The sequence below is a fragment of the Dryobates pubescens genome, chromosome 8, assembly GCF_014839835.1.
Source record: "Dryobates pubescens isolate bDryPub1 chromosome 8, bDryPub1.pri, whole genome shotgun sequence".
Lineage (NCBI taxonomy): Eukaryota > Metazoa > Chordata > Aves > Piciformes > Picidae > Dryobates > Dryobates pubescens.
In genome coordinates, this window is record NC_071619.1 from 18,030,733 (window position 1) to 18,100,509 (window position 69,777).

Sequence of the window (69,777 nt, forward strand, 5' to 3'; positions counted from 1 at the left end):
ATCTTGGAGCTGTTTCTTCATCTTGTCTGTCTGATTCAACCTCCAGTTTCCTCCTCATCACAGTTTATTGGGGCTGACTGTTCTGGCAGGAAAGATGATCCCAGTCAGTGCAGATGACACTGGGGAGCACTGGAGCTGGAGCCAAATCTTGAGCCCTGAGTTTTATTAGGAAATTATTCAGTTTACAGCTCAGTGGGGGCCACAACACCCATGGGCTGATCTGATGGCTCACTGCTGAAGTGCAGCCACTCCCAAGATGAAGAGTAACAATACACTGAAGACCAAGAGAGATTGTTGTCCAAGACAGAGCAAAAAAGATACCATGTTTTAATGCAGGAACATTAAACCTGTGAGACCACTCAGGCAAACAGCCAGTACCCACACCCACAAAATTTAGGGCACCACAGAGGGGTCCTACATGTCTTCTCATCCACCCTAACACCTGTGACTTATGGGAAGGTTTTTGTTGTTCAGTGTTCATTGGAAAGCTTGATTGCCTGCAGCCCAAGGCTCTGTCTTTCTTGCAAGAGAACAGCATGTTCCCAGCCCTGCTGTGATTCCACAGGAAACAAGCCCCAAGAGAACCTTAAAGGCTTGGACACAAATAGTTTCCCCTGTGTATTATTTTCAGTCCAGATTCATGATTTTTCAGGCCTGACTCATTCTGGGTAAATGCTGAGGGTTAGTCATGTTAGTCATCCATGGGCAAAGAGGAAGGATCTGATGCCAGTACAGTCTTTGACGCTGCTTTAGGGCAAAGAGCCGAGCCAGATTAGCAAGTCTTGAGGTTTGTCCCAGGATCTGTTAGGGGGTACACTACCGAATAAGTGTGGATCCAGATGTTCTACTGCTGATGGCTTTACATCCATCTCTCTGCTAAGGGTTAATGAGCACTCGATCATTCCTGAGCTAAATCCAACCACCAGTGGAAGACTCGTTGGCTGCCATGGTAGCTGGCACAGGGGGAGGTGTGCCACAGCACACAAGCGGCAGCTGCACCATGGCATACTGTGGCAGAGAGCTCATATCAGGGTGCTGCTGCCCTCCACCTGTAGGCACGACTGCCAGTGTCTCCACACCACAGCTGTGAACGTTGAACCATTCACAGTCATCTTTGGTCTTAATGCATGATGAGGTCTCAAGGTCTGGAGAAGAGGGGAGGAGGAGAGGAGATTTATTTTTTAGTCCTGGATCCCTCGCAGATCCTGTCGTCTGCACTGGACACAGCACAGCCCAGCACAGGATCGAAGGATGTTCTGCAGCAGCCGCTGAGGCCCAGCCTGGCTGCAGGCTGAGCCGGGAGCACCATCTGCCGGCTGCCACACAGCGAGCGGACCCACAGAGCACAGGACACGGCACAACTCGGCTGTAGCTGCTGCTGCTGCACGGTCATTAGACAGCAGAGCAAATTAGAGATGAAAAAGATCGCAGGATTGCCTGAATCCCTCAGCTAAACGCCCTCCTGTTTGCTTTGTAAGAAGACTCCAAACCAGTCTCTCTGCACTAGGGCTGAGCAAATTCACTCGGGTGAAGGATGCCCAGCTCCAAGTCAGCTGGAGCTGTTTACAACTCCCGCGGAGCTTGTAAAGTTGAAGATCAAAGCGTGTGACTGGGCAGTTTTCTTCATGAAAGAGCTTGATTTTGTTTGATTTGAAATACGGTTTTGTTTCCAAATATTCCTGATAATAATATTGAGGGGAGAACAGGGGACCTGGAAGTTGCTCTCTACAACTACCTGAAGGGAAGTTGTAGACAGGTGGATGTTGGTCTCTTCTCCCAGGCAGCCAGTACCAGAACAAGAGGACACAGTCTCAGGCTTCACCAGGGGAGGTTTAGGCTGGATGTTAGGAAGAAGTTCCATACAGAGAGAGTGATTGCGCATTGGAATGGGCTGCCCGGGGAGGTGGTGGAGTCATCATCATTGGAGGTGTTCAGGAGGAGACTTGATAGGGTGCTTGGTGCCATGGGTTAGTTGTTTAGGTGGGTTGGATTGGTTGAGGGGTTGGATGCAATGATCTTGAAGGTCTCTTCCAACCTGGTTTATTATTATTATTATTAAAGGGAAACAAAATACATCTCTGGTGCAACAGTGACCTGTTTAACTAGCTCCCACATAGATTTTTCAAGCAGTAACCATGTAGATTTTTCTTGGATTCCTCAGGTTTGCCCAAGATCCAGACCAGCAATTATTTATACCACACTGCTGAACTATCTTCCTGCTTTACCTGCTTTGTCCTCTGGTCCACTGAGCTCCACACACCTCTCAAATCCATAAACCCTTTTCCTTCCAGCTACTAAACCCTCTGGCCAGTAAAGGATATCTCTGTCTTTTCCCTTTTCCCCTTTCCCTTTCCCTTTCCCTTTCCCTTTCCCTTCCCCTTTCCCTTTCCCTTCCCCTTTCCCTTCCCCTGACTCAAATCTGTATGTGCAGGGGCCAAGCATGTTTCCCCCTTCAGCAGGCAGAGCACTCATGGGTGCTATAGAGAGCTACTTGTATTGACACTTGTGACATTTACTCCCCATGACCCTGAGCTTCTCTGTGGTGGCCCAAGCAGGGCTTTCTGAAGGACAATGATCTTGTCCAGGATGAAGAACAGCAATATCCTGGTCCCCAAAGAACTGTACTTCCTTCAAAGTATACAGGGACAGAATCAATGTGTGTGTGGCTGGGGTACGTTGCAAGACCCGAGAGATAGTATGGTCCCTCTCACCTCCAGGGTTATCTCACCTCTTGACAGCCCATCAGGAATGTGCTTCAGCTTGCTCAGTACTGCTCATCCTAATCCTGCTTGTCCTTTAATACCATATCACCTCCACATCTTCCTTTGTTTTTCATCCCCAGATACCCTGCCTCTCAGCACTTCTGTCCCTTTGCCCAGCTGCCTGGTCTCTGAGTGCTGGAAAAAGATGCCCTGAACTTGTGCTTGCTTTCTGGACTCTCAAATGTAATACTTTTTGGCCAACAGAGTTTAAGCCTGTGCATGTCACTGCCTTGGCAAGTCAAGACCATTCAGAGGGAATATCCTCTCATACTAAAACTGAGAATATGTGATAAGGGAATCATTGTAGCCCCATCTAAAGATGAACTGGTGCTCTAAGCTTACTTGCTTCAGGGCATGGCTGTCCTCTATATACCACAGCTAGAGAGGATACTTCCTCAAAAAACTTTGCCTTTCCCTTGAGACTGACTGCCTTGCATCTCAGACTGGTTGATTGGAGTCTAAGGCCAGCTTAGAGCACAGGATAATGGATGTATTCCCAAAGCACTGCCCAGCTCCAGGCACCAGTTTTGCATTCTGTGAAATGGGAAAAGTGAAGAAGCTGTTTCACTGAGGCACTTTGAGAGCTTCAGGTGGAAATCACTTTGTAAGTGTCCATGCCTTGAATCAACCACCTATAGCCATTGCGACATTTCTGACCCTTCCCATATGGAATAATTTTCTTGTGCACACCTTAAGCCTTTTTTCCAGCAACTGACAAACAGCCTAAATATCTGACCTTCCTGCCTTTCCCCACAGTTTGGCAGAAGTCACTTTCTGTGAGATGTTTGATGGATGTGTGCAGTCACATGGTTCACTGCAGAAGGCAGTGTTCCCTTGAGCTGTCCCCGCTTAAACTGTAAGGAGAACTTGCACATGTGAGACTATATCCAATACTGGTAAAGCACAAGCAGACCTTGTGGGAGAACACTCAGCATGTGTCACCCATGCAGAAAGCAGCAGAGGTCACACAGCCATTTGCATGTCCTGGTGTGTCAATACCACTTTTAATGACACAACCTCAGATTAATATATCTAAAAAATAAACAAACAGGCTTCTGGGCACACCAGCACCTTTCCTGTCTTTTCAGAGGCAAAGTGCTCAAAACACCAGTTTGCTGCTTCTATTACATACCAGTCAGTCTAATAAAAGCTGTTAACATTTCCTCAGCCTTTGTCTAGTTTTTGCTTCTAGAATCACTTGATGGTAGAAGCAGAATAGCATAGGACAGGCTCACTACAGGGTTACAATTACACTTTCTTGGGGTGCTGGGGGATGTTTTGACTAATTTCTTTATATTTTGATCTCATACCTTTTGCATATCTTTTAAAACAAGAGACTTCAGATTCCTTCTTGACCTTCCTGATGGCCATTTTGTTTAAAAAAATATATGGGCACTTTGCATTGACACCAAGAAAATGTTGAGATATCTTTGAGCCAGACCTGACATTTTTACCTCCACTTCTTATCCTTATTTTTCACATCCATCAGTTGCATTGGTGCCAGGTTGGAAGGCGGCAAGAGCATTAGAGGCTTTATTTTACACTCTTCTTGTGATTACTTGTACAAGCTCTGCGGGGACAGTTCACGTCATCTCTGTACTCTGGAAATGAAACCTAGACAACCTTATATTAATGTTTTGGGTTGAGGTTTCTTTAACAAATTGCAACAAATTGCCACAGTTCTCTATCTCCTGTTGTCCTCAAACCTTGCCTGCTATTCTGGGAGATGAACAAATAGTCAAACGCATTACAGCACTCAGTGCAAAGGTTAGTGGAGATCAGTATTGGCTAACAGGTCAGATGGGATAACATACCAGTCCTGGCCATGAAATACACTGTAATGTTCTCTCTGCCCACTTTAGAAAATTTACAGGCCTTTTGTTGGTAACAATAACAAAATTTGAGGAATGTTATAAAACAATTTTGCATTCCATTTTGCTTAGAGAGTACCTTATACAGTCTATTAAACAGCCTTTGGGAGCTATAATTAAGTGCTTTGAAGCATGTTTGGGACAGTTTTGTTTCAGGCTTTGCCTCCAAGCTCTTTGGCTTGAAAAAACATGCTTGTTTGCAAGAAAATGACTATTGCATTTCACTGAAATTAGAGGTTGACTGGGAAGGCTGCTTGGCCCAGAAGCACCCTGGTACTGCTGGTGCTTCTGTGGGCTTGGAGGAAGCCTTAGCTGCCTCTTGTAACAACTAATAAAAAAAATTAATTCCTTCTTTTTATTTTGGATCCACCTCAAATTATTTTGTTCCTCATTTTGCAGTCCCTTTACTTAATTTGTTGTGGAGTAAACAAAAATAACTCACCCCAGGGAACCCAATGGTGTTCTTCCTTTCCTGTTGGTCAAGACATGTCTGAAGTGTTGCATGATTACAAAATGATGTTGCTGCTGGACCTGAAGAATGAGAAGAGTCCAGTTCAAGAGTCCTGAAATAGACATTTGGAGACTTAACAAGAATCAACTGGAAATTGTTCTTCTTCCCATCACTGGAAATAAATGGCAAGTGCAGGGTGGCAGCATCTGCTGCTGCCCACCAGCACTGTCCCGGTGAGGATGAGCCCTGACAGGGCCAGCAGCCTCTTGGCAGCCCCTCAGCTCCCCTGGGAGAGCATCAGCCTCTGTAGCTGTTCCCTACACACCAGACCTGGGACAGCTTCTTCTGCACTTGAATTAAGCCACCAAACCCATTAAATAGTACTATTTTTCACAGCATTTAAATTCTATTTCAATATAATAAAGAGTAAAAAAGAATAATTTGGAAAATGGATAAAGGGCTTGCTTCCCTTATCTTTCTGTATCTGGGGTTTTATCTTCTACTAGCCAAAAATGCAAGTTTTTTTCTCAGTGTACAAACACCCTGTTTTTTAAACTGCTCAGGGCTCTAGGAGCTGGGGCTTTAATTAAATACCATCACCCTCACTGTAACAGGGTGCAGCTGGGAGCCACAGCTGACCCTGGAATCAGTTGCTGGTGGCTGCATTTTGTCCTCACCTAGGGACTTGCAAATGGCCCAGGCACTACCCAGGGCAGGTGGCCCTGCTGGCTGGGTGGGCAGCGCTCCAGCAGTGGAAACATTTTGCCAGTGGTGCTCAGTGTGTTGTGCCTCACTCATACGGATCCAGAGCTTGCTGGTTTGGGCAAAGCCTGTCTTCTCATGGGATGGCCTGAGTCTGCCTCTGCTGGACAGGTTTCCATCCCCAAGACTGTATGACTCTGGAGGGACTTTTGTCTGCCTGGGGCAGCACTAAGCAAAGCTCAGCCTCCAGCTGGCACTGCTTGATGGCTCAGCCATGGGGTCTTGCAGCCCATCAAATCCTGCTCTTGTCCATTCCTTCTGCCCGGTGGCTGCACCCTGGGATGAAAGGAGTTTGACTGATCTCAGGCCCTGTTCTAGGTGGTTACATCCATAGCACAAAAATCAGCTCTGCACCATAGAGAAGATGTTCCTACAGCTCTGGAACAGAGTGGCACAGCTAGTCTTGTAGACCTAGGGCCAGTCAGTGTGGCTGTGGTGGTAGTGTGGAATGTCACATATGTCCAGAAGGCACAGGCTAGATGTATTTCCAAGTAGCTCCAAAAGGTCTAGGCCTGGGATAATCCCTCACTCAGGGACTACTGACCTTTTCAAACTGAAGATATTCTCCCATGGACTTCATGGGAAATCCCCAAAGCAAAAACTTAAGGGGGAATGGGAAGGGTCAGTCAGAGGCCTTTCTCTTGGGCTGAGAGTGGTATGTTACAGACAGGAGATGGGAAGAAAGAACAGGTCACCACTGGTCTTAATCTCTCTTGAACTCCTGGGGGAAACTGAGGCATATGTTCACATATCCGTTTTCCAGCCTTCTCCCTGAAGCAGACTGCATGGCCTCCAAGCAGCAAGCACAGGCAGCCCAAACCCTCCACCCCAAAGCACTCAGTGCATTCCGGCCCCAGCGATGTCTCCAAGGCAGGAGGAGTTGAAGGCACATCAAAAGCAGCCCTTCCAGTTGCCTTTGCAGGGCAGTGCTGGTGGAGATTGAATCTAGTGATTACTTTAAGGGATTTGCTGTGTCTCTGTGTCTTTCTTTATCCCTCTCTCTCTTCTCTCTCTCTCTCTCTTTTTTTTTTTTTTCCTTTCTTTCTCCTTTCCCTCCCTCTTATCCCTTTCGTGGTGCATTTGTCTTCAAGGAACCTGGGGTGTTCTTTTCATCAGTTCAATCTCTCTGGCACTTGAATCCTGATTGGCTGAAGGACTTAGGGAAAAAAAAATCTTTCATTAAGTAGATAATCTCTTCTTAGGAAGTTCTGTGGCTCCATTTCACCAACCCCCTTTAGCTCTTACTTGAGGATTGGTTACCCTTTGCAGAAGTTGGGATTCAGGGGGCATGCACCTCTTCATCACACCAGGACCGGCGGGTGGAAAATAACGCCATCCCTTCCCTAATTTTGTTGTGTTTATTTGTTTATTTTTTTCTTTTTTCCCCCCCTTTTTCTTTCCTCTGCTCGTGGTGGTACCCAAGCTGCTTTTTGCTTTTTTTTTTTTTAAGGATCTCCTTTCTCTCTCTTAATTTGGATTTTATATTTCACATGGACCCTTATCTGGGCATCTTCTTCCTCACTCCCTTCTTCCAATCCTGCTGTGCCTGGTGAGTATCAAGAGCATCTCAGTCTGTGCCACAGGCAGGTGCTCTTCCCGGACACCCTAAAGAAATTCCTCTCCACTTTCCTAAATGCCCCCTCTTTCCCACTTAGCTCAGTTATGGTCTTTAATGGGACCAGGTATTTAACTAAGTACCAACACACTCATTGGCAGAGAGATTTGATCTAAGAGAGCTGTCTTTTTCCCCTGCACCTCCTAACAATAACTAGCTACACAGCCAAATCTTGAGCTGGAGTAAGGTAGAATAGAGGACAGTGGATGCATTGGATTCAGTCTCTCACTTCTAAGTGGGAAGATAATGCAACAGGAGAGTCAAGGATTTCTGTTTTTCAAGGCTCACAGTCAGCTTGTCTTAATCAAATCAAGTGGGGCTTCTCTTGCACTCCCTGAAGAAGACAGTCCCTGATTAAGAGCTCAGAGACAGCAGGGGTGAGTTAGATCCACAGGAGCATCACTCTAGATGAGCAGCCTGAGACTCAGGCTCCTTGGCAGGCACAGGGTGAAAATACATGTCTGAAATGCATGTATTAAGATTTCCTGGGGAGAAGCTGAACAGAGATTGTTACAGCTTGGTTCCCAACCACTTGGGTCCTGTCAGTCCTGTAGTCATCTCTTATAGGCCTCCTGTTTTGTCTTAAGCCTAGTTTTACATTTATTTCCAGACACGTTTGATAGCGGTGAACAGCAGAGTACACTTGCATCAAATCTCTTAACTTGCGGAGTGTATCTATCTCATTCCCAAAGTGGGATGGACTCAAATGACCTGGCTCTATAGGGACTTTTTTCCTATGTGATTTTTACTGACTACTCAAATATTATTCTCCAGTTCTGTGATACCATGAGGAATCTGGTCAGTGGATTACAGACTTATCTCTCGCAGCAAGGAAAGTCTTTTCCCATTCAATTACTAAAATCCCCTTCCTCCCCCAGAGAAGATCCCTAGGGTTATTACCATGGATGAAGGAATCAAAATTACAGAAAGAAAAACTCATTGCTGTTAGGTTGGGAGTGAAATTTATGGTATTTCAGAGATTTTTCCACTCCATTAAAAGAATGGGCAACCATTTGTATATGTCTAAGTGTTACACAGTAGCAAACTCAAGCTAAGTGTCCCTTCTGGAACAAGAGCAGTGTGTGTTATGCGGAGAGGCTGGGCAAGTACTCACGCTGCTTTTATTTTTAGCTTCCTGCTCTACCTGTATATGTCTCATACCTTCCTCAGTATAAACAAGCTTAGGATACATTAAAGGATTAAAAAAAAAAAAGAAAAAGGCATTTTACATAAACAGTTTGAAGGGGAGAAATTTCTGAGCACAAAGTAGAGTTAAATAGAGAAATCCCAGGTATTTGCAGCGGAAGTTGGATGTCTAAATTCTCTCTCTGCCTGTCAGGAGAAAAGTTTACAGCTCAAGATAGCCCCACTTCTCTCTGAACGTTGCTAGTAGATCATGATTTCCAGAGAGAAAGGAAAATTGTAAACTTACTCAAAATTACTATAGTGTAGACACTGTCCCATAACTCTTGATGAGGAGAAAGCAAGGTTTGTGGGAACTGTACAATCATCCTGCCTGCAGTTTTTGCTGGTCCTTCGTATCGGATCCATTAGCTTAAAATGCAACAAGATTCTTCTTTTCTTGTGATTCAATCATAAGAACTGGGAGGTAGGGGACAACACAATATAGATGAACAATAGTTATTTTTATGTCTATATGGTCACTTCCCTCCTCTGAGTGTGGATTAGATTCTGCCGTGTCAACTAGGTTGTGTGTTTCTAGATGAGCAAAATATGAGGGTTGTATTTAGGAACTAAACCCCAGGCAAATATAACAAAACAGAGAGAAATGGGAGGCAGGTAAAAAAGCTCCAAAAATTCTTGAGTTTCTTCCCAATCTCTTATCTTGTGAGAATAATATAACAATCTCTAATGCAGCAGCTTATTTCTAATGGTTGGTTGGGTTTTTTTAACACTTTGGCTGTGCGATTGCCTTTAGTTTCCAGCGTCTGGCTTTCTAATAACTTGAGAAGGCTTGTACTTGAGCACAGCATTCAGATCCAAAGTGAAAAGTATCAATTTTCTGTATTCAAATAGCAAAAGTAAAGACCTAAATACAGCTTTACAATTTTTTAAAGAGCTGAACCAGCAGCACAGTAGCATAAATAGGTGATATCAAACAAATACTTTAATGGCAGATTTGATAAGGCATATTAAACTGAGAGGTGGATGCTGTTACTGATTAAATTGTAACTGAGCAGAAATCAGCAGAGGCTTCTTAGTGTTTGGTATGTGTGAGCTATAATGGTGCATCTGTTTGGCCAGGTTATTTGCTTTTGGGTTTGATAAAACAGTGACAGAATTCCTGCACAGGTATTCACTGCCTTCGAGACAATTTCCTAATATTGGATGCAATGAAAATCACTACATTTGGGTAGCGTCATCGTGAGGGAAGCAGCATGCACTGCCAACAGCCCTATGTGGGCTGGGGAGAGGGCTGAAAAACTCACTGGGAGTCCTCTCTCTACCTGCTGAGGTCCCTCTGTGCTCTGCTTCAGTCTGTGCAGTGTCGTTCTGTAGTTTGAAGGTGGAGGGAAAAAGGGTTAGATAGCTAGAAGCCCTGTAAGCTTTCTCAGAGAAGAGAAATAATTTCCTTTCATGTGTGTGGTTTCAAAACATTTTAAATCAGTGTGGTGACACTGAAGTTATGGGAATTGGTCTGGTTTACACCCGTTGTGGATGCAGCTAGCTAGTTAGTTTAGGACTACATTTTGCTTTCCTTTAACGTGGTGTGGAAAATAGTGGAAACGAATCCATTACAGTCACACTACAGAGACAAAAAAGAAGACAGATTCATTTTCATAGTGATTCCTATTTGCAGCACAGAGATGACTCTAGTGGTATTGTCAATATTGCACTACATGTGTGGAACAAGTGCGGTAATTGCTCTCTGCTGGAGACTATATTCAGAATAGAGATGCATTTTTCTTAGCTAGATCATACAAGCAAAGACAGAGTGCACAGATTTTGTCTCCATTATTGTGTTTCCTTCCCTTGCAGCACAAATAAGAAACATTTCAGCTAGCCTCCAGCCACATGACAGTTCTGTCTCCCCTTCTTCTGAATCTACTTGCAGCTGCGAGAGTTAAATGTGGGGGGTCAAGTATACCGGTGTAAATGAATCCTTCACTTGTCTAAGTCCCACAAACCCGCCCAGCAGCGTGCCTGCCTGTTCATCAGAGAGCTCAGGGAAATGCCTTTTCTCTCTCTGACTTAATAAAAATGTTTAGAATACCCTGCTGGGAAATTGCTACTGTACCATTTGCTCAGCAGCAGACGGTGAATTGGCATATCCTGAACATGACCTTTCTGTGAACCTCGAGGTTTATCCCAGGAAGACCAGATCCTCTGCTTCAATGCAGTTATGTCAACTGACACCTGCTAACGGGCTGGTTTGCCTTAAATCCTGAATTTGTGCATTACTGTCCTCCTAAAGTCACCCTTGCAGCTGCTCCTGATTCAAGATGTTCCTAATTCAAGACGTGGCTGGCAAAGGTTTGAAGCAAATCCTTCTTATACACTGCAAATTTGTTTTTTCCTGCCCGGGTTGGAAGCAATGAAGATGGGATGTATCTCTTGCTTTGGCCACAAAAGCAATAGGAGAGGGCTTGCAGTTCTCTAGATTTTGCCTACACCAGGGCACTTTACCAAAGTTTTCTCACAGCTGCACCTAGGGGCTCAGATTCATACTGACACCATCCTGAGTGTGGTCCCCATAGCAAAGCACTTGAGGTCAAGGCAAAGGACAGGAGGGAAACCAGATGGAAAAACGAGTTGTTCATGCTGCTATCCAGTTGCATTAGGATGGGGACCCATGGAGCTTACACAGCCTGAATAGCCCCAGGTTCATGGCCCTGTGTGATTCAGGTCACCCAGTGCTCTAATCACTTGGCTACAGATGCCGTCTCTCCAAGTCCCAGGAAATATTTAATTAGCCGTACAATGCAGAAGCAGTTCCCAAAGGAAAATTCCTCTGCAGAACAGCCATCAATTTCATGCTAAAGTACTCATGGGGGCTGGAGCACAGTCGGGTCTGAATCCCAGGCCTGGAACAAAGGGAAAGGATCTCCTGCTCTTGTAATGCCCTGACACAGCCCCCTCTCTCCTATTTTGACCCAGAGGAATCTTTCCCAAAGCAAGCTTCATCAATACGGGCAGATTCCCACCCAAAACAAAACAGAAATAATCCCAGCAGCAGACCTGCCAGAGTGAAACTTAGCAAACTAGTTCTCTCAACTCTTTCTAAACTGTCAGTAACAGCAAAATCAAATTTCTTGTGGCATATCTCAAAGAAGATCTCTGTGAGGGCAGTTCTAGCAGAGGTGAAACAGGCTTGCTGATCACAGAGCAGTTTTCCATGGCAGAGAAACGTCCTCTCTAAATCTCTTACGTGTCTGATGTATGGGCACCAGTTCTGCTGCCCTGTCTGTCCCCATGTCCACAGCAGGGCTGCTTCACGACTACACTTTGTCCCTCAGTTTAGGGCAGCAGTGCCTGCTTCTGCCTGTGCTTGCACCCACCCTGAGATACCATCATACCCTCTCTGCTGGATTTATAGCACAACAGGACAGTGCCTTTCTCTCCCATACCAGAGGTACCTGTGGCTCCAGATAGCATTGCCTGAAAACACAAAGGAGGCAAAACCCATACCCTAACCTGTGCCTTTCTTCCCTGCATCCAGCCACAGTCTGCCCAGCTACTGGGATTTTCAGGGAATGGAGAGGAGCTAGAAAAGCAGCAAGCATCAGTGCATGCCAGGTAGCCCATCTGCAGAGTGGACCATGCTGCTCTGCTGAAAGGACAGTGTGGGTTAAGGCTCTGACAGGGCTAGCTGGAAAGTAAAGGCACCCTCCACTGAGAGACATCCAGTATTTGAAGCAGAACATCATCTCAAGAAGAAGCTGAAGTGCACACTTTCGATACATGCTGTAGCATTTTCCTGATCACTCACTGCAAAGTCTCAACCTACTCATTGCACTTCTCTGGCCTCAGTGTCTTCCCCTGGGGATAACAGCACTCACTCACCTCTCTGAAGTGCTGGGTGTTGGTGGGTTAGTTGTTCAGGAGACTCACCAGAAGTGATGAGAGCTGTTTTGCAAACCTGAAGATACTGGAATGAGGTATTTGCAGGAGAAACCTCTCTTTTCTTGTTTCATTCCTGGCTAGGGATATTTGGGTTTGGTTCTTGGGCCTTTTTAAAGCCTCAGTCCTTTCTGCCATAACACAGATAAGCTAGATTCACCCAGCCATCCTCCACATTTCTAACGGTGGTCACTGCACCACACAGAGTCTCAACACTGAGCATTCTCACTGAAACAGTCTTTCTTGCTGGAGAAAGAAACTTGGACCAGCCAGCATCAGTTCTGCTCTGCAAACCCCTGCTTGGGGAGAAGGATGGGGACTGGCAGTGCTGCCTTGTGGCCCTTTACAGCTTCAATGACAACACCAGAATGTTTAATTCTGGTTCAGAGCACCTTCATGCCCCCATACCCACCCTGTGCAGTGCCCAACAGGAGGACAAGCATGTTTGTGCTCATCACCATAACGTGACCAAGAAGAGAGGGTGTGTGACCAGACATGGCACTGCAGGAAAACAAGGCAGCAGAGTATGGGGAGATGCTGTTGTGATACACACTGTGAAAGAGCAGTGGTGTGACCTCCTACTTCCCTTGGCTTGGTCCTGCAGGGAGAGTAATGCTGGCATACAGTCGTGCTTGTGGGGCTAGACGCAGCACTACTTTGAGTTAAGCCAAACAGTGGTTTGGTAAGGTAAAAAGCACGACTGGGGGAACAGGAAAATACTTTAAAAATAGGAGGATTGTTATGAAGGGAAGCTGTGAAGAGGAAAGAAAAATGAGGGAGCAGTGAGAGGGTTGCATTTCAGTACAGCCTGGGTGAGGAAGCAGGATGGGGGGCAAGGAGAAGGCACCATCCTGACTCACAGGGAACAACAAGGGGAAGAGACCAAAGGTGGCTGCAGCCAGGAGACAGGCAGGCTGCAGGGGGTGAGAAGGGAGCCCTGGGATGCCAGGCATTCCCCAGGCCTCTCCACCATCAACCCCTCCCCACTGACACTGTCTCTGTCTTCCAGGTCAGTGAATAATTTCCTGATGACGGGCCCCAAGGTAAGAGAAATCCTTTTGATCTCTGTCCTGATTCCACTAAACCTAGGGAGGGAGGGGCTACTCCTTCCCACTCCTCTCTGTCCAGCCTTGGCCAGAGGCCCCCTCATCGCCAGGATTCCAGCAGTAAGGCAGAGGAGGACCAGGATTGGCCAGCTATGAGCTGCAACTCCTTGAGCTGTGTCAACCCTGAGCAAAGCTGGCCTAGGGTTCTTGAAAACTGTTTGGGGCCAGATTTTGGAGTTTTGTCCACTGCACCAGCTGAGGCTCTCACCTGTCAACTATTGTCTCCTGATGATCAGCTTAGCATCAGGACCTATATTCATCTAGTTGGAAAGGTACTTTCTTTAGGCCCTGAAAACCATACTTCCCTGAGGAGCACAACTGGAATTGCCAGGACCTAATTCAGTACCTTTGATTCCTTGTCTCTTTTCACCCCCTTCAAAGGCTTTTTTTCCTAGCCAGGACCATCTATTTTTGTTCTGGCTATTCCCAATAACATCTCCAAATCTGTTTAGCTCTTCCTACATCTCTCAGTGCTATGGTGAAGCAACCTTGCCTCAAAGAGCTGAGTGTCCCCCAGGGGCAGGGGAGCTCCCTGGTCTCTGAAGAGAAGTCTCTGCTTCCTCTCATACTGGAGACATAAGGGGTTCTCCATTGCAGTGGCTGGCTGGCACATCTCCTAACATGGCTAACAGTCAGCAGCTCAGCCTTCTCCCTGTGGGAGGCTCAGACTGACCCAGCACAGCAGAAAATGCATTTGCTGCTGCTGCTGCTGGTGAGCTCCGCTCTCCAGGGGAGGTGGGCCTGAAAGGCCTCCTCATCTCTGCACCTCTTGACTCTGTGAGATGGCATGAAAGTTATTTTCAGTTGAACGCCAGCCTCCTGGGGACCCTGAAGCCATGTTATTCCTGCTGTTTGCACTGTGCTTCTGCAAGTTTCTAGACCCCAAAGCAGCAGGGCCCACAATGTGCAGCACGGGGTGGGAAATCTACGCCTGCATCATCCCCACCACTGCAGAGGAAGCAGCTGGGGCTGCAGCACCTTTGCACTGCCTGCAATGGATATCAGAGCAGCTGAGTGACTCTCGTGGACCCTGGGGGTAGCCCTGGGACCCAGTGTCAGCCACAGGGCTGTCTCTGCATGCTGGCCAGCATGTCCTAACTCAGATTTGGAAGTTAATGATGGGGAGGGCTGAAGCAGGACACTCTCCATCCCCACTCCTGACTCACTGCTCTGCTCCTAGGCTTATCTCATCTACTCCAGCAGCGTTGCAGCCGGGGCACAGAGTGGCATTGAGGAGTGCAAGTTCCAGTTTGCCTGGGACCGCTGGAACTGCCCTGAGAGAGCACTGCAGCTCTCCAGCCACGGCGGTCTGCGCAGTGGTAAGGAAAGCACTGAATGTCACTATTGGGACCCCCTTGCTACAAGTTAGAGCCCATAGGCTCCTCCTCTCTTCCTAAGTGCCCTCTTTTCTTCCCCATTCCCACCTGAGATGTGCCTCTCCCAGGAATGTCTCAGAGGGATCTTTCCAAGAAGCTCCCTCACCCATCAGCTCCCAGACACATGCTGGGATCTAGCTTCAAGACAAGGCAGCTTCACAATGCCAGCAATCACCTCTGGACCCACCAACGCCCAGGTTGTGCAGCAAAGAATTGTCCCACCAACCCTGACACAAGTGGCTCCCAATCTGTGGCATGGGCTACTGGTCACAGCATGCCTAGGTGGAGTCTCTCAACGGGGCATCCCAGGAAGGCTAAGAACCAATGGGGGGTGGTGGGGTGGCAAGCAGAGGGATATGGCTAAATGGAGCAGGAAAGAGTTCATCAGTGATTGTGCTCTGATCAAAAGGCAAGAGAAAAGTCTTCCCCCAGCATCTAGAGGTCAGAATTACCTTGGTCAGAAATCCAGCATCCATGACATGCCACTGCAGGGTATTATGCTGTGGTCATTGTCATTGTTTCCCATTCCTTCCCTGTTTGCAGGTACCAGCAAATGTTTCCATTTATATCTGGTCCTCTAGACACATGTATGATTCTGGGCCAAGCTCGTAACTGCCCTGTACTGATAGAACTTGGGTATGGAGGAGAGTCTCAGGCCTCTGGTGGGGAGTGGCAGCAGGTGAGGGACCAGAATCCCAGACAGAAGTGGACAAAGGTTTCAAAGTGGGGCCTTGGGGAGGCAACTGCAGAGCAAAGTAACACTCTAGGACTGAGAACAGGCCCCTGAATTCTTCCTGTCAAGCTTATCTGCTTGTATACAGACCTTACTGGTATCAAACGAAAGCCAAAGGCTCGGGGAAGTCAGCTGGTGATCACCACACTGATCCTGGTGGTAGGTATGGTCACTGCTCTGAGGCCTGGACAGTGTCCAGCAGAAGGTAAGGTTGAAGGAGGCTGTGGAGAAGGACCTCTTTGATCCTTGGAGAGGGCCCCCTCTCCTCTGGGGTGTGACAGTGAGATGTAGGGGACGTGCCTGTGTAGTATCCCCACAGCTGAGTTCCCACGAGGACAGCCAAGTGCTAAACTCATCCACACTTTTGAAATCAGCATGAGTCAGACTGAGTTGATTTGGGAGCTTTGGTCTTCATGCAGTTCAAACCAAAACTAAGCTAATCTGACATGTAAAACCTCCTCTCCACCCCACAAATCACTGCCCATTGGAGATCTCTTCCTACACAGTCCTCTGCAAGGTAGGAGTAATTTCTAACACTGGCCTTGCCATGAAATCTTCATCACATCTGCTTTCCTTGTATTCCCACTTGACAGCAAACAGAGAAACCGCTTTTGTCCATGCCATCAGCTCTGCAGGTGTCATGTACACGCTGACCCGGAACTGCAGCCTGGGGGATTTTGACAACTGTGGCTGTGACGACTCCCGCAACGGACAGCTGGGTAAAGAGAGATGAGCTGACATCCCTCTCTCACTTCCCAGGCAGCAGGAGACAGCTCTTCTCTCCTGAGGCCTGCAGAAATAACTCCTTCTCCTGGGCCCTGCACCTGGAAATAGTGCAGAGAGCAGAGCTGTACCTGGCTCAAACCAAAGTAGCTCCTATGGAAGCTAATGAGTCCTCCCCCAGTTTACACCAGCTGAGGTCAAGCTGTTGAGGTTTTCCATTACTTTTTAAATGAGCAGGAAAGTAGAAGAGGGTTGCAGTTTCCCTGGTTTGAATCAAGAAAACTCTGTTTAAACTGACGGAGGGAATAGCTGTATCATACAGGCAGAGGAGAGGATCTGATACCATGCATGTAACAGGCAGGTCTGGTTAGAGCAGTGCTGACCAGGGACCTTGAGGCTCCCAGTGTCTGTAGGATCAGAGTGACCAAAGAGCAGAATCATTAGGAGGGAAAGCAGAGTGGCATTCATAGACCCTTACAGTGTTTGTCAGCATGGCAGGCACGTGAGACCACAACCAGGAGAACTGCTGTGGCAGCACACGGCCTTCACCCCATTGTTGTTGCAGTGGTACCCAGGCCTGCAGCTGCTAAGTAGCCCTGGGTGGGGAGCCCCTGGCTGTACTGCTCCAAGCTCTGCACTCAGCTTCCGTGGAAAACGTTGACATTTCAGTCTTTTGTTTTGAATGGAAAGAGGTCAAATTTCAAATTACCAAAACCTTTTAAAAGCCATTTCCCACCCAGCCACACTGGGCAGTCGGTGCCTGGCAGTTCTGACAGACTCCTCTGGAGTATCCAATACTTAATAATTTGCTGTATTGGCTAATAGCTTTTAAACCAGCCACTGCTTCTTACATGTCCAAGGCATGGCATAGTCCATCTTTAGCAGAGCAAGACTTTGGGCACACCAAACTTTATGTCCTCTGGAAAATTAAGTTAGTCATGCTCCACTTCCTTCCCTCAAAACATATCTGTTTTCCACGAAAATTTTCCACTGTGAACTTAAAACCTTGAAAGGCAAAGGAAACTTTTGGCCTTGCCCTGAACACAGTGATTCAGTTCCAAATGCTGTTGTGATGAATCCAAGCTGGTGAAAGTTGTGTTCTCCCTTTGGTCCCAGTTCTTGATTTGGACTTCATCATCTACTGCAATTGCCCACCTCTCATGAGACACTCCTGCCTTTCCCTGAGAAAGGGGACATGATGTTTTTGGGGAAGTCCAGGCAAGGCCCAGGCCTTTCAGTAGAAGCACAAGGCCATTAAGCAACTACCAAGATGCACTGCACAGGCATTTTAGGGTCAGAAAGTTCCAGATTTCAAAGCTTCATAAAGAATGTGCATTTTTCTCTAGGAGGAAAAGAAGCAAAGTGCATGATATGTTTCCAGTCAACTGAGCTAAGCTATTGAGCTCCCATGTAGTTAAGGAAAGTACCCCTTACATCTTTCTGTGCAGTTTCACAGTTCTGTGCTGATTCCTTTGTTTCTTTATGATGATTGGGAACCCAGAACATTCCGAGATGCCAAACATCCTCCTAGGATTCTGAGTGTACCAAAAAGAGTGCCTCCTCAATATGGGCATGCCAGGCTTGGGCTGTTGCCTGAAAGAGGGGAATATGCTCCTTCTGAACAGGATGTCTGCACCAGCCTGCTAATCCATGTTAGCAAGATGCCATCCTTGTGAATCAATTCAAGTCAGAGTTTGAGAGAAGGTGATTACAGACCCAAAGCCTTACATATGAAAATGATAATTAACAGCGTCTTTCTGTAGAAAGCCTGGAAATTCCTGGAACTGCCACACAAGATATACCCCTCTGCTGCCTGGCATGAGCCCAAAGGAAGGGAATTGTGGAGCATCATGAGGCAAAAGGCTGAATTTGCCCCACAGCCTCTGCTTGCTCCCATCTCTTCTGAGACCCTTTCTTGGCCCCAGAGCCACAAGCCAGGCAGGTGAGGGGCTAGTTCCCTGACAGCACATCTCCTATCCTAGGGGGGCAAGGCTGGCTGTGGGGAGGCTGCAGCGACAATGTGGGCTTTGGGGAAGCCATTTCCAAGCAGTTCGTGGATGCCCTTGAGACTGGACAAGATGCCAGAGCTGCTATGAACCTGCATAACAATGAGGCAGGTAGAAAGGTAAGCCACTCTCTCCCTCCAGACCTGACAGCACATACCAGATTGGCTCTGGCCATTCACCGTGGAGAGTCTTCACTTGCTGTGGCTGAGAGCATATGTCCAGAAGAAACAACTACCTTGCTGAGGAGGAGGATATGGAAGCAGTATTGATGTGATGAGTGGTATTTGTTCTAAGGTAGAAATTCTTCTGTGATTATACTGCTAATGGCTTTTTGCTGTCCTCTTTCTCCCAGTTCAAGTAAGGGAGAAGCAAAACTGCAAGCTTTAAGCCAGCAAGCTCTGGGCAGGACCACTGTGCAGGGAGCATTGTTGGAAAACCCCCTCCACAGGCCTGGAGGCGTGTTTCTCCTTGCACTGCTATACAGGAATGACACCTCTGGGCTCGTTCCTGAATCCCTTCTCTCTCCTCACCCTGTAGGCCGTGAAAGGGACCATGAAGCGGACTTGCAAATGCCATGGTGTGTCAGGGAGCTGCACAACGCAGACCTGCTGGCTACAGCTGCCCGAGTTTCGGGAGGTGGGCACTTACCTCAAGGAAAGATACCACAAAGCCCTGAAGGTGGACTTGCTGCAGGGAGCAGGGAACAGTGCTGCCAGTCGGGGCGCCATTGCTGAGACCTTCAGCTCCATCTCCAAGAAGGAGCTGGTCCATTTAGAAGACTCTCCTGACTACTGCCTGGAGAACAAGACACTGGGGCTGCTGGGCACAGAGGGCAGGGAGTGCCTGAAGAGGGGCAAGGCACTCAGCAAGTGGGAGAAGCGGAGCTGCCGGCGGTTGTGCGGGGACTGTGGGCTGGCGGTGGAGGAGAGGCGAGCTGAGATGGTGTCCAGCTGCAACTGCAAGTTCCACTGGTGCTGCGCTGTGCGCTGTGAGCAGTGCCGCAAAAGGGTCACCAAGTACTTCTGCGTCCGCAAGGAGAAGCGCGAGCGGAGCGGGGGTGGCGGAGCCAGCCGCAAGCTCAAGAGAAAGCTCTGACTTGCCTCTCTTTCTCCTGTCTGCCCCTCTCCTCTCCTGCCCTCCCTATCAGCCCCTGGTACCATTGCCCTTTGGCTTAGTTTTATTGCATTCCCAGTGCTCCTTCACTGGGTCTTGGGCAAGGCAAAAAAAACTTGCACAAGCCCCTAGGTCTTGGCCGTATAAGGCATTTCCTCTTACTGCAGTGGGTGATGACTTCTGGTGTTGACAAAACAAGATGAAATTTGGTCCCTTCAACTCAGTTGCTCTATCCAGTGGCGATGGCTTTATCACTGAAAATGCCAGCAGTCTTGGTGGCTCCTGCTCTTTTGAGTTAGTCTGTTCCTCAAACAAACACCTGCTCTAGGCTTCTGAGTAAATGAGATCAACACTTAAGAAAACACAAGGAAGCTGAGATGGCACCACCAGAGATGGGCAATTCAGAGTGGTAATCCCTAAAACAGTAGAGGCTTCTAGTACCTTAAAAAAATAGGGGCAGTAAAATAAAGTTGTTACTGCCTTTTATTAAGCCTTATACTATGAGAGGATAGAAAAGGCATGTGACATCTTCCTTCAGCAAGCCTCCATGCAGCATCACTTCCCATCCTTTGACAGCTTTGCTAAACTCTCTAGTGCTTTACTTTGCATTTGAGATTGCAGGAGCAAGACTGAAGCTGCTGTCTGACTTGCCCATCAAACAGCTGTTCAAAAGAGTAGTCCCATCACTTGCTTCTTACACACATTCTCTGTATTTTGTAATCCTGCAGGTCTGATCTCCCTTTTCACCCCAGTATCCCTGCCAAAACCTTTGACTGATGCCCTCACACTTCCTGGGACCCTCTTTCCTCCCAAATATCTCACCAGAGTGGAGCTGCCAGCCAAGCCCATTCCCCACCTCCTGGTGTACTTGCCAAGCACTCTTAACCTGTCAGCTAACTAATTACATACTTCCTCCTAGTCTGAGAAAATAACCTTGGTTACTATTTAATGGTATTGTAAATAGGAAAGTGAAGCACTTTGAAGTTTAATTTATTGCACAGTTACTGTGGTGTATACATAAGATTTTCCTCTACTGCTTATTGTATATATTCTATAGGCTAAGCAAGCAGCAGGAAGATTTGGTTGATGCATCTGTTCCCCTACTGCAGTTGGGTTAGGCAGGGAAGAAACCATCAGCTGCTTCCTGGGGGAAGCTCACTGCACCATCACAGTGATCTCCCCTGAGCTCTGAGGTTATCGTCTACTTTGCTGTTTGAAATGCCCTTTAGCCAGATGAGAAGCCAGAAGAACTAAGTTACTGGCCATTAGACCTGTCTTGTAGCCAATATTTGTAAACCAATAGCCAATGCAATAAATCAGTAGCCAAGTGCTTGCAAAATGCTGTTGTGTCTGAGTAGTTGGGTGGGTTTTTTTCATCCAATTGCATGTAGTTACAGTTCTGGAGACTAAAACGCAGATGCTTAGCCATCTGTTAAGCATAAGGGCTGACCAGTTACCTCCATGCAGCACAACCTTGGTCCCTACTAGCAGGTGAAAGGCCCTGCTCTTGGATTTTATTTCAGGTTGCATCCACGTGCAATGCAGCTGCCACGAGGGTGAGAGAGGAGATGAGAGAGACTGCATTATCCACTTCAGAGATGATACACTGAAGATACTCCACACTCTCTATGTGTCTCTTTGTAACCAAATGCTCCCGCCTTGATCCTAGGACTACTTTGTTGAGAGTGAGAATTTGGACCTAGGGGAAGCTGAGGCCTCACCAGAGTAAGAGCATTTGTGTTACGCACTAATCTGGCTCTTCAAAAAGTGCAAAACCCCAACCATCTTGGACCATTTTCAGGGAAACCTGAAGCACTTCCACTTCACACACAAGCCACCAGCTGTTTGTGCAATAACAGGTGTTAATACAGTGCCCCTGCCCTTGCTCTCCCTTGCATCTCTGTCAGCTGTTCCTCAGTGTCCCTGGGATGGGAACACATCCTTGGGCAAAAAGGTGGCAAGGGCCTCTCACCCAGCACGGAAAGCTTCAGCATAGACTGGCTTGAGAATCACTGCAAGCAAAGAGGACAGCTTCTACCCTCTTGTCCCTCTGTGGCCCTGATTCCACAGCCAGCTAGAGACATAAGAAAAGATGATGTGGAAGCTGTTTCCCATTTCCTTCCTCCTCCTTAGCACATGGCAATCTGAGCTACCCCATCCCTCCCCTACACGGCTGCCCTGTGAAGGCCGTGGCACAGCCCGGGATGTGCCCTCTGGGCACAACGACGCCTGTTGAAGGGGACATGCAGAGAGTATTACAAGCATGAGTGTGTCCGCCCCAACTACCATCCCCCGCCACCCCCACCCCCCCCTTGCTTCCTTCTCTGGGAGAAAATGGCGACACCACAGCTGCAAAATGTGCTGACCTCAGCAGCAGGTCGGGGCGGAGGGGTCCCCCTCCCTGGCGCAAGGAGCCCTTGGCGGTAAAGGCTCTGCTGCCATTGTGCGGCAGGATTGGATGCTTCCATGTATTCATTTCGGTTTAATGAAGGCGCATTCCTCAGAGGAGAAATATTTACATTCAGCTTCCCAGGTGGTCACCTTCGCCCAGATGACACACAAACAGGCAGCCCCCCGCTCCCTTTTCCAATCCAAATCTCTTTAGAGGGATCAGGGAGGAGGGGAGCAAGGGGAGGGGGCTGCAGAGGGAGCAGAATAGAGAAGGGAACAAAATGTTAATAAATCAGCCAGCCAGCCCTTTTCCCCTCCCCTCTGTGGAGTCAATGGAAAGTGTCATTTCACATGCTAATCCCCCTCCGCTCTCTTCACAACACCTTTTCCGAAAAGTGTTTGGGAAAAGTCCTTGTGGCCCGTTTACAGCTCCCTGCCGCTTCGGATTCCTTCTTGTCTAAGGCCACGGCCCCCGTGTGGGTCTCTCCCTCCAGCAGGGCTCCTTACAAAAAAAATCTCAACAAAGACTTTGGAGTTCATCAGCCTCCCACTGAAATTCACAGCTGCTGAACAAACTAATCCCCTCTCTTGGCCTTTCTTCCTTTCAATGGGTTCTTAGCTTCAAAGACACTTTGGGAAAGGACTTTGTGGGGACTCACACTGCTCCTTCAATAGAAGTTAGTGCAAGCATTATCTTCAGAGCAAGTGGCTTTACAAACAAATACTGCCTAACAATCTCTGCCCCTCCAGCTCCCCCAAACACACACAAACCTAGCCTGCAGACATGATGTTATCTGCAACAGGATTAGAGCTCTATTCCCTCTGCCCAGAGATCCTTTCCTACAGCTCCCCCAAATTCTTTGTCAACCCGGAGACCTTTTCACTCAACAGAAAATGTTTTCTCTGTCAAGTGGTGCAGGGATGCTGTGGTAGCATGTGCTTATATAGGAGGAGGTAATGCTGAGGAGCCACTGTCCATAGATCAGAAGCTGTTACCAGCCAGCACAGATAGTGCTGTAAATGGATATACACTTTCTAGTGGGGCTTGTACAGATATGTGTAGGTCTGTATATATACATACATACACACATATCACACCAGGGCCCCAGAGGTAGGCCTTCCACCACAAGCCTCTCAAAGACCATGAAGTGGGTCACCCCACTTCCACCTGCCTGGTTTCCCTACCAAGAGTTTTTAGGGATGGTGCTCACTGGGGTAAACTTGAAGCAAAACTGAGCAACAGTGGGACAACAGGGCAACAGGACAAGCAGGAAGGACTCATAGCAAAGGCAAGATAAACAGTCAGTCTCTGCACAAGTCCATGGGTAGTGGGAGCTGTGTGTGCTGGAGAGAATGAAGGTCAAAATGCATCTGAGAAATACACGGAAAATATGTGCCTATTTCTCAGCGGTAGAAGTGGTCTGAGTTAAAGAAAGAGGCTGGACTGCACAAGGTACTGTAACTGGATCCAGAAAGGTAGAATCTAAGAAACACCAGGTTTGTTAAATTCTCTCAGAAAGCTAAGACTCTCCTTAGATACTCACTGAGGAAATGCCTCTGGCGCTCACCTGCCTACTCATGTTATGACCCTTTCTGAAGCCGCACAAGTGCTGCCTTTGAAATCAGTTTGCATTTCTCCATGATGATGGACAGCTAGGCGGCCAGACTGGTTGCTAACTGTGCCTAGACTGAGCTGCAAAAGCCCTGCAAGACTGTCCTGCACTTGGTGTTTGCCTCTACCAGCATCAGAATTAACAAAGGCTGGTTTTCCACGAGTGTGTATACTGTGCTTGTAACACCCCAGAACTCTCATAAACGCTGGCCCCTTCCCAGCAACAATCCTTCAGATCTTCCCTATCCAAACAATCTTTCACAACCTTTACTTCCTCCCAAGTTCCCCAACCCTGTGCCTGGTAACACAGTCCTGCGTATTTCAGAGTTTCATGTGTGCTGCCTGGCTGGTCAGTACATACACATACCAGCTAGTCAGCTGACAGCAAAAGTGAACCATTTTTTGGTATTACATCAGGCTTTTTGCAGAAGCTGTTTTGCTTCCTTCCTAACTTTATATCAGTACCCATGTTTTACTTCAGTCTTCTTACTCCCTTAAAAGCTAACAGGTTGAGAAGTTATTGACTAATGGTAAGAACTGACAATTCACACTGACAATTTCACCAAGGGCTTTCTGACTTACTTCCAGCTCCCCATGTCAAGTGTGAAATTACCAACACTGCTGTAATTCCCCATGAGAACCTCAGCCATCCTAGGGATCTTCTTGCATTTGATGCAGAAAAACAGTCACAACTGAGGCAGATCTGGAGAAGATCAGTTCTCTGACCCTGCAGTCTTCTAGAGTGGGTAAAACCTGAGGTCTTACTACACCAGGACAGTAGCTGCCCATACCAGTAGAGTCCAGAATTGGGTTTGTCCCACCCTGTTCTCAATTGCCGCCCTCACCAAAGCTGACAACTTGGCTCACAGTGGGTGGCCCTGCAGATTGAGGGAAGTCCCCTGTAGCCAGAGGTGACAAGCCAACAGAAAAAAGCTAGCAGCACCACAAAACACAGCTTTTATTTCTCAGTGCATCAAACCGCAGCAATAGAAACAACACAGCAGCAACAAGGAGGCACTTTGACCTGGAAAGGAGAGAATGAGACATGTCCTCTCCCTCACTTCTGATTCTCCTCCCTCCTTCGTCTCATGGTAGAGCAGACTGATCTGTGTAAGTCACTGAACCAGAGGCTCACAATGGCATCATCACTCAAGCAGCAAGTATCGGAAGCAGGGTCTGTCTGCAGCCAAAAGTTGGAAAGAAGTCTTGCTCCCAGACAGGGCCCAAGGATCACACTGCCTTGTTAGTGTGAAAGAGAGGAAGGCGAGAGGAAGAGGGGGGAAAGACACACACACAGATGTGCCCTAAAATCCCATCTGCCTTCCCAGACTTCTTCCTCAGGACAGATATGCTTCACTCACCTATTTTACCCCAGAGAAAATGCCACAGTAATGAAAAGCCTCAGCACAGCCATATTCTCAACCTGGCAGCATCACCTCCTGCAGCATATTCTTACCACCACAGTGCCCAGGGGTCTTTGAGAACTACCTTTCTATGTGTTACTGTAGGGAGAATTAATGTACTAGGAGCAAAGAGCTGTCTCCTGCTCATGTCTGGACTGGTCAGAGTAGCTTGAGGGGATTCTTTATGGAACCCGAGCATCTCTGTTTCTCTTAAAGCCCCTTGACTGTTTGAAAAGCTCAATGTGGAAAGCCTTCACATGACACTAGTGGACAAAAGGTCAACTGTGCTAACATAAAGGAAATGGAAAAGGCCAGGAGCCAGAGGGGATGGCTTTTAGCCCAAAACCAGAATGCAATTGGCTGTGGGGAGCCTCACACAGAGCAGTCAAACCTGCTAGCATTCCTGAATGGGAAAGTCCTAGGAGCTGGAAGGGGAATCAGCCCTGATCCTGAAACATAAAAGGACTCAAGCCCACAGCTTATGGGAGAAAAGACATAAAAGAGAGGGGAATATAGGATGAACGGGGAAGTTGACTGTGAAACGAGAGGGCTGGGTGATGAAGAGTGAGAGAACCAAAGCTAGCCCAGGATAATTAGCCCTAGTTGTAGCAGGATATGAGTGAAGAGGGGTGGGAAGGTGAGTTGAGGACGAGAACGAACAGAAAGGAGGAACCAGAGGACAGATCCTTAACTGCAGCCATCTGAGCAGGGATACCCCAGCTACCAAGGGAGCCCAGTTATCATTCTGGCAGTTTACATTGCAGTAGGGAATAGGGCCTGGTGTCTCTTCTGTCTGGTGGCACTGCAGGTGCCAGCCCTGTTTGTCTCCTAAAAAAATAAGAATGCCAGATGGAGGGAAGGAATTTCTCCTTTGTGCTGGGGATACAGGGAAGAGAGAAGATCTCTGTACAGCCTGAAATTGAGATCCCTGGGCTGGGAAGCAGCCTCAGGCTAGTAAGAAACATGAGAGAAAGAAATCTCCAGGAGTTCCAGGCACCAGTGGGCTATCTGGAGAGTGGATGGGGCCAGGTGTATTTGCCCAGCACAGCTCAAGACACTGCCACAGACGTATTTCTCCAGAGACAGAAGAGTCCACAACCTGCAGCACACTCCTGTTGAGGGAGTCCATCAGCTCTTCGTGGGCACTGTTACAGCTGCCCCCACACTTCACACATTCAGCTTGCCAGCAATCGTCATGAGGACTTTCAGGATGGGCATGAAACCGGACACCTCACTGAAACTACTGCTGCTCACCACTTGGGTGTGAACCAGGAGACCCTGTTGATAGTTCCTAGCCTCAACGCAGCGGGCAATTTCATGAAGACCCATGAGGATGGCTGGAGAGAGCTGTGGGGAGGGAGCAGAAATGAGTCAGCATGCTCAGCACTACAACACAGAACTCCCTCCCACCACACCCTTTCCTCCTGTCCACCACACCCTATCCAAGCACACTTGCACATTCAAGAACTGTCAGAACGGATAGCCTGCTTCCTCCCTCCATTTCTCAGCCTACAACAAACATAAATCTAATACCCAGGCTAGGTAACAGTGAATACAGGTCCCAAGTAATGACATTTCAGCATTAATTGAATATCTGATGTATCCTAGGAGGTCAAAGGTCTGTCTAGCACAAAACCCTGTCTCTGTTCAAGCCTAATATGGATACTCTGGGTAAGGGTGTATGTTAAAAGGATTTTTCCCTTGATAGCTAACCCTTTAGCAATTGGTATCAGCTTCAGAGTTTTCTAAGCCAGAGATAACACTAGGTTCATACTTAGCATCTACCCCCAATTGTCCTTTCCCAGTTGGAACCTGTCCACATGCCAGGACACCTCCTGAGGGTAAAAGCATTCTGCAAATGCCTCTCCAGCTTTTCCTTACACTATGTCTGGGCCAACATTAAGAAGAAGAGATAAGGCTGGCTGGAATCAAGGTACTCAAGGTGCATTGAATCCAGCCATCTGCCACTTCCCTTTCTCAAGTGGGTATGTGTTGGTGACACTGGGACAGAAAGGAAGGCCCACAACCCAGTGCAAAGGTGGACTCAGGGAGCCGTCTGGACCACAAGGAATGGTGACATCTACTTACTGCCTGCTCGCGGAGCTTCTCGTACAAACACTCCAACCGCTGCAATGCATCTTCCAACTTCCTTCGGGTTTTCTGAAGGAAACAGGCAGTGCTAACTCTTTTGAGCTTCAAAGCCACCTCTCCCAGAACCAAATTGTTCTTGCTCAGTCCCTCCCCTCCTCTGTTCTACCCACAATACCTTACAATTCAGCAGCATCTTGGCCTGTGCCAGCCAGGGACAGCAACACAAGCCAGCCATGCCCTCAGTGTGCACGCAAACATGTACACATTCTCTCTACAAGGCAGGAAGCTGGACTGGCCCTCTTTCCCATCTCCCAGTGTAGGCTTCCCTCCTTTCTGACAATGCTTGCAGACCACAGGACAGTGATGACTTCCAAAGCTTAAGAAACATCCACTGGTTGACCCATGGGGCATTTAGACAGCCTCACCCTGTCTGACCTAAGCAACAACTTGTTCCCAGTCTCCTTAAGGGAAAGAGGGAATATCCTTCCCATTCTAGGTAACCACCAAGGAAAAAGCCTGAATACTGAAGCTCTTTTGGAACTGATCCCAATAACCCTACCTTGGATAATTCACTCAGGTAAATTATACTGTGGATAAAAATGCCTGTCTCTGGGCAATGCTGGGACAGGCCTGTGAGTCTTAGATGCTCAGGCACATTGCACTGCTGTACCAACCCAACTCTTCATCCTCCATGTCAGTCAAGTATTTAAGCCCAAACCAACAGGCTTTCTGTCCATAGAGGGAACCTTCAGCTTATCTCCCAGAAATTGCTACACTGCATTCTCAGAAAACACAGAGCTCTGATGATAGCTGCTAATGCCATCTATGCAAGAAGTATCTACAGATCAAGCTAGTGAAAAAGGAAGATGAATTAGCTGTGTCTTTTCTTCTTTAGTCAGAGACAAAAGCCAGGAGAACAGAACCTTTGCTCCATACAGGCAATGAGGAATAGAGAATAAATGCTACAGAATGCATCTCAGTTCCCAAGAGATGGGCAGGCCTAAGCCCTAAAGGAAGAAGGCAAATGGAGATTAACTTGGTTACAGGGACAAGACTCTTCTTCTCTTTTCCCAACCAAAAGAAGGAAACACCAGTCAAACATCTAAGAGGGAAAAAAAGCCAAAGATCTGAGAAGGGACGACTTACTGGATCAGTGGCGACAGCAGAGCAGCGTTGCACCAAACCTTCAAACGTGTCCTTCAGAGCCTGGTGCTCAGGGGGCACCTCCTTCCTTTCAACCCTCTCCACAGGTAGCTGGTGATACTGACAGAAAGAGAAGCAGCTGAATGAATGCAACAGGAGCGTGAAAGGCTGGCAGATGCCCCTCCTGAACAGAAAGAATTTCACTCCTTTGCAAACCCAGAGAATATCTGGAAGCAGAGAGTTAGAGTCTCATCTTCAGACTGTGGTGTATCTTCAGGCCTCTATGAATTCCCAACTTACAGCAGGTTGATAAGTCTGCCTGGCCTCCCTCCCTCTCTCCCAGCTGTACCTGTATACTGAGGCAGAGACGTCTTACAAGGGCTATGGAGCACCATAAGCCCTGTGGCTGTCAAGTAATAAGAATGTCAAAAGCTGAGTTGTTTTAAAGCTGAGTAGTTTTTGTAGTTGACAGGGAGTCAAGTAGACTGGCTGGGGAATGTCTCACTGTCCCTGAGTACCTGCAGGCTGTCTTCCTTGGGTGCTCCTGGGGGTGACTGGCCAGATTCTTGCAACCTAGACAGCTGAGGATGGATCCCTTGAGGCTCAGATGGTGGACTCATTACTGGAGCTGTGATGGGGGCTAGAGGAGTAAATTTCTCAGGCAACTGTGAGCAAAAAGAAACAACCCAAATTAAAAAAAAGAAAAGTTAAAAAAAATAGAATCAAGAAAAACAAGTCCAAGGAAGGAGGGCTGGTTACACTCCACAGTCAAATTCAAATTCCTTTCTAACTTTCAGAGTGCCCAGTTCTCAAGGAGATGTGTAACACATCCCTATTCTTTTAGCTCCCTGACTCAAAGCATGGGGCCCTTCCTCTTGCATCCTAGATGAACAGTCAAAGCATCAGCAAGAAAACTCCTCTGGAATTGTTCAGACAAGATCTGTTGCCCCTGAAAGCAACGGTCCTCAGAAAGCCGCCTTGGCTCTGCGACGGCACGAGTCCTGAATGTAGAGATTAGTAGCAGCAAAGTGTCAACAGTGCAAGTGTTGGGGAAAATCCCACGACATGGGGAGAGAATCCTCTTGCAAACACTTCACCGTGCCCCTGCTAAGCCAGGGAGTCAGGACAGATTCACTTCGACGGGGCTAGATCAAAAGGAGATGGCTTTAACAAGAGGCTAATCCTGTTGTAGTGAGCACAGCCTGAAGCAGGTTCCCAGCTACGTTGCCAGAAAAAGGGCGAGAAGTCTATTCCAAGCTACAGAAGAGGAGTAGGGGGTGGGAATGATGCCAAAGGAGCTTCTTGTCACACCTGCCAATAGAAAGCAGTGATAGAAATGGGGTACTGAGAGCATTTTTTTGCAGAAGAGCTCAGCTCACACGTCCTCCAGTGTAATCACAAGGCAGAGAGTAGCAGAGTAGCTCACAGCTATACCTGTCCCAACTTCTTGCAGCAGAAGTGCCCTAACAGTTGGTATCAACAGCTGAGGAAAATGACTGTGGGTCTCACTGTGCTGAGAGGAAATACTGCCCCCAGCTGTCAGGTGTGAAGTGACACCAATCTTCCCATCCCCTGTCAAAAGTGTATGGGCAAGGGGATAAGATTAAATCCTTACTTCTAGCAACAAGTGCCTGTAGTCAGCCTGGGTAGTATGACAGAATATGCAGCATCACAGATGATAATCATGATACAGAACAGCCACCCTGAAGAACAGCATGCTAGTTTGGATGGCAAAGGGTCAAGATGACTTAGGTTCCAGTCCTACCTAAGCACACAATGCGTAAGTAGACAGACCAACGTGGAATGTCTAGACTGTTGAGCGTGACAGGGATCATTTGCAGGGATGTGTCTGTTGCATGAACCTCCCTGGCTAAAAGACAACTGACACACAGGCAGCTGAAAGCTTACCTTTTTCTTTTGAGGGCCTCCTCTTACAGCAGAGGGATCAGTCCAAGATTCCTGAACTGCCAGAAGAAGAGACAAGGCACAAGTGTCAGACTTTGAGAAGGTGACCACAGCAACAATTCATAGTTGCTTACATGGTTTGGAACTTCCCTCAGCAAAAGGGCCTGTGGCTCCAATTCCTTCATCACTGCACCTTCAAGCCATTTCAACCAAGGAACTGCAGGCCCAAAGAACTGCTTTTGCTTCCCTTTTCCTTTCCTAACTACATTGTTAGCAAAGAAGTATGTGCACAGGCTTCATGAGGTGATGTCTGATGACACTGAACTGGTACACACCCACTCCTACACACAAAGCTTTTTTGCATCTATCTGAAGCTTTCTGCATGGACTGTAAAGGTCAGCCTCAGCATCAGGCCTGAGCTTTGGTTGGGACCTGCATGTGTGTGCACATCAGAGTTCAGGGAGTTTCTGGGATTCTCCAAACACCGACTCTAGTGCTGTGATACCACAGCAAGGGCTATGTAATGCTTGACAGAGGGCTTCTCCCCAACACTCGCAGGAGTGCCTCATGGCAGCGCAGAGACATGTAAATTGCTGTGATGAACAGGGGAAGAGTTAGGGTGGGTTGAATTTTCTCCTTCTAAAATTATATTCAGAACCAAAGCTTAGCAAAATTTGCTGGCTTCCCAAACAGGAGGTAACAGACTTAACTAGTAAATGCTCTGGGAGCAGAGTGGTGTCTCAGCAGATGCTTCTGTGGTATCCAGGCTCTAACCTTACTCCAGGTAGTTAAAAATCCATCAAATAACATGACAGACTTGTGACCACACTGCATTTTGCAAAGGTCAAATTCCAACCACCTTTGCTGCTTCTGCCCTGTAAGGGTACCTGCATCTCTAGACAAAACCTCAGTGCTTCTTTTGTCACCCCAGTATTAATAACCTGAAGCCCATGAGACAGGAATAATCTGTGAGAAAGTGGCATAATTCTAAGGGGCAATATCAGAATTGCTGGAGCTCAGTGCCACACTTAATGAGCCACTGATCCTGAACTGAGCTTTAAAAACCACAGGGGAAAGATGCAAAAGGTGCTTCATTACTTTAATTACCTTTATTATTAAAATTCTGGCAGCCTCTTTTTGCCCTCCCTTTTCCCATGATTTCAAGAACTCTCTCTCTGATGAGTTTGGATCAGTAGTTTAATTAAGTTGGCACTTATTTCTAACTTGGGGATTCTGTGCCCTAGAACTCTTCTGGCCCCCACCGAGCCTGTGGCCTAGAGTCCCTGGCACTATTCCAACTCAGTGGCAATTTGAATCCTTGCAGGAAACAGCTATTTAAATTACAGCCTTTAAGCCAGGCATTTAATCATCAGACATGAGACAACAGGACCTTGCTGCATTTGCTGGGATGAAACTGACTCTCTTGCCTATGCTACTTGTGAAAGAGAGTTTCTCACCAACACTCAAAGGAGTTCCCCATGGCAGCAGTCTCCAGCAATATTTGTCCTAGAAAACACCAAGACCATCACAGGCTGGAGTCAGGGATTATCCCTGCCAGCCAAATAACATGGTGCTATCCTTCACCCTGTCCTTGATGCTCCCCAGTAAGCATGGGACTTGTAGAAGTGGAGATCTCTCTTTGTTGTACTAGAGAGAATGTGTTCCATGAGCTGTTCAGGTCATGCTCAGGGATTTCCAAAGCAAGCAAGTTTGACATGGCAGATTGAGTGATCTTACAGACCCTTTCCCTGCTGAAGAAAAGTACCCATCAAAACCAGAGTAATAACAGCAAGGAAGAAAACATGGGTTTTTTTTTAAGGAAGCCATGCTGGAACAGGTTGCTCAGGGAGGTGGTAGAGGCCCAGTTGCTGGAGTTTCTTAAGGCCAGGCTGGATGGGGCTCTGAGCAACCTGATCTAGTGTGAGATGTCCCTGCCCATGGAACTGGATAATCTTTGAGGTCCCTTCCAACCCTGACAATTCTGTGATTCTGTGATCTGGGCATTAAAACTGGGGGTAAATGCTGCCAGGAGAAGGGAACTTCTCAGCAGTGAATTCTCATAGGACATCTTCAGCCTGAGGAAGTACTTGAAATCCTTGCCAAGGAATCATCTTGGGGTCTTTTATTTCTCTGCTGAAGGGACAACTCCTTTTCTGGAGACTCACTCCACACAGAAAAGCTTGTTTGGTGGGATAAGTACCTATTCAGTACTCAGATTTCCTAAATAGAAATCTGAGAATTCCTAAATAATATTTCGTGCCTGGCAGATGGTCTTTGGCACAAGCAGCAGGCTGTGCAGAGAAAGCCCACTAAGACATTGAGCCTCACTCCACTGAAAACATAGACTGGAAAACACCTAATCTCCATCATCAGTGAATCTCAAGGACAGGAATCAGTATGGAGCACCAGTCAGAAAATCTCTGCGGTCTAACTTCTCTTCAGCAGATGGACTGAGATTTAAAGCCAAACCTCGCCTTGTAACTAAGGCCAAAGGGTTTTTCTAGTTCCCCTTGGAATTCAGCCCCCAAACTCTACTTTGGAAGCTCTGCTCCCCCACTGCTTATGCTGGGACCCACCTCTTCCAAACCACCTGGGGAAAGCACAAGCACAAGTAAAGCCATGCGTTAATCTGGGAGTCTAATAGGGAGAACACAAGACAGTGGTTACAACCATGGCCTGTTCCTTGCCTAGAGAACCGAGAAAGGAAAAGGGGCTACTTCCCTGCCCTGCTGGCCCAGCAGCTGCCTGAAGGACACAGAGACTGAGAATGCTCCAAGTCCTCTAGGACTAGAGGAAAGCAGAGAAGGAAGAAGCTGGAGCTCGTGCTTTCTGTAGCCAAAAGTCATCAGTAAGAGTACAGCGCTTTCATTTCACTTTCAACATCCCTAGCTGCCACTCACTAGTCCCCAGGACAGTATATCCACTATCCCAGCTATGTAACTCCCCAGGCATGCAAGGAAACAAATAGCAATGAGCATGCACACAGGCACACAGAGTAAAATGTGAGCAAACACTCCACATTTCACTGGAAGCAGCAACATTGTCTCCCCCACACGTATGGAGGCTTCTCTGGGTACTACCTGCATGATCCATGTGGGGATCTAGCCAAGGGAAGAAACCTGTAAATCAAGGCAGGGTGGAAGAGTCATGATCACCAAAAGCTTTTACTTAGTGAGTAATGTCCCTGGACTATTATCCCTGATAGATTTTCAGAAGGAATTTGTCCATCCTTCACTTGGAGCCTTTGTACATAGTCTCCATAGGCTTCACCCTGTGGGATTTGCTATCCTTGGTTAAACCCAGCTCAGCAAAGAACTCCAGGTGGAGGCAAAAAACCTCAAAGGCTCAAATCCTTCATTCTCAGAATACACATAGCTGGAGAAACATCTGCTGAAAAATTTAAGTATTGTCAGCCTTGTTAGGAATCTCAATAGCCTGGACAGTCTCCTGAGACAGCAAACAATTAATTAACAAGCACCAGATGTGGTGGAGTTGTGTGAAATAGAGGGAATGCTCATCCACTGGCAGCTAGGTCCAGCACTCTCTTTTAATTCATCATACCATCAAGGACTTGGCAGTACTTGCAGGCTGGGCTGGCTTCAAACTACAGACCCAGAGGGGAAAGGCTTAGGTCTAGAGCAGTGTGCAGAGGAACCAGAAGTGATTCCCAGGTAGAGTATTTTATGGCAACAGTGGGGAGAATTAGAGCACAGCATTCAGAGGAATTTTATCCTAAAGCTAAGCACCCTGTTGTCCCAGCATTTCAAATATACCTCCTCATTACATAAGCAGGACTGAGGCAAGCAAGGCTTACACTAGGCCTTCCCTAAGCAACACCCTCCCTTCAGCCACAACAGGTGCCTCGGGAGCAGATGCCTCTGGAGTAGATGACTACTCAGGGTGTACTGGGAGCCTGAAGAGAGAATCTTGCAACCACAACCAGGGAGACAGAGCAGCTGAACGGGTTGAATAAAACTGCCATCACTGCTGTGTTTCATCATCACAGTAAGACTGAGCACAATATGTGCCTGTAAGGTTAGCCTTAGCACCACATCCAGCCTTTACAGTGACTGAACAGATCTCAGAAGATCCATGTCCATTATGTACTGCAAACTCCATCCAGAAGTGTCCTGAATACACAAATCACACAAACAGTACTTACCTGTGGGAGGAGGAGGAATGCTGACTGCTGGCAGGGGCTTAGTAGATGGAGCTCCAGGGCCTCCCTGAGGATACCCCATGTTCATGGGGCAGTTGTAAGGTGCTGAAGAGAAACCTAGAGGAGGCTGGCTTGCCACAGGGAGAGGACAAGCTGCAGGAAGCTGAGATGTTGGGACTGAGGCTGGAGTGAAGAGGGCAGGTCTAGGTGGTGGAACACCAGGAGATGTCATAGGCAAGGACTGTCCTGGCAGAGAAGATTGACTGGGGAAGGGAGCAGGACCAACAGGTCTGACACCCGCTGGTCCAAATGGCAGAGACTGTGACACAGCTGCAAATAAGAGAACATATCAGCATTACTTATTTCATGTGCAAACTACTTCTGATGTTCTCTTTCATGCTAGTTAAGTCTTCCCTTCTCCAAGCCATACTCTGGAATTTCTATGCCAGGCATATCCCTCACAACCCAGGCTACTTCAGTCAAACTCTGACACAGAATTAGCTATGGTTTCTTCACCCCTGTTATATGCTCATTACCAGTGGTCATGTGGCAACTGTTGCTAGAACTAAATGTGTCACAAGCACTGAGAAGCCTCTCAGACAGCTGACTTGTCCTTTGCAAAGTACAATAGGCCTGTGAGGAATAAAGTAGAGGAGCCATACGTGTCCAAGGCCTTAGTCTGATAAAACCTGAAGAACAGACACAGCTATTAGGTAATGCTTACCGGGCCCTGAAACAGTTGCTGGAACCAAGCCCAAGTTGTACTGTGGGTAAGGAGGCCCTCTATAGACATTTGTTTGTAGAGCTGTGCTGGCCTGAGGAGGGGCAGCCTGGTGAGGTGTCATAGATGTTGTGTGCACTGCCTGAGGTGTGAAGAGGGAAGGCACTGAAGGCTGAGAAGGTGCTGAAGGGGCAAATGATGACCGATAGTTGGGCTGCAATCAAAAAACAAAGAACTTGCAAATGGCTGACACAGTTATGTGCATAAACACACAAGCAAGCGCATTTTCTATCCCTGTCACTTCTCAGGCAAGAGAAGATGCTGCTCCTCTCAGTGCCCCAGATAGATTGAATCAAAGGCCTTTCCCACCACATAATTTGCTGAAGAAGATGGGCACCCCATCCTTCACAGCATTTTCCAGCTCTCACAAGAATTAATCCTCAGAAGCCAATTTCCATACAGTGACTTCCTGGAAGCATAACCAGAAGACATAATGAAGGAAAAACAATGAAGAAGCTACAAGCAAAATTTCCTCAACATTTTCCTGACAAGGAATTAAGCAAGAACTGAGATTAATCCAGATTACACTAATTTTACTGAGATATTAAGGTGAGGTGGGCATAGGAGAGCGAACTACAGCCCTATTTTCCCTCAGTATGTGACATCTCAGTGGATCACTACATCTTTAACTGTCACTCCAGTGACTGCATGTGGGACAGGGCTTTGTGAAAATATGCCACCTTTGGATTATCACAGAGTTTGTGATTGCTCCAGTGAAAGACATCACTGATGCGTTCCTCAACACCAGCAATCTGTGTCTTCCCGTACTGCTTCATCTGCCTTGCACATCCCAGTACACCTCTTCTTTCTTCTCCCCAAGCCAAGAACACCCGAGTACCTGAGTTTAAAGCCTACCTTCTCTGGATGTCTGTGACCTGTTTTGTGGGCTGATCCTTCAGGTGTGGCTGCTGCAGATATGTGCTTAACAACACCCACATTGACACGAGTGTAAGGAAAAGGAGGTGGCTGCTGACCACCCACGTTCTCTCCTTGAGCATGGAAAAGCCGGTCTCGGAGCTGTTCAATCAGGAGCTGAAACAGACTATGCTTTAGGAGAAGTACCTTGAAAGCCTCAGATGAAAGGTGCTGAGGAGGCATTCAGAACTGACCCTGGCCCAAAGCACTGAGTAGCCACCCCAAGAGCCACCAGGAAAAAACCCAACCAAACTAAGTGACAGTCTGAGATATCATCTGCCATACTCCTGTGCAGAAGAAATTGCACTGATCCTTCCCCCAATCTTCAGACTTTCCCCTCCCCAGACTCTACCCACATTTGGGCACTAGACAGATTTCTTTCAAACTAGAAGGTGACATCCCTATTGTCCTCCTCTACCAGATCGTTTCATGAATAGATGCAGCTTCCCTGGAGAGCTGCTTCCCAGGAATCCTTTTACAGTTATGTAGCTCCCCTGCTTTTCCCTGAATCAAAGGCACGACAAAGAAAAATCAAAGGAAGACCACAAGCCATGTCCTAGGAAAAAACCCCACACCTGTCCTCTCAGGTTACCATAACTCAGGTGAAACCTTAAGTCCCAAGGCATGTCAAACCCCATGTCATACATTTTTCCCCCATACACTACTCTCCCCACAGCAACTCCTTTCTCGCTCACCTCTTTAGAGCTGCTGGGCAGGTAATTCATTGCAGCTGCCAAGCATCCTTGTGATGCCAGGAGACTGGCATACTGGGTGATTCGTTCTGCCAAGACAGGGCCTGGTGCTTGTCCTGCTGTGCCTCGGAGCATCTCAATGGACCTGCTTAGCACCATCACCTTCTCTATGAGATCCTGCAGGGGGAGGGAAGAAACAGACCATTCAGAATCTGACTCACTTTACTGTTCCATCCCATGATGAGACAAAACAAGATAGCTTTCCCTGCTTTCAGCTGACATCAGGTCTAATCTGAACAGAAGCTACTCCACTCTGCCACAGATACTATCACTGATAACTGTTTCCTCAGGAGCACTTTGTGGAGAAGAACAGGAATCATGAAGAACACCATTACACTGCTACTTTTATGGTAAGAGGAAAAAAAAGAAAATCAGAAGTCACAATACATTCCAATCAACTGTGATCGTGTTTACTAGGAAGCTACTACTGTAACTCTAGGATTTAGAAGCTGTCATCCTGGAAGAGGAAGAATTAAAACTGTAACAGAAGGAATTCACATGGAAAAACTACTATTGCTGACAGACTAGAAGGTTTTTAGCTATTCAAAGCTCTTTCAGCTCCTAGAAATCAAAGTAACATTTGTATCTTTAGAATGATGCATGCATCATTGGCTGGTAACTCGGGAAGGCCAGTTTCTAGCAGTACTAGGAATGCTGAATCTGCCTTTTTGTTGCTCTCATTCACTAGTGGAGTTGAAAACTTGGGGAACTCTGTAGCAGAAAACATTACCTGCAGACACCCAAGTGGAAGATTTGTTTCGTTAATTCCAGCACCTGGTGGACGCAACAGCCAGGACCGCTTTAAGTGTAACAGGGCGGTAACAACACTGATTCACGTACAAGCTGTGACTGCCCATTCTACTTGCAGGGGGAACAATACAGCACAGGCTTTGTTTAATTTTGCCAAAGACTGCTCTGAAGGTACAGCCAGATAACTGAAGCATTACAGTTAGACATGAAAGCACAGCAGCAAATATACTTCCAGGCAATTTCCAGTACAAAAATTGGTAAAGTCTAAACTTGTCTGACTAAAGGAAAGCTCAGAGATGACATCAGAATATGAAGACAAGTGGGTAAGCTGTAGCTCCTGTCCATGCCTGGATTCATCTGCAATGTCATCACTACTCTCTACACATACAAACCCGTAACATTTAAGAGTGCAAGTCTCCTTTAGACGCAAGCCCATAATCCAGGCTAGAAGGAGAAAACTTAGTGACTACAAACAGGCCTCCAGATACTCTGAAGGGATAACTGGCCCAAAGAGGAGTCAAACCAACATTATAGCACCTGTACCTGCAGGGCAAGGGGTGATGAAGTCTCATGGTTTTTTACCCAGCATTCCACCAACCTCTCCACATTGCCTGATGAGATATAGCAAAGGCAGGCATCATTGGACAGGGCTGCATCTCCCTCTGACTCCAGGCGGGCACCCAGCATGTCTAGACAGGAACAAATACAGCAAACAGCTTTTTGAAGAGGTCATAAACTCTGATGTTCATCTCTTGGCAATCCTACTCTGACTCAGAATTGAAAAGTGTTGACAGCTTTGGATTTGCAGCTAGATCTTGGGTAACACAGAGAAAGGGGCATCATTAAAGAATCCCAAAGGCAACTTGGTTAAAAAAAAGAAGCAATTTTTTATGTATTTGCAAATTTTTATGTCTGTCCAGACATATAAAGGAAAGAAAACCCCTTAGAAATGACAGAATAATTCACTGAAAAAAATCCACTGCTTTTTTTCCCCAAAGAGGTGTGGGAATCTCCAGGCAACAGCAGCATCCAGTAGCAAGAACAACTACTAATCTGGTAGCTGTCAATCTTTATCAAATGCTAGGCAATAAATGTGAGCAGGACCTAGCTCACTATCTCCACCACCACTTTCCACCCCTGCAATCCAGTCTGTAAAAGATGTCATGTTTTCTTGCATCTTGAGTTGTGTCATTTTACTTGTACAAAGTGCAGGCATTTCTCCAATAGCACTTAGCTGCTCCCATCAGCCAGGAGCTAGTTCCCAACTAAGCAAAATGAGCAACTTAATCAGATTCATTCAGTAGATTTTCTCTGAACTCTGATTCTCACAAGAAGCAGCTGCTGAGTGTGTTGGACTCTTAACAGGATGAATGAAACTACTGGAACCATCAAACATTCATTAACCCCTGTTTCTGAGTTTAAAAAGAGGGGCAATATGCTGAAATGATAAATCTCTTTCAGATAGAGTGAAGCCACCTGACCTTTTACCATCAAGTAAATCCCATTATCCCCAGAATAAAATAATAAATATAACCCTCTTAGTGTCTCATTGTAGTGCCTATCATGCTGGGGTTTTATTCCATACTATTGCTAGAGGTTACAGGAAATACCAGCATATATAACTTTACTCTGGGATGCTCACCTACAGTGTGAATGTCACTTGTCCTAACTCAACAATCCAGACTTATTTAATGGTCCAGCTAGCTGCAATGAATAAGTAGTGCTTTCCTTCTTCAGCAATATCTGCTTCTTTCTGTAAGCAGTTCAGAGTTGCCCTCCCCTCAGACAGATTGTATCAAAGTACATTACACTGCATACCACAGAGCTGGGCATAGTCTTCATGCTTTGAGTATGTTAGTAAGATGGCCAGTGCCTCCTTCCAGCTCTGGAGATCACATGTGCAAACAATGTCTTGCCAGTTCTGCTGCACAATGGAGGAAAGCAGCTGCAAAGGAAACAGAAGATCTCTGTCACTGAAGACAAAGATTACTGCTTAAGCAAGTGCACCCACAGAGATAGCTCTCTTTCAAGAACACTTCCCACTATGCAGCAACTACATTATTATATTATATTAAAATCCACCAATTCCAGCATGCCAATTTTAACAGTAACTAGAACCTGATGCCTCTAAAGAAAGTTTAAAAGCCCAACGAAGCACTTAATATGGAAAGAGCTGCTCTAGGCAAGACCTGGTCAGCACAAACCCTGCTTCAGAGCAGCTATATCAATGACTGAGAATAGTGTTTGGATATCCCAACTCCTGTTATGCTTCCCTATTTGTCAATTAATAAACTAGCATCTTCCTAGCTGGCCTGTAAAGGGGCAGTATGCTCCACAGGTTACAAGCATGGGGAGCTGAGGAAGAAACCACTTGATTTTTAAAAATGGAACACAGCACACAGACATTCTAGGTGAACAATATGAAGTTGTCAGACAACTACCCAAGAAATTACAGTAAGTGCCTAGCCAAGAGCAGATGCAGCTTCTGTTGACTTTCTACTTTCTACCAAAGCATTTCTACATATATTCAGACAGACACCTGCCAAAATATTGCACACCTTCCCCTGCTCAGTAGGCACACAGAACTGGCACTTACCAGAGAGAGTTTTGTCTTATGCTTCGCAAAGTAGCGTTTCTGAGTCTCCTTTAGGAGGTTCTCCCCACCGGCTATAGCCAAGATGATGGCATCGGCAAAGCGCTCTGCCCGCATGCACAGTTCCACTGCACCCTCAAAATTCCCCAGCAAAAGGGCCTGGCTGATGAGTCCATCCGTATCTACAGAGGTGAGAAGCAAGAGTTAACCAATAGGGAAGCATCATCCAGATGAATTGGTGATGCTCATTTTAAAAGAGCAGGCAGTGAAAAAACCCAATAATGCATGGAAACCCAGCTAAGAAAATCTGGAAACCCAAAAAAGGTTTTTCACCTCAAAAAAAACCAACCCACTGACTTGACAGGCTTCCATCACCTAAAAGACTATTCTACACTTTTAATGGGTCTCTTATCTGAGAAGTATATCCTTGAACAGTGCAGAGATACATTGCATGACACTGGGAGGGGTCATGTCTTTCTAAGTATCCATCTGCTGGAGTGAACCAGATTCTTCCTGGTATCTCTAATTTGTTTAGGAGGTTTAAGTTTTCCCTCCTCTCCCCTTTTCCTAAAAGGGCAGAAACACATTTCATGTAACAAACCTTCTGTGACAGGAATCTCCAGAGTGCTCATATTCTGGGGGATGAGGTTGTCAAAAAAGGATGAAGAGGAGGAAACAGCAGCTACATCATTGCTGGAATTTATCAGAAGCTGTGCAAAGAGTGCAAGAGGTTAATTAATTCATTGAACATACAGATCTTGCCCAAAATAGCTTAGCAGATTATTAAGTGGGATGGGACTGCTCTCCATTTGGTTAAGCATGTTTATATAAATCTTGGAAACCCATCATGCTTCCTGTCACTGCTCTATCAACCTGCACAGTTTCACCAGGGTAGTAACAAGAGCAGAGCTGTTACTGACAAAGCTTAGGAGATTGATGGTATCAGACATACAACACCAAGAATACCACTGGCCAGCATTCATCAACTCAGCTGCCAGCCCTTGAGCAACTAAGGACAGAATAGGGACAAGCCCAACAAGTGGTATCTGTAACTGCCAGGTAGGATCACAGCCATGCTTGGTGCTCTATTGAAATTCAGGACAATTGCCAGCCCTAGAATATCACATCAACTCTTTAATTTTTGTGAGGAAGACTACTAATTTGAGGATAGGGGGTTTAGGTACCTTAGAGCAATAAATTTACAGTGCATGGTGAACCCTGTGTGGGTCTGACAGGACTATGAAATGCCCTCTGCAATGCCTGCATTGAGCCCAACAATTTGTGTTTGGAATTAAACCTTCCTATTCATTCTGCTCTCTGCTGCTTTCCCAGACTGGTTAAGACATAGAGGACATACCTGATCTGGCTGTGCTGCATTTGTCTCATCTGCCTCAGGAAGGGGCTGCTTATCTGGTATGCCATTGCTCAAACACGAGGCAATCTAGAAAAGTAACAGATGTTCACAGAGTGAAGCCCTTACTGAAGTTCAATGAGGCCACCAGGTGACTGGCACAATTACCCTGGCTCTTTCACCAGTTTGAAAAGCCCACCTCCCCTATTCCTGGCTGGCTGCCTATCAGAGGTTATTTAATCCTTTTCAGAGCACTGTTCATGTGGGTGCAAGAGTTTCGTCCCCTGCAGCTCCATTAGTACTACATCAGACTTCATCTGTCATCTTCTTCCTGTCTGAGGAATCCCCTGAGATGCAGAGCTGGATGATAGAAGTTGTCACAACCCTACTGTTGTTACGTACTTCCCAGAGCACCAACAACCAGAAGCAACATAACTGGGCTCAAGACCCTTTCAGTACAATCCAGGACAGGTACAGTTATACCCCTAGAAGTGCTCGTATTTGCTTTTTAATAGGGGATATTTGAGGTACCTCTCAGCTGAACTTTCATACAGTTTTCTCTTTGTGTGCTGTGAGATGACTCACTCATTTCCAGTAGGAACCCTACAACTTTCCTGCAGCAGTTTTAGTCCTGTAAAGGTTTTTTTTTTCTATTGGATAGACCCCTTACCTTTTTTTTCAGATCTTCCTTGCTATAGCCCAGCAGCTTGAGGAGTTTTGTCCTGGATTCTTTCTCCAGATTCACCTGATTCCCAAAGGATATTGAAAAAGACATGAAAATATGTAAAATCTTAAACGTTTACACACTACCAATGGTTGACTGCTTCTGGCAGCAGCGAAGTTTAAACATCAGTTTATAGATAAAGAACTCAAATATGGGAAGTCCACTTAATGACTAATGTGAGAAAGTCTCAGGAATTTAAGTTATAACCATGATAAAAGGGTGAAATTCAAGTTTTTCACATAGTTACATATGAGGTACAACTGCCTATCAGGACTACAAATGTATGTGTAGTTAGTGTACTTGGTCACTAGTTCCCTGAATGGTGCAGGGATTGCCAAGCTAATCTTTTTTCAGAGACAATGGACTGACTTGAGTCCAGATGAAACTGAGACAAGGTGGTTGCTTGAACTCCTAGATGGCTTCACAAAAATTAGTTCACTAATTACTACAGAAGCTCCCTGAGTGGGTATTTCAGACAGACCCAGAGGCTGCACACAGCCTACTTGATCGGTGCTACTTGTATGCTTCAAGGCATGATTAACGCCCCGCAAGGAGAATCTGTGCCAGCATGTCCCAGGCTGCTCTTACCACAGGACCGAGCAAATTGTACAGGGATAATATACTTGTAAACACCAGAAACTGGTATTTCAGATGCAAAAATGGTCAGGCAGGACAACCTTTTATACACAAGCTTGGTCTGTAGTTTACGACAATCAGTAGTAAAAGATCTTTTACATTCTGGAGTGGTTTCACATGACCATGGGCCAGCTGGATTACAAAAACTCACTAGAATGGCAGTTCATCATACCTCATCCAAAGCAGCTGAAGGCATTGTTGCAATGATTATGTGTGCAATGGAGACTACTGTCCTCACCTAGATAACATCTGGCAATCCAATTCAAGAGACATGATTTCTTATGCAAACGTAATACTGTGGAGAAGATCCCAAGATTTCACCCCTCATATCAGCATCCTATGTAAGGCTGCAGCCAGTCCTCATGCCACCGAAGCTCTCTCCGTTATTACTGGGGAATCTCATTGCCCATTCCAACTTTGCCTTGAGAAATAATAACAGTAGAGCTCCACAGGTAACAGGAAGCCAAAGCTTGGCAGTGGGCTGAGATGAGAAAATCCTGTTTAGCACTTTGACAGGAAGCTCAAACAAATCCACTGAAAAGACCATTCCAACTGAAAAATAAAGCAACCTCAAAGACCTTGAATGCAAAAACTTTTCTTTAGACAAGCAACTAACTAGCCTCTTCAGTTCCATTTTATAACTTAAAGAAAAGGAATATAAAAGGCTAAGAGGATCATAAGGAACACATTCCACACGAGGATCACGAAGAACTGACCTCTGTGTTTCAACACAGCCATCCTACCTTCATGAATTTCCAAAGGTTCTCATCAAATGGTAACTTGGCTGTCTGGATCTTGCCTTGACAGTAATCAATTAGGTTTCCCGACTGCAATGCCATCTGCAGTTCTCTGGATCGGAGCAGGAATTCAGTTTCAGTGGTGACTTGACTGATGAATACCTGATGCTGGTAGGTCTGCTGCATTTGCTGTCCAGGAGCTTTGGTGAGACCAAAGGAAATAAGTTTTCCTCCAAACTGAGAAAGACAGAGGGAGACAGAGTAAGAATTCTTACACGTAAAGGTAAAAGCAAGCCTCTTAGCTCTTAATTCAGCAAACTCAACTCAAGCTCCAGCTGTGAAAACAATGTGTTTGGATGGTAGGGACATTGAAGGAGTTCACATTACAAGCACTTCAGATGAACACTGAGACCCATGACACTTGTGTATGCACTGTCAAGCCTAGCCAATGGCAAATGACAGAGGCGCAGAGCAAAAAGTGCCCTTTGGAACTGTGTGTTCTTTTCTGCCTGCTATGACACAAACTATCATGCAAATGGCAGGCACTACACAGAGAACAAGTCAAGCCACAGACTAAAAGACCAATTCAGTCTTTCAATTTAGGAGCAAAAGGTGAAGAAAATTAAATACTTGGATAAGGAGGAGAAAGAGTGCAATGGGAATGCATGTTGCAGCCTACAAGGCTAGCTTTTAGAAGTCTTCCTTAGCTTTGTTAACTCTTGCTTATAACCTCCCATTCTCTGCTACAGGACTAGGTGCTTGTTGGAAAAGTATCAGACTGTTGAGCAAAAGAGTTTTGCTCCATTGGACACCACACTGCACCTTATGCATTCATTAAAACATCAAGCAATGGGAAAATAAAAAGGTTTCTTTAGCAAAGGATTGTGTCACAAGACATCTACTGCATTTTAGGCTAAGGAAGTTCCATTCACTTACTGCAAAGGAAACCCCCACAGGTCTGCGAATCCACTTGGGTGGCTTTTTTAATGGTGGAATCAAGGTGGTCTGAGCTACTTGCTCTGGCACCTGCAGAGGTGGAAGGATCTGTCCTGTACCAAAGGGATCCAGGTTGTTGAAGGAGGAAGAAATCTAGAATCAGATGGAAAAAGGAATAAGATATAATTCAATCCCTCTCTGTCCTCAATAGCAAAAAACCCTCTTGCTCAGTAATTAGCTCCATTTCTTGCCAATGAAGAAAAAGGCTATTAAAGGCCCTCTTCCTGGAAAAGGCTTGGTGGTAATTCCAAGTTATGGAAATTATTTTCAAGTAATTTTTCCTTTGCAAGATGCAAATTCCCCAATAAACACTGCCAATACTCAGCTCATAAACATAAGAGTTACAAAATTACTTGTTTTATGCAAGACAGTGACAACATATGGTCAAAAGTTGTCCAACCTATTTCTTGTTTTGCTCACAGAGGAATACTGACCCACCCTCTGTCCTCTGTTGCTGGGGTCTTTCAAGCAGGATAGTTTTAAAGATTGTCTCAATCTTTTATAGCTTAGATGAGGCTGGTGACATAATCCCCTCAGACTTTCTTGCCCAGAAAATATCAAAAGTGGCCTCTGAACTGGATTTCTGGCATTTAGGAAATCAGTGAGCACATATACAATGCTGTTTACAAGCGTTCTTAGTCATTAACATTGTTGGCATAGATTTGTTGCTTGCTAAAGATAGTCCTGTTTGACTGGATCATATTTCATAGCTCAATAGCTTCAGTATACCCCAAAAGAAGCAAGACAAGGCTCAGCAAGCTATGGTTGAGAGTCACTGGCAACACCTACACATTTTGTTTCTCAAGTCTTTCTTGAGGGGAAACCAATTCCAAACAAGGACCATTTTATACCTAACAGATCAATAACCCTAATCTTTAGAAAAAGAAATACACACTACTAGCATGGTACTAGTAACATCAACCACTAGGTCTTCAGCAGAGTTTCTGTCCTGGTAACATGGAATCCAGTGGAAAGAGACCTACCGGTGACAAACTCCTCACCTTCATAATTGCCATTCTCTCTCCTATTTTTGTTGTTGCTTGTTATACTATTCATCTAGGAGTTACTCTATTTTCTCTGGGTTTGGAGAGTGGAAGTGTGGTGCATGCACATGAAGAATGCACAGAAAGAAAATTCTCCATGGGTTAAATAAATCCTTAATCTCTTACAGCTGTGCCTTGATAAAGTATTTTCTTCCTCTTGCAAATCCTATGAAACTGAACTCAGTCAGCTGTAAATGACTATATAAATAACATTTAAGCCGGCTCATACGTATTCTCTTAAAACCTGTATTGTAAAGCTTTTGTTGGCTGGGAGAGAAGGAAGGAATTAAAAGACTAGTCTCTAGATTAAAACTAAAAGTTTAGACAGTACTGACATTTAATTTGTTCAGAGTTTGCCCATCTATTCATTGGCTAAGTAATGGGTTTCAGTATCAAAATATTAACATGTTCCAAGTTATAGTCAGCTGATTTGAGGAAAACTGCAAATAGTGGCTTACAAGCTACCTTTCAAAATTCTCTTCAGAACTAATGAAAAATAACATGTTGTATTAATTAGTACCAATGTATTTCATTTTAAGCTAATGACAAGGCAAACTTGTTTCTTGATAACAGATAAGCTCTTATTTATTTTCACTCTAGTAGTAAATAACCATTAAACATATGTAACATCGAAACTACATTTGATCTTCACAAGAAATACTGAGACAGCTTTGTCAAGAGGTACTGTAGTTCACTTGGGGCCTGGTGGATATGAAGTTCTCATACAGGTATCCCATGCCATACAGCTATATATCCTGGTGGGCAGGACAGACTGCATCACTTCAAAATCACGCTGTCAAACACATGATTCTAATGCTCTCAGAAGTCAGGTGAGTACCTGCCATCCACCAAAACCACAACATGCTCACAGGACTTTACCTTGTCAGCCTGTGTCTTCCGCTGAGCTTCCAAGTTCCCACCCATAACAGAATAAATGTTGATCCACCCATCAAAAGTGGCAACAGAGAAGACTGAAGGATTCCTGGGACACCACTGGACATCAAAGCACCACTGACTCTGAATGGGCAACTCATAAACCACCTATCACAGAAAGAGAGAAAGCAGAAGTGTAACATTAGTCCCTTGCTTTCCCCAAATTAGCTGCCCACAGTAATCATGTCATACTTTATTTACATATCACCATGGTACACAAGTCTCTTATTTTTGCTTCTCAAAGGATTCATTGCAACTGAGTTACAGCACATTGAGGCCAAACAGTAGAAAGACACAGAAATCTGTGATACCATAGGTTTCTGATTGTAGAGCAAAACGCAAACCAAAAGGTGTCCTGAGCAAGAACATGAAAACAGAAAGAATAGTCTGTAATAACAAACTTGACAAGGAAAACAGAAGAAAAAGGTAGAACAACAAAAGAGGACTCTAATAGCTGCAGATGAACGATGATGATACTGCAGCCAACAACTTTCTGGTCCAGCACTCAAAAATCCAAAGTCCAATTTATGGCCCTGTCACAGACTTCCTGCATTATATTGGGCAACACAGGAGCACAACCCTGACTTTGAATCTCCAGCCCATAAAATAGAGAGATTTCCTTTATGCTTGACAGGCACAAAACCTAGAGAATCATTTCTTTCTGTGTGAGAACATGATCTATGTTTGCTGCTCCTGAGCACAAAACCTTGCATTTGCTTGTATCAAAATCTGAACTGCTAAATTTAAACAAAAACCAAACAAAACCAAGCAACAACAGAAGAAAAAATACAAAGCCTGATACCCTGAAAAACAAAGAAACCAACCTGCCAAACTCACCAGAGCAGCCAGCACTCTCCTTACTATGGAAAACTTTCTCAATTTTTCTATCAACTGAAAATCTTCTGTTCATTGGTACCAAGTCAAAAAGATCCCCCTAACAATAGTTGGGGCATAAAGGACCAAGCTGTATTTGGATTCTACAAATCTACAGCAGCATGCATAAAGATGAGCCAGCTCCACTAACAATGTGGGGGTTTCAATTTTTATGCTAAAATACAGTGAAAAGACTTAGTACAAAAAAGTAGATTTCAGGAACATTACAGAGTCTGATACTTTTCTAACCACTAGACATCTGTACAGAGTGAGCAACAAATCCCATGAAACCACAACAGCAGTATGTCATGCATTTTATGAAAATGGATTTTTTTTTCCATGCCTCCAAGGCAAAGTTCGTCAGCTAAGTGAAGTTGTCCCATGAAATGAATCCAGCCCGGGGCTCCCAGCTGTCCCTTGCTCAGCACCTTCCCCATACTACCAGCAAGATCATAAATGCTGTTCAAAGTTCAAAATTCAATTTCATCCAGAAATTCAGTACTGAATGAGCACATATGCAGAAAAAATTCTGACATAGCCTTCTCTTAATTCAGGTGACACCAAAATATTTCAAAGATGGTAATTTCAAGATATCTGACTAGATAAGCACATACACACGGACCCACTGTGCTGTGAATAAAGTTTACACATATACTTAATTACATTGCTCCCCTCTCAATGACCCTAGGAAATGCTCCTCATTCTCCTTCAAGTTTTCCCCCCAAAAAACAACTGACTACCCTAGGAGAAGGAGGAAGAGACACAGAGAACACTATATGTGTAAACACAGCAAGAGTAATCATAATTGGCTGAAACCAAATTTTAGTTAAACCTTTCTTGTCTCTGTGATCTCTGGACACAAATATAGCAGAGAAAATCTCTGCCTCTCTCTGTGGTTTTCAGTCTGGATATGGACAACACTCTTGTTAGAATAGAATAAACCAGGTTGGAAGAGACCTTTGAGATCATCGCGTCCAACCTATTACCCAACACCACCTAATCAACTAAACCATGCAACCAAGCACCCTATCAAGTCTCCTCCTAAGCACCTCCCATTATGGTGACTCCACCACCTCCCCAGGCAGCCCATTCCAATGGGCAATCACTCTCTCCGAGTAGAACTTCTTCCTAACCTCCAGCCTAAACCTCCCCTGGCGCAGCCTGAGACTGTGTTCACTCCAGAGAGGAAGTACATTGGCACTCCACAGGGTTCCAGAGAAAGGACACATACAGAGCAGAGCAGCAGATTATGGGTACTTATAGCTGTGGTTATTTACCTCCCCTATACTTGGGTTCCAGCACAAGATCCGGTTGTCTTTGGCACTACTTAACAGCAGTTCAGGGTCAGCCTGGCACCAAGAGACAGAGAGAATTCCCCTAAAATAGATCAGAAATAGATCAGTTATATTTCATACCCAATCCACTCTCCCACTCTGTCACCAAGAAAGCATCAGAAATGCTGTTTAAGCTCAGAAATCCTAATTCTCATCTCCACCCTCAACCAGGCTGACCTGCAAAACAAAACAAGCCTATCAAAAAGTCGTAGTTCTTCCAAGTCCAGTCCCCCAGATGTCTGCCTTTTAAAGATAGAGGTCTTTGAAAAACCAACACAACAAGCAGGCCATTACCTTGTGTGCCCTTCCAGCTGGCTCAAAGGAGAGGTAGCAAAACGCAAGTCCCATATTTGGATTACTGGCAAGCGGTCATCCTCAGAAGAAAGGACTAGCTGGGTTGCAACTTCTGGATGCCAGGCCATTCCTGAGCAATGCATCTAGGGACAAAAATAGCACAGGCTGAAAATTCAGCAAAGCAAGCTGGAAATAGCAAAAATGGTTCAGAGCCATACCATTCTACATCTAAAATGCTTGACATAAAGCACGCCCAGCAAGGTCTTGCTATGGGAAGCAATTATTTCTACCTTCTCTACACAGCAAAAAAGCCACTAACCATACAGAAACCAAAGGTTTAGGTCAAAGCTGATCTAGGAAGACAGCTGAAATTAAAATGAAGGAGGCTTCTCATACATGAGCTGTGAACATAGAAAATGAAGGCAAGGGTGTCCCAATTTTAGGAACACCTAGGGATCTTATTTCTTCATTTTATTAGGGGAAATAAAGAGCAGTGCTTTGATGATGCAGCTTCAACAGAATCAGCCCCAACAGTTCCCACAATAACAACACTTGATCCCAAAAGCCTGTGCCACTGCTTTGCAGTCACGTGTGGCATGCCATAAGCTAGGTGGAATCACAGTCTTTCCTCCACTCACTCTGTTGCTGTGGTCACTGACTTTGATGATAGGCTCATTCTTCCTGAGGTCCCAAACCACAGCTTTGCCACTGGGGTGGGCAGAGGACAGGATGTGCTGTACCTGCCGATTCCAGGACACCACACTGATGTCTTCATGAGGCTGCCAAGATAGGAAAGGCCAAACATCCATTACTCACAAGTTGAGGAAACACTAAGGGATTTGAAGCTATATAGGTTCCTTTTTTTTCAGTCACTGACTAAGAAGCATGGAAAACCCTTTACTTGGAATGTGCAGTCTAATTCTATGGGGAAATATCACCTGAAAAGAACCTTTGCATTTTGGGAACAGGTACTGGATTCTGCACTGCCATAAATCTGCAGCTGAGAGAACGCAGATTCTTCTACCTTGACTCCTGGGCTGAGCTTAAACAGAAAGATGACCTTGTGCAACATTTCACAAGTGCAGTGAGATGGAAAATGATGAAGCATTCAAGACTAATTGCCTTTACTGTATCTGCTGCAGTGCAAGAGATAAGCAAGGAGACAAATGGGAGGCTTATTGGAGGAAAAACTCAGCCTGTTGCCAGGCAAGTTTACTATGATTTTTTCACTTTCAAGCACTGATTGCCCTGAATAACATAATCAGCATTAGAAGATCAGAAGCTTCTTCCTCTTCAAACTCAGAAAACATTATCTGGGAGGAATAGCCAAGATGCATTAAATGGCTCACTGGCTTTGCTAGGGATATTACTTTCATGAGATATGAAAAGCTTCAGCTGATGCCTGAAGTAAATTCATTCCTCAGAGAAGGTCCAATAAGCCTTCTTAATCCATCACACATGTCCCAGCTGGATCACAAGATAAACTGGTACATTACTTGATTCAAATCCACAAAAAGCTTACCCATCCATGCAAAGTGCTGCCTACCTCTACTCCCCTTATAACACTCCACCTCCCCAGAATGAAGCTGATCAGTCAGTTCTGATTCATCTTTATCCTGACAGACGTCAAGGTCATTCCCCCTTTACATACTCACAAAACCAGGATGACTCCACATACTCACATCTTTTTACTTTGTAAAACTTCAGAAGTATCACCCAGAGGAAAACTCATTTACCTGTGATTTAGCCCCTGGAGTCATAGGCACACTGAAGTTATTCAAATCCCAGATGAAAATTTCAGAATCATTGGCTCCAGAAGCCAAGAGGTTACTCTGCAGCAAAAACAAAAGCTCAGCTGAGTTCCAGAAGGCAAGAGGCCAGATTTCTTAAAACTAAATGTAAGCAAAAAAAAACCCAAAACCACAAAAAGGCTTCTGAAGTCAGAAGAGAGCTGCACAAAGAGACTAACCAGATTATAAACCAAGCACATTTCTGGCTTCCCTACCTTCAGCTGGGCCATGGTACAGGCTTGTTTAAAATCAGTCTAGCAAGCTATGGGTGCAGGTAGCTGGTATTACACATCATGAAACTCTACTACAGCCCTGGAAACTGTGGTCTCTGGCCAGCTAAATCTTTGCCCAGCATCCCAGCACCAAGGATATTTCTTCTGAGAAGATGCAGGTTTCTCACAAGAGTCTGCAGACAACAGTCAATTTGCCTTCGTAATACGACCAGAACTTTTGTTCTGTTCAATATTCGCTTATGTTGCAGTCCCTTCAGATGCGATTGGAGCTGCACTGAATTAGACACCCATTGAACAAATAAAAACGTTCTGATTTCAAATGTGCAATGATCTAACACATAACAGTATTACAAGCTATGTTTTACAGAGAGGTAAGAGACTTGATCAAGCTCACAGGGGAAGTCAGCGGCAAAGCTGCAAACAAAACCCAAATTTGAGTTCCAAGTCAGTCTTTTGTTACAACTACCATGCTGCTTTCAAGTTAAAAACTGCTCCCTAGGGAAAACCAGCTGTTTTTCATAGGGAGGTTGATGTTCATTTAGCTGTATCTTGATGTAGCATACCTGGAAAGGGTTCAAGTCAAGAGCTCGAACAGGACCTGAATGCTTCTCTGTCTGCCCAAGGACAGGCTCACTCTTCGATGCCAAGATGCGGTGTGCACTGTACATTGTCAACACACCATTGTCCCCTCCACCAATGATCACCCCGGGGGACTCTGGGGACCCATTTCCAAAGTTACCCCAGATCAGCTTATGAAACCTAAAAAAGAGAAGGATCAAGCTGGTATAGGCCACAATATTTGGTGGAAGCCAAGATGCCCTCTGCATTACCAAAACCCACATACATGTTCAAACCTATCAAACTTAACTAACAGTCTGCACCTTAAATAGCCATTTCCCTTTGAAGATGACTGTGGCTCTTATGCACAGAAATGAGCTTCCACCCAAAGCCTTTTAAAGGGAACACAGAACTGATAAAGGAAGAGGTAGTCTGTCTCTTCAGGTTTGTTTTCTCTATATTTTTTTTCCTCCTCACCACCCTACACCACAAATGTTTAGGACCTCATATGTGATTCAGTGGGTGATGTCCTCTAACCCACACTACACAGAAAATAAGATTACAAGACTACATGCCTTATTTTCCAGAATTATTATCTGAAAAATATGTTTACTGACTGTAAAAGCTGAGGAACAAATCAAGGCTGTGTTCTGCATTCGGTGCAAATGTCACCCACACTCATAAGCCTACGAAATTGCTTTGTCTTAAAAAAAACCCAGAAGATGAGTTTCACTCTGCCTCTAGTCTCCTTAATGCAAATCATTAGCCCCATCAGATTCACATGATACAGAATGACTGTCCTAACTACCATATAAGTACTGTCAGACTTCTGGAATGATGTAACCACTCTTACACTATTTACACTACTTGCATCAACAAAAATGTTCAGTTCTTGAAGACAGAGGTCAGCTTATCCAAAGATCACTTTATATCCCCAAAATATGATCTCCTCCTTTCATTTCTTGTGCCAGAAAAGCCCTGTTCAGTTCCACTCACTGATACATCAGTATGATCCTCTGGTACCTGTTTGAGGCAGGAAGTGTTCCTTTCTGCTTCATGTCCAGAGAGGGATCCCTGAAGTCAACCTCGAATATCTCCAAGGTGGCATTTGTACTGAAGGATGCATCCAGCTGTTGGGCAGATGTTCCTAGCAGAATAAAAGGGGAAAATAAGTGGACTTTTTTTTTCAAGAGCACAAGATACAAAAAGAACAATGCACTGGAACCTATGCCTCACAGTTGACAGAAACTTGGTTACGCCTGCTTCAGGAGAGGGCCTGTTTAAATACTTCGGAAAGAGGCACCAACAATTAGACAAAGACTCTGAAACAAAGCAGAACTTCTTCAAGAAATTCTGGGCACCAGGATCACTGTTGCATAAATACCTCTTCTCACAGGTAATTAGTGACAGAAAAAGAGGGAGCAGCCTCAAGCTGTGACTGGGTAGGTTTAAAGTTTTAGGAAAAAAAACTTTCACAGAAAGAGTGGTCAGGGATTGGAATGTGTTGCCCAGGGAGGTGGTTGAGTCACCAACCCTAGATGTGTTTAAAGGTCTTTTGGATGTGGTGCTTGGGGATATGGTTTAGGGGTGAACTTTGTACAGTAGGGTTCTCAGTGGGACTTGGTGATCCTGAGAGTCTTTTCCAACCTGAATGTTTCTGTGATTCTGTGATCTCTCCCTCTTGCCATAAATGTAATTCACACTCCTTCTCCCAAGCAGCCACAGCTTCTGTTATTAAGTCCTCATCTAAATTACACATGCAGTCACATCATGAATCCTGGTACAAGTACGATCTGAAATACTTCTGCAACTGCTCTTCAGCGAGCCTGTACATCTCGATCAAACCTTCTAAACATGATCTACAGCAAAATTTCTTCAACCTTAGCCAAATAAACATTCCCCAATGACCCACAGAGAGCTAGCAGTCCCACAGTGTTGGGCTCTTTCCTTCTAGCATACAGAATAAAAGCTAAAAATAGGTTTAGCGTTGCCTAAGGGGACACTGCTAGGCAAATAGTAACCAGTTACCACAGAGGAGCTTGGTGACTGCCCACGGCATGGAGAGTGCCCAGGAGACTATTAAACAGCAGTACAGATTTTGAAACTATGCAGTTTCCGATCTAAAGTAGACTGAAGCCAAGCCCTTCAGTCCAACAAAACCCTGTCCTTTTTAGAGAAGCACAGAACAGATTATCTACACCAAACATGGCAATGTTGCTTTTGAGGCAACAGCTGAACTTTTGTGAATTTCTTTTGACAGCCATCCCTGGGGAAAAAAAAAATAGAATACATAGAATACATAGAATAAACCAGGTTGGAAGACCTTCAAGATCACCGTGTCCAACCCATCAACCAATCCAACACCACCCAAACAACTAACCCACGGCACCAAGCACCCCATCAAGTCTCCTCCTGAAAACCTCCAGTGATGGCGACTCCACCACCTCCCCAGGCAGCCCATTCCAATGTGCAATCACTCTTTCTGTATAGAACTTTTTCCTAACATCCAGCCTGAACCTCCCCTGGCGCAGCCTGAGACTGTGTCCTCTTGTTCTGGTACTGGCTGCCTGGGAGAAGAAACCAACATCCGTCTGTCTACAACCTCCCTTCAGGTAGTTGTAGAGAGTAATAAGGTCACTCCTGAGTCTCCTCTTCTCCAGGCTAAGCAACCCCAGCTCCCTCAGCCTCTCCTCGTAGGGCTTGTGTTCCAAACCCCTCACCAACTTTGTTGCTCTTCTCTGGAATAAAATGGAATAAAATGGCAGCCCTGCACAACCCAGGCAGGAGGCAGAGCTGACTAGCTGACTAGTTGTCATGTTCAACAGATAACCCAAGATGTTGCTTCTGCAGGCACTAAACTCACTTGCTGCCAATTCAGTGAACAAGCAGACGCTGTGCTTGTGGAAATAAAAACAAACACAAACAAAACCCAGTAGTGAATAATGAGCAATATCAACAAAATGCAAATTCAAGTTTTTGCAGAAATACTGAAAATGGAACTTTAGGGAGAAGAGATTTCTATTATTTGATTATCAAACACCACAATAATGCCTGAAAATCAACAATGTAAAAGTCACCTTAAATGAAAAATATTAGAATGAATTATTTTTCCCATGGATATACCAAGTAAGTAACCTTATTTTAATTTTTACAGTGAGCAGGTGTTGGAGTCCATACACCCCTTATCAGAAGTTAGGTCAAAAAAAGCAGTGTGTTCACTCTTTGCAAAAAATAACTGGCCTTTAAGGTGCAAAGCTGCCCTGCTTTGCCAAAGAATTCTCTACAAGTCACTTAAAAAAACAACATTAAGGCTGTAACATTTTTGCTATATTGCTTGTGAGTTTTCCAGAGATCATTAAGGTGAGAACTGTTGAAAGTTAATGCCAATTAACTCATATTCATACTTTGATTTTCACAAATTGTGAAGAACTTTACCTGCTGCTAGATAAATGGGGTGGTTGTTTGCTGGACTCCATGCCTGGACAGCTGTTCGCTCAATTTCCTTTAGCTTCATTTTCTAGGCTCTAGAAAAAAATTAACACAGTGGTTAGAATAGCCTGATAAAAGGCAACACAAAAATAGTCACACCAGTAACACAGTATCTTCCCCTTACAAAGCTACCCAGTGAACAAATTGCTCTTGACAGTTACTTGCTACTTCCTGTGCTAGTGAATAGGTTCCATAGAAATGAATTAGGGTATTTTAGAGTGCATGAGGAAAAAAAAACCCAAACAAACAATCCCAGCTGTCTCATCCCACGTTTTCTCTCTTTATTATATGTCCTGATTACAGGAGGCTTTCAGCAAAAGGAAGGGGATCTAAATTAAACAACATACTCGGCTCTTCACTCCAGGATGATTTAAATCAGCTGTAGAAATTAAGTTAAATAAATATATTTGCAAAGCAGCAGTTTCTCTCTCTGAACAAGTTGAGGCTGGTATATACATAGGCAAAGATGGAGGAAAAGGAACCTGAAGGCAGGCTAAATTCCAAGCTGAAAAGTGACGTGGACACACAAAACAAAGTGCAATGCCATCACGTGCCAATTCAGTTAATGTACTTTGTTCCTGTTCCTCTGAGAAGTGAAAGGAAAAAACTAATTTGACTTTTTGCTTGAGTTTGTAAATGGTAGAAGGTGAGGAGAAGCAATTCCCACCTGGAGTACTGCGTCCAGTTCTGGAGCCCCTATTACAAGAGGGATATGGAGGTGCTGGAAGGTGTCCAGAGAAGGGCCACGAGGATGATCAGAGGGCTGGAGCACCTCTCCTGTGAGGAAAGACTGAAGGAGTTGGGGCTGTTCAGTCTGGAGAAGAGAAGGCTCTGAGGTGACCTAATTGTGGCCTTCCAGTGTCTGAAGGGGGCCTACAAGAAGGCTGGGGAGGGACTTCTCAGGATATCAGGCAGTGATAGGACTAGGGGGAACAGAATGAAGCTGGAGGTGGGGAGATTCAGGCTGGATGTGAGGAGGAAGTTCTGCACCATGAGAGTGGTGAAGCCCTGGAATGGGTTGTCCAGGGAGGTGGCTGGGGTGCCGTCTCTGGAGGTGTTTAAGATCAGGTTGGATGAGGCTCTGGCCAGCCTGATCTAGTGTGGGGTGTCCCTGCCCATGGCAGGGGGGTTGGAACTAGATGATCCTTGTGGTCCCCTCCAACCCTGACTGATACTATGATAATTCAGAAGTAAATACTGGGTTTCAATCTCAGATCTGACAACAGTTCTTTCTATTTACTCTGGAAAGCTCAACTGACACTTGTAAAATGGGAACACAACTTCAGTACATCACTGGAGAGAGACCAGTGGGCAATAATGTAGCAAGACAGCTAAAAGTCAAACTGCAGGCAACGAGGAGGCTGCAAAACTGAATGAATATAAACACCCAAGCAGGATTCTGTTCTTGCTGAGGAGAAAGCACTCAGCACCTCTCCATCCCAGACTATGCTGTGCTTTCTGGGCATGCCAGTAACATAAATGACATGTGGATGTATCAGTCACAGGCTAGGAGGGTCACTCTCATGAGCAGTTCGTAAACCATTTGAGCTTGGCTGCAGTGCAGTCTTTTAATTCTAGCTAAACAGAGCTGCTAACCACGCACTCAGATGACCATGCTGAATAAAATAAAACTGCCAGCAGGCAGCACAGAAAAACACTCTGCACCTCTCCAGCTTGCTGTGATTAACCTCTCCCAGTTACTTGACATTGTTTGTGTTAGCCAGGCTCACGGTTAAACCACAGTCTGCATCACACAGCCTTCTCTTCATATGCAGGGCTACAAGAGCCCATGCTTCAGAGTTTGGCTGTTTATTTGTAACCAAGTTCATAAAGGTTGCTTGCTGTGGCCAGCCCACTGTTTGGCCAAATCACAAAAAAAACCCAACCAAACAAAGCAGTTTTGAAAAAGCCTCCTGTCTCCTTGTGGCTTAGAGGAAGCTATGGCCTCCTGAGCCCACACACAGAGGGAAATCTGGTCAGCGCTGCTTCTTGGGAATCAGTCTCCTGGTTAGCATCTCCACAGTTTTTAGGATTTCTTCTCCATCACCACTCTGAAGCTAAGAGCTTCCTCTCTCTCCCTCATGCACTATCAAGACTAGCTGTTTGATTAGAATTTATTAATTGCTTTTTAGTATTAGTCTGCAATAGTATCTCCAAAGCTCAAAGTGTCTATTGATATTTTCACATTAACTTTATTCCAGCTTAGCTCAGGCCCACAGCAATCTGAAGATAACTTTTTATATTAAGACAAGTGTAACTATTTCCCTCATGCAGCCCAGGAACAGATGTAGAAAGGTCACCTCCTCATCACTGTAAGAGATCTAAAGCTTACTTTCCTATCCTCCAGTACACTTTGCTGAGTACTTATTAGGGCTCCCTTATATTCTCTCTGCCAAGATGTTACAATGCCTACTCATTTGTCTCCCATACCAGTTCAAAAACACTGTTAAGGTATCCTCTCTTCAATGAATATATTCCCAGAAGGAGTCAGGTGAAGCTGCTAGCAACAGCCTACTGCACAAAGCACCACTTCACTGATGTTAGGGAGCAGGACAGCTGGTAAGCTTCTTACCAGTCCTTTTTTGCCTCTTTCTCCTCCAATTAGAATACATCAATTGCAAATGCTGGCTGGAAATATAGGCCTCACTGCTTCTTGGGTTTTGAGGGCAATTCACCTGTGAACATTATTAGACAACAGCTGAAACCCCACTTCCCTCTAGTAAATAAACCAGTAAGAAAGGAAAGAAGAGTGCAACCATCACAAAGCTACCCAGGTGAATGGTACAAGCTTCCACTCTTTACCTTCTGTGCTGGGCTAACTGCAAGGTTGGCACAACTTGCATTTAACACACAAAGAAGCATAAGCCCCCCAAAACATGCAGAATGGTATGGATCAGTTGTCCAGCTTTTTTCGGTCACTAAAGCATTCTGCAAGAGAAAGTCAACATTACTGTTCTCTTTTCACAAATTTAAGTCAGGAGAGAACATGAAGGTAAAGTGTCTTGCTTGAAACTTAGATAGATACAGGAAAGCAAACAAGGCACCTTTTAGAATGGCTCAACAGCAACAGAAAAACTGTAGAAGTGCTGGATCATAGGTACTGAACAGGTACACTGTGTCCCCAGTTCCCAAGGAAAAGCATAATAGTGTAAATAGACCTGAGAAGGCCCACAGGAGATGAATAAGAAAGGTAAGATCACAGTATCACACCATCTCTTAAGTACCTCCTGTACGTTCAGCTCCACTGTAGCTGAAATTCTACAGGGATACAGGAGCACCTCCTCCTTAAATCAGTGGACTGGGGAAAAAAAGCCTAATTTAAGTCTTACTCTTAGAGAAGCGATCCTTCTGCAACTGTCTGTATCCAGGACAGTGCTCACGAGCATTAAAGCAAGAAAAAACCCTTCATTAGTAACCTCTTGTGGCTGCCTGAGAAAAATACCCAAGTATTGGACTTCTCACAGGAGAACTTTTAGGGAGAGATTGCCACCTGCTGTCACCTTCCAAAATAGCAGCTAAGACTACTGAGAAAGCTCACGCTTTTCTCAGGACCTCTAATTAATTAATCAAGACAATTCCTCCTCCTCCTCCAGACATCTGATTACAAATCTAACGTATTAGCGAACCTCAGCCCCAAGGGGAGTCACAAGACAGAAGCTGCATTTCCCCGCAGCCTCCCCCAGGCATGGTTTCCCACACGGTGTCCTTAAAAGGTAACACAATCTGCAAAGCAAAACCCAGCAGGTCAGAGGACTCCCCACCACTGAGAAATGAAAAGCACACAGCTAAACGGTGAAAAGTAAAAGCTCTCAGACCGTGACAGACCATGCAGACAATCCTGATAAGGGCAAAAAATTCCTCACCTACAGTAACTTAAAATACTTGTGGCTCAGAATACATCCTTAAAGACTGTTGGGGTAGTTTCATCAGCTAAATCGACCCTCGAAGTTGTCATGATAACCATTCCTGGTATCACTCTGAATAAGGCCTTCTCTCTCCTGCACCACACAAATACTGTCAATCAGAAATCTCCTCCTACTGACTTTCCCATTCCTCCTCCAGCCACCAGACACCCAAACACTCCTTTTTGAAGACTTCCTGCTGATACTGGACCTGCAGCACAGCACACAGAAGTGATAGCTTGATGCCTCTTAGCTAAAGGTGAAACTCGGGGGGAAAAAAGACTTCTCCAAGGTCACCTAGCTGACAAGCAGCCATCCTAAGATTTGAAAAAGGCTTCTCAGCCATGACACAATGGTTAAGACACAATTTGTCCTACAGCCTCCATATCCCTGTGTCAGTTTAAAATCTTTGTACCGCCTCTTCCACTTGCATTGCTGTGACCTTTTCACAGCTCCCCCTATAACCAGGCTGTTCTCGTAAGTGCTTATTATAAACCCTGATTACAGAAGGCAGAAGGTACAGAGAGACTAATCTCAGATAATCGTTGGTGTTTGCAAGACAGGATTGTTGCAGAGTAGAGCTCAGCACATTCCTCCATGACTGCTCCCACGGTATATAAAAACTTCTTGAGTTCGGAGCACTTTCAAAAGCTATCGCGAAGTGCCACGGCAGCATACAGATGGGAGTGCGTATACACGTTATCTAGTCAGTTTGGGCCGCACAACAGCACTATACAGTATGGTAGTAAAAAAGCGGGAAGGTCTAGGAAGAAAGCATTGATCTCGGCCACCGACTGTCAGGAAACAGGCTGTCGGTTATGCTAGAGGCCTCTCTGTAGCCCAGGTCAAACAGCTTAATCTCCCCCCCGTGGCAGTCCCCCGCCTGCCACTGTCTGGAGCCACGGGACCTGCGATCGGAGCCGGCAAAGCCGGCAAAGCCACCAGGACGGGCGGGGCAGCATGTCAGGCCGGGGCTGGGAGAGGGGTTAGGGGGCCTGGCCCCGGGTTGCCTACTGCGCCCCTGTCCCTGGTGCGGGGGTTAAGGGGAGCGAGTGCCAAGACAGGAACAGCGGCTGGCGTCACGCCGAACGGCACGGAGGCGGCGGGAAAAGAGGGAAGGGAGGGGCGGTCGGCGGCCCTTACCGGCTCGCTGGCCGTCACCGCCGCGCCGCCGACCCAAGCCCAAGAGACTCCCGTAGCTGAACCCTCACGACGGTGGCTGCCAGGAGCCGAAAAGCCGCCGCCCGCGAAGCGCCGCCCGTCACCCCGCCCCCGCAGCGCGGGGGTGAGCACCCGCCGCCCGTGCTGCCTGCGCAGGCGCCAGCCCCGGGATCCTCCACGGCTGCGGCTGCACCGACGGGTTGGGGCCGTAGCGCAGGGCGGCAGCCAGAACCAGCGCGAAGGGGACTGCAGCCCGTCCCTATGAGGGCTCGGCACCTACCGCCCTTCAGGTGTGCCCCGAAAGCGTGGGAGAGGTGTTGAGTGCTGATTACAGTCTCCTGCCCAATGTCGAGGTGTTCCTTGGCTATGGCACCACGGACCGGTGTCAGGCAGCCAGAGCTGAGCCAACAGGTTATTGGACACCATTCTTGTTTTTAAGATACCTGAATTTGCCCCATCCACTAGTCTGAAATGGCCCATGCTGTCTGCCAAAGAACAGCACAGCAGGAGTTGGGGCCTGAAGCTCCTGATAGCTCTGAAGTTGCTCCCCTCAGAAGAATATTGCCTCAACTAGAGGTTTAAGCCTTTCTGAGGGGGCATGCAGAAAGAAAGGAATCACAGCTTAGGAATGTATTTTCCTGAAAACATTTTAGTAGCCAGAGGGGAAAAAAAAAAAAAAAAGAAGAGGGGGCAGAAAGGCCCAGACCTAATTCCCTCACATCTTTTCCATTTTGGGGAGATTTGCCTAGCACAAGACACCACTTCTAGAGATTCCTGGGCCATGTTCTTTACCTCCCCTTTAATAAAATCCCACTGGTTAGATACAGACTGGTCACGAAGCTCTCCAAAACAGTGAGCATCAAACAGTGCTGGGGCAGGGCAACTCTGTGGCATGCAGTACAAGTCAGATGGGCAGTCCCCAACCTGCCTCTGTGCTACTGCTGCATTATCATTTCACATACATGAAGGCAGCCATCACTGCCCCTTTCTTGCATTTTACTTAAAAGACTTTTACAACTCTCACAACGTTGTGTATCATGCTGTCACATAACTACTGTGGAATGGTTATCCTTACTCTAAGGAACATGCCCCTGCAAAACGCTTTGTAACAGATTTCCATTTTAAGGTTCCCCTACAGCTCAAAAATATTCTAAAAACCCTTCTGGTATAAAATATCATTGTAATTTAAAAGTAAGCACTTCCATAGCTAGAGAAGGTGACAGCTTACAAAAGCCAGGAGGGATGGTGATTATTCAGCACTACTTTGTTTAAGGAAATCACACGACTGAATACACAGGTATTTGTGTAAATACACACCCTTACAGAAACTCCTACAGAGAGATCAAGCTAACTGGCCTTTAGCATCTGGGGTTAAAAATCTTTACAGATTGGAAAAAAATAAATAATGAATCACCATTTTCAAATACCTGCTTCTCTTAAAGCACAAAACTATGAGTCATGATAGGGTGTTGACAGCAGATGACAGCATCCAGTTTACAGGAGGCATCCAGAAGAGGCCAAGCCTTTAGATTTCTGTGATGACCTACTTCTGCAGCCAAACAATGGTGTCAGAGACACAGCACAGAGTAGTTGAGGGAACTTCCACTGTAAATCAGTACTGAAGGTTATGTCCCCTCCAGCAACAAGGAGAGAAACTTATGTTAAAGGAAGAATGAAAAAAAAAAATAATCTAGGAGCTTAAAATTGTCTGCATAGTTTTCCCAAGCAAACTACTGATGAACTCATAGGAGGTGCAGAAACAGTGGTTTACTGCAAGACAGGCAAGCTTCATGGGTCAGACATAACTCAAACTCTGATGGATAAGCTCAAGCCATACAGGAGCTATTTGAGCATCTGTGCTCTTAGACCAAAGCCCAGGCACAGCATAACAAATCTGGACAGCGCTGAACTTGCTCATTAACCTTTTCATATCACTGTTGTCCACAGCTCTTCAAGCGATACACTGTAAGGCTCTGTGCCTCACTAGCGCTCCCTGCTGGTTATGCAAGCTTCACTTAAGAGGGCATCTAGATCAGGAACAGATCACAGCCAAATTCCTCACAGACAGTAGGAGACTCCCAAGCACTGGCATTTGCCAGTCTGGTTCTGCCTGTCATCTCACATTAAGCAACAACACTTGAGTTCCATTCCAAACAGCACCTGCAGTAAACCACTTGGTAACAGGCAGTATCTGCTACATAAACAGGCTTAGCTAAGGCATGTTAGTATACAAGCTACATAAGCCAACAGCAGTCCTAGGACTGCACTCAGAACTTTGCCCTACAGATACTAGCCTGTTTAGAAAAACTGAAAAGGTCATTCAATTTCTTTGGCCATTGTTTAGGCTTCTCAAACCAAAAGAAGACAACTACGCAGTAGGTATCATCAATATATTTCACTGCAGTTAGCTGTTGAATGTTGAAGAACAAGCATCAATGCATGCCACAGTGACCACTGGAGAAGATGTCAGCCCCAGGAGAGCTGACACAGGAGAAACAGTGCTTCAACTTTCAGAGTTCATAGTGTATCACCTCTGGTGGCTTTTTATTGGGGTCTCCTCCTCTCTCCAGGTACAGGTCATTGAAGGGGTATTGCTTCGGTCCCTACAAGGAGAGAAAGTGTGGCAAATTCAACACAGTCATCAAGCACATTGAGGAGTAAGGGCAAAAATAGCTCATTCCATCCCAATCTCACCGAAGTCAAGGCTTGTCATTTACAACTCAGATTTAAGTGTTTCAGCAGGAATCTTAGAGTACAAGTAAATTCAAAGATAGAGTTCTTTGCATAAACCCCTGTACTTTAACAGAAGCATACTGATGGTCTTGTGTTTAATTCCTAACGAACAGTTCATCTTGGAGCACAAAGATAATATATTATGAAAACTATATTTGAATGCACAATCAGGTTTTGTAAGTACATTCCAAATGATCCAGGTCATGAGATATGAATAAAAAACACAGGGCAAAGATAAAGTATCTCCCTTGACCAGATACACACAGGGAAGAATACCTAGACCAAAGGAGGGATACTGTAGGAAGCATACCTTAGAGTTTGCTCCCAGTGAACAGAAACCACTCACTATGAAACAGAACCCATGAGCTGAGCAAAGCCAGCCAACAGAACAACTCAGGCTAAGTGAGACTACAGGACATCCCACAGCCTGTTCCCCACCAGCAGCAGAGTTTTGCATTCACATTCACTCATCTCCAGCAAAACCACTTTTCTGGGCATTGGCAGCAACAAGAAACATAGCTACTTTTTCTCTCTTTACCCAAGAGTAACTCACCACGGGCCTGTAAGATGGATAGATCCCTCCAAGAACAAACATGACCAGCATGGTACCCAAAAAGAGAAGGAAGTGATTGCGCATGGTGTGCCAGGGAATTGGAGTGGGGGATGTATCAACACGGGTCCGAATATACATGTCAAAATCCCAGTGCATCTAAAGAACAAAGGAAAACAGCTGCACATTTACCAGCTCCAGCTGCTTTGGTCAAGAAGTGCTTTACAGCACTCACAAAACTGTCAGAGGCTCTTTCATTTCTGTCTTGGAAGTGGAGTTAAAAACTACAGAGGAGATAAGCACAGTCACAGCAAGTTGTCATGCTAAAACTCAGGACTCCAAATTCCTATGCTTATACCAGACTACATGCTTAATTATTTGACAGTAGAAGCTTTTATTTATATACATAATCACTGTACCTTAGATTTGTTCCCCAGAAGTGTTAAAAGGCATGGTATAATTCAATACCCTCATTTATGGAAGTTTGGTCACAAACAGAAGCAGCAGTGTTATGTCAAACAAAGCAGCAATCACCTACCACTTGGAAGCTGGTTCCTCAAAAACAGGCAAAAAAGCAGGGCTGGTAGCAAGCTAATGCCCATCCTGTTGTAATTACTCCTTTTGTTACTCGTGTCAATTACTAAGTTTGGTACTCAGAGTTAGACTGCAGGCATTCATAGAAAGACCATGTACTAACAGGAAAGTTAGTCCTGACAAGCAATTTGAGTAACTTAGATGTTGAAAGTTAACATAGGTGCTCTATTAATCCATTTTCTTAAGGATAGCTTGTAAACCTTCATCAGAGAACGTAAAGTAATAAAGCAGCAATAACTGCCTTAAGAACTTAACTACTTAAGAACTTAACTCAGACAGTGGCTTCTTTGCTAAATGGTTCTGAACTAAGCTCTCATACTGAGTCAGATCAGAAAAAAAAAATGGGGGAAGACTTTACTATTCCTACAGAAAAACTTAAGTTCATGAAGTCTCCCTCCTCATGTGTATTACGATGCCAACATTCCTCAACACTTCTACAAGATTTGTCACAACGGCCACAACCAAATTTTCCCTCTGCTGACTGTCCCTGCTTGCGTGCACAACACACATCTGCACTTGAGGGCGCAGTTACACAAAGAATCAACCAGGAAGCACTTACATGATATGCATGTACTTAGTAACAGTGTAATCAGAACAAAAAGCACTACTAGCATTCCTACCGGCTCTCCCCAGTTATGCCTCATATCTGGCTGGTCCCACTGGTACCAAGGGTCTCTCTCATGAAGAGACTTATTAGGGAGCTTGGGATAGTCACCATATCTGTGAGAAACAGAGATTAAAAAAGTAAATATAAAAGAAAGCTGTATTAATTTAGATACATCTTGCAGGAGACACTATAGGATTGGCCTATGGAAATGGAGAAGTTAAATATTACTTTCTTTTTATAACTCCTACATATATACATTTAAAAAACTCATGCATACAACTAGAATAACAATCATCACCTTGACACCAGTCATTTTAACAGTTAGCATTCCTCAAAATGTCATTTTTAGGCTATACCAGCTGGAAGAAAATGTAAGCTTAACTGAACTACAGAGCCCTAGTTATCTTGCACTTTGCACGTGTCAAAGTATTCCTTAACACTTCCTGAAATCATTATTCCAGAGATGGCTTTCAGTTCATCTCTCTTAGCCATGCATTACAAAACCACACAAAGTCTCTCATACAGCATTTTATTCACACAAGTCTCCAACTCATTCCACTTGCTCCTGCTTCAAAACACTGATATACATCAACATGCTTCAAAACTCCGCACTCACAGCACATCATCTGCGGGCATTTAACTGAGATTACTAGCCTGCAGCACCTCCCCACAGAGCAGGGAGCTGCCGGCTTTGGCCCGTGAAGGCATGGGACCCTTCGCAGCTCACCCGAAGCCGTCATCGGGATAGGGCTGGTAGTCTTCCACTCTCATGTTGTACTTCTTTGCGGCGGCTGCGCGCTCCTCTGGTGTTCGGGGGTATGGCCCTGGCATCATGTCTTTGGACATCTCCGAGGCTGGCGGGAGAGCAACAAGGCAAGGTGGGCACAGGCCCCACCGTCAGCTGCAGCCAGCCTGGGGAGGTCGCGCCGCCCTCACGCGTCGGCTCCAGAATCACCTGCCCGCTGCCCCACGGACACCCGCCCCGCCGCCAGCCAGGCCCCCGGGTCCCGCATCCCCGCTCACCCGCCCTCGCCCCAGGGGGCGCCGCCACGGCAGCCCGCACGGCCCACAGCCGGGCGGCCGCCCGCTGCCAGAGGACACCGCGGAGCCCAGCCGCCGCCATCACCCTCCCCGCGCAGGCGCGGCCTGACGGTGGCCGGTAGGGACAGAAAAACGGAGGCGGGGGCGGAGCGATCCCGGCTACCGCCCGCGCTGCCGGGTACGAGCTCTCCGTTCAGGGCGTTAATTAATCAGCCGCTGTTATTATAATATTGACATAAGAGCTAATGGATGGAAAGGGCATCAGTGCGGTATTTCTCTGGCTGTCACCGTCTGAAGCGGGGTAATAGGAATTTATGGCAGGTGTCTCCCCGCAAGACGTGGGGCAGCCTCCCGCGAAGCAGCCGGGTCGATGCTCAGTCCGATCGATGCTGTGGCTGGCGGCGTTATGCAAATTGCCTTCTTTGTATCAATATCAATGTTATTAAAGTTAATACCCGAATGTAGCCATCTTATTCCCGTGGACCCAGGGAAATGCAAACAGCTGAAATGGCATGTTAATCCAGCAGTGCTATTCTTCAAATGTAAGCAATACATTATTGTAGATGAAATCGATATGAGCATTAAAGGATTTTGCAGTTTACTTCATTATGTAAACTCTGTAGTAGTTGAACTCATTTTCTTTCAGTTATTCACATCAGCTGTAATGGGTAATGTCTCTATAACAATCTACATTATAAACCTTTGCAGATCAAAGCCTATCATGGACAATTTGTCATTAAAGCCATTCCTTCTAATAACAGCATTAATTGTAAACCTACAAATTGGATGAAGATAGCGATGAACCACAAAACCACATCTGAAATAGAGCGTGCCTGAGATGGAGGCATTGTCACGGGCTTGGACAGGATCCTTTCACTCATGCCAAAGGCAGGCCTTGTCCCAGCATTTTAGGGATGGTGCCTTAATTCAGCCAACTCCCTTACAACTGAGTATGCAGTGAAGTTAGTACGTCAATTGTTTATTTAATAAAGTTACTAACTCAGAGACCAACACTCCAGTACAGAGGCTGCTGGCATTTTCCATGGACCAAGTGTTTGGTGCCTGTCTCGCCCCTGCAGCACATGGCACCTTGGGACGGCAGCTGTGACATTGTTCTGGGCTCACACCTCACTGCAGGCTCAGATCATGGTTGGCTACTCCTTGCATCAGCTCTTCACTACTGGTTATTTACTTTCTGGGTTATGCCTGAGTCTTTCATAGACACGGCTCAAGCTTCCTGAGCACCCAAATATGTTTGCAAATACGCTGTAAATTTGTTTTTTCACCTGTACATACATAGCTCTGTAAGGGGAATTAATTCTCTTACAACTTCAGTACATTAATAACTTTGGGAAGAACAGCAAGCTTTTTGGGAAGAACAGCAAGCTCATTGAGTGTACAATGAAAACCTCTGAATGCCAGAGGCCAACATTTTCTCAAGACCTCACATGTCACTTGAGCAAGAAAAATCATCATTCTTACTGCTTGCAGCTTGAAAGTAAAAAGTAGACTTTGTCTCACGTAATAAACATACACTGGGTCCATATGTTTACCTAAGCATATATGTTTGAGTACAACGCTCTGGTCCTAAGTATACGATGCATGAAATCTTGCTAAAACGAATTAGTCACACAATGCCCGCTAGTGATCAAAAGGCAGGTATTAGTTACACTGAGCAGCACTATGCATTTTTTCTTGTACCAAGTGGTAATTAAACTTCTAGGTTCCAGGCACAGAACGCAGCTGTACATGTTCTGCAGCCGGACTGAGGAGAAGGGACAGTCTGCTGCCCTGGAGCGGGATGTGGCAGCGGAGCAGCCTAGCAGCAGCTGGCGACCTCAAGAGGAAGGTGCCGGCAGTCGCAGGCATGCAGGGTGGCGTGGGGCCAAGCACCGGGCGCCACGACGGCCCGCAGAAGCCTCGCAGACGATTCCTTCTGTTCTATGTAGTGGATTTGTTCCCAAGTTTGCTCCCAACTCCTATAGGTGTCCAAACATCTGAGAGCCAAAAGGCAGAGGGCAGTAGAGGCCGTCTGCAACGTCCCTCCGCGCGGGGGCGCTGCTCGCCGCCGCCTCTCCCTGCTGCCCTCTCCATGGTGCGCCTCTGCCTCCCGCCTTCTCCCTTCGCTTCCGGCGTTGCCAGTGGTGGGCAATTTCCGCTTCCGACTGTGTAGTTCCGGGTTTTCCGGTTGTGGCGGCGATGGCGGCGGCTTCCTCTTCGGCCGCAGCCGCGGGCTGCCAGGAGGGCTCAGCGGTGGCGGCAGGGTGTGGCTGGAACGAATCCCAGTTCCGTCGTTACTCCTTCGAGACGCGGCCTATTCCGCGGCTCAGCCACAGCGATCCCCGCGCCGAGGAACTCATCGAGAATGAGGTGCGGTGAGCAGCGGCGGGGCTCGGAGGATTGTGCTTCACGGCGCGGGGGCTGCTAACCCTGACCGTCAGGCCGGGCAGATCAGGACCCACAGAGCGGCTTGCAGAGTGTGGGACTCTCCCGCGTCCTTGTGTGGGCTCGGGTGCGCTCCTCTCCCCGCCCCGGCTCTGTCCCTCTGTTGCTGCTCTCCCGTAGTTCTTAGTTACAGTGGAGATTTCTTTTTGGTGCCTATGTCGAGTTGTTAAATTTGCAGATTTCTTTTGCTTTAAGTGCTTTGTTTTCGGGATAGAAATCGTGGAAATGTTATTTAAAGCGATGGGTATATGTTCTTTATTTTATAAGTGAGAGTGACCAGAAGTATGAAGGTTGACTTGCAGTAGTGGCTCTTGGACTGGCTCAGGACAAAGTTAATCACGTACTTGTAAGATTTACAAGATTTTATAAGATTTATAAGGAAGCCCGCAAGAAGGAAAGTTGTGTGTACACAACTTGGAAACAGGAGCTGCTGTTTTTGTTCATGTTGCTTATAGGTGAGGAGATAGGCTCTGTCTCTTTACTTTCTCTTGTAGTGTTGGGATTTCTTTGGTGGTGTAACAGATGGATAAATTTTGGGGGTTTCGGTGGCTGGAGATTATCTTTGATCCTCTGAGAAAAGAGATCAGTGCTGTTCCTAGATTGAGAAGTATCTGTCTGCCAGCAGTTACCCCTTCATAGCTGAAGCTGGCAGTGACCAGACAGAGACTGCTGTGTGTCTTTGCTAGGTGGCAACACCAAGTAGGCCCCAAAGTTTTCTAATGTTTGTCTAACCTCACATGTTAGAGATTGGCTTAGTGGACAGAAGAATCTGCCAGTGGTAGGACAAGGAACAAGGGATACAAGCTAGAACACAGGATATTGCACCTCAACATAATGAGACACTTCTTTACGTTGAGGGTGATGGAGCACTGAAAGAGGCTGCCTAGAGAGGCTGTGGAGTCTCATTCTCTGGAGACTTTCAAAACTCACTTGGATGCCTTCCTGTGCAGCCAGCCTGCTTTGGCAGGGGACTTGGACTTGAATCTCTAGAAGTCCCTTCCAACCCCTAACATCCTGTGATTCTGTGATCTGCCCCATTACTACCAGGATCTTGCTGTTGGAGCAGCCCTCCACTTTCTTAAAACTTCCTGTCATGTTTTGCTAGGGTTTTTTTCCCCAAGACTAAGGGATCTGCTTACTCTGAAGGCTCATTCCAGTTCCTTATTTTCAAAGAGAATTTGTATGGTTGCAGTAATGAATGTCATCATTCTCAAGTTCAAGAGATCTTTGAATCAATAAACTCCATGTTTCTCTCCAGGAGCCGGTGGTGCTAACAGATACGAACCTGGTTTATCCTGCTCTGAAATGGGACCTGGACTACCTCCAGGAAAACATTGGCAATGGAGACTTCTCAGTGTACAGTGCCAGCACACACAAGTTTTTGTACTACGATGAGAAGAAGATGGCCAATTTTAAGAACTTCAAACCCAAGTCAAGCAGGGAAGAGATGAAGTTTGCTGAGTTTGTGGAGAGACTCAAAGAAATACAACAAAAAGGGAGCGCTGAGAGGTAAGTGATACATGGAGGTTTCTCCATGCAGGTTTAAGTAGGAGGTAAGTTTCAGTAAGTGAAGATGATGATTAAAGCCTCTCAAATTTTAATGTTTTTTATAGCCTTGCTTTTCCTGCAGGGCTGCTAGTTGACAGCAGTTGTTACCT

General features: G+C 45.9%; 4 protein-coding genes across 5 annotated transcripts in view; 2 read left to right on the forward strand and 2 right to left on the reverse strand.

Moving 5' to 3' along the window:
• The first annotated feature begins 7,336 nt into the window (after positions 1 to 7,336).
• WNT8B (Wnt family member 8B) lies at positions 7,337 to 19,582 on the forward strand. Its single transcript, XM_009897682.1, has 6 exons — positions 7,337 to 7,395; positions 13,553 to 13,586; positions 14,830 to 14,968; positions 16,352 to 16,477; positions 18,464 to 18,606; positions 19,025 to 19,582. The coding sequence occupies exons 1-6, from the start codon at positions 7,337 to 7,339 to the stop codon at positions 19,580 to 19,582; spliced, it is 1,059 nt and encodes a 352-aa protein (XP_009895984.1).
• A 4,786-nt stretch (positions 19,583 to 24,368) lies between these two features.
• SEC31B (SEC31 homolog B, COPII coat complex component) lies at positions 24,369 to 60,233 on the reverse strand. Of its 2 annotated transcripts, XM_054163426.1 has the most exons (26): positions 60,132 to 60,233; positions 55,033 to 55,121; positions 52,621 to 52,744; positions 51,603 to 51,798; positions 50,753 to 50,848; positions 49,655 to 49,795; positions 49,017 to 49,159; positions 48,666 to 48,765; positions 46,462 to 46,623; positions 44,480 to 44,632; positions 43,550 to 43,780; positions 42,117 to 42,191; positions 41,453 to 41,536; positions 40,697 to 40,805; positions 40,099 to 40,277; positions 39,321 to 39,447; positions 38,046 to 38,191; positions 36,696 to 36,869; positions 35,941 to 36,117; positions 35,029 to 35,239; positions 34,308 to 34,634; positions 30,149 to 30,204; positions 28,759 to 28,905; positions 28,244 to 28,360; positions 27,095 to 27,166; positions 24,369 to 26,353 (listed from the first exon to the last, which is right to left on the reverse strand). In XM_054163426.1, exons 2-26 carry the CDS (start codon positions 55,109 to 55,111, stop codon positions 26,174 to 26,176), a joined length of 3,606 nt encoding a protein of 1,201 aa, XP_054019401.1. In that variant the 5' UTR covers positions 55,112 to 55,121; positions 60,132 to 60,233; the 3' UTR covers positions 24,369 to 26,173. The 2 variants fall into 2 exon arrangements, with proteins under 2 accessions (XP_054019401.1, XP_054019402.1); XM_054163427.1 differs by lacking the exons at positions 24,369 to 26,353; positions 27,095 to 27,166; positions 28,244 to 28,360; positions 28,759 to 28,905; positions 30,149 to 30,204 and adding an exon at positions 32,391 to 33,264.
• Positions 60,234 to 62,209: 1,976 nt separating this feature from the next.
• NDUFB8 (NADH:ubiquinone oxidoreductase subunit B8) lies at positions 62,210 to 65,788 on the reverse strand. The gene is made up of 5 exons (XM_054163836.1): positions 65,657 to 65,788; positions 65,361 to 65,487; positions 64,647 to 64,746; positions 63,436 to 63,591; positions 62,210 to 62,752 (listed from the first exon to the last, which is right to left on the reverse strand). Exons 1-5 carry the CDS (start codon positions 65,754 to 65,756, stop codon positions 62,660 to 62,662), a joined length of 576 nt encoding a protein of 191 aa, XP_054019811.1. The 5' UTR covers positions 65,757 to 65,788; the 3' UTR covers positions 62,210 to 62,659.
• Positions 65,789 to 67,475: 1,687 nt separating this feature from the next.
• The window catches only part of HIF1AN (hypoxia inducible factor 1 subunit alpha inhibitor), a 9,243-nt gene continuing 6,941 nt past the window's right edge, over positions 67,476 to 69,777 (forward strand). The window contains exons 1-3 of the mRNA XM_009897679.2: positions 67,476 to 67,619; positions 67,700 to 68,044; positions 69,378 to 69,628. Of these exons, the coding sequence (XP_009895981.2) occupies positions 67,476 to 67,619; positions 67,700 to 68,044; positions 69,378 to 69,628 (740 nt within the window). The remainder of the gene's footprint in view (positions 67,620 to 67,699; positions 68,045 to 69,377; positions 69,629 to 69,777) is intronic.

What these genes read in the sequence shown, in the direction of transcription:
- SEC31B (XM_054163426.1), bottom strand. Translation starts at nt 55,111, where the DNA reads ATGAAGCTAAAGGAAATTGAGCGAACAGCTGTCCAGGCATGGAGTCCA. An exon ending in ATAAGACAAAACTCTCTCTG is followed by an intron (nt 39,448 to 40,098) that starts GTAAGTGCCAGT and finishes TTTCCTTTGCAG; the next exon opens with CTGCTTTCCTCCATTGTGCA. An exon ending in CCAAGGAAGACAGCCTGCAG is followed by an intron (nt 28,361 to 28,758) that starts GTACTCAGGGAC and finishes TCTTTCTGTCAG; the next exon opens with TATCACCAGCTACCTGTGGA.
- NDUFB8 (XM_054163836.1), bottom strand. Translation starts at nt 65,756, where the DNA reads ATGGCGGCGGCTGGGCTCCGCGGTGTCCTCTGGCAGCGGGCGGCCGCC. An exon ending in GCCCCCTGGGGCGAGGGCGG is followed by an intron (nt 65,488 to 65,656) that starts GTGAGCGGGGAT and finishes CTCTCCCGCCAG; the next exon opens with CCTCGGAGATGTCCAAAGAC. An exon ending in TATCCCGATGACGGCTTCGG is followed by an intron (nt 64,747 to 65,360) that starts GTGAGCTGCGAA and finishes TGTTTCTCACAG; the next exon opens with ATATGGTGACTATCCCAAGC.
- WNT8B (XM_009897682.1), top strand. Translation starts at nt 7,337, where the DNA reads ATGGACCCTTATCTGGGCATCTTCTTCCTCACTCCCTTCTTCCAATCC. An exon ending in CCACGGCGGTCTGCGCAGTG is followed by an intron (nt 14,969 to 16,351) that starts GTAAGGAAAGCA and finishes CCCACTTGACAG; the next exon opens with CAAACAGAGAAACCGCTTTT. An exon ending in CTCCCGCAACGGACAGCTGG is followed by an intron (nt 16,478 to 18,463) that starts GTAAAGAGAGAT and finishes CTCCTATCCTAG; the next exon opens with GGGGGCAAGGCTGGCTGTGG.